The 66673-nt window shown below is 36.2% G+C and overlaps 3 protein-coding genes across 3 annotated transcripts; all 3 read right to left on the bottom strand.

The window, feature by feature from the left end:
* Positions 1–15948: 15948 nt before the first annotated feature.
* Positions 15949–19288, bottom strand: LOC125225539 (gamma-interferon-inducible lysosomal thiol reductase-like). The gene is made up of 5 exons (XM_048129299.1): positions 19157–19288; positions 18782–18837; positions 18017–18166; positions 17728–17913; positions 15949–16200 (listed from the first exon to the last, which is right to left on the bottom strand). Exons 1-5 carry the CDS (start codon positions 19212–19214, stop codon positions 15967–15969), a joined length of 684 nt encoding a protein of 227 aa, XP_047985256.1. The 5' UTR covers positions 19215–19288; the 3' UTR covers positions 15949–15966.
* Positions 19289–21365: 2077 nt separating this feature from the next.
* Positions 21366–25460, bottom strand: LOC125225228 (gamma-interferon-responsive lysosomal thiol protein-like). Its single transcript, XM_048128837.1, has 5 exons — positions 25356–25460; positions 24674–24723; positions 23617–23769; positions 22763–22942; positions 21366–21596 (listed from the first exon to the last, which is right to left on the bottom strand). The coding sequence occupies exons 1-5, from the start codon at positions 25408–25410 to the stop codon at positions 21366–21368; spliced, it is 669 nt and encodes a 222-aa protein (XP_047984794.1). The 5' UTR covers positions 25411–25460.
* A 12690-nt stretch (positions 25461–38150) lies between these two features.
* LOC125225227 lies at positions 38151–46551 on the bottom strand. The gene is made up of 10 exons (XM_048128836.1): positions 46403–46551; positions 45626–45675; positions 44956–45111; positions 42806–42988; positions 42161–42393; positions 41768–42006; positions 39978–40027; positions 39426–39578; positions 38694–38882; positions 38151–38444 (listed from the first exon to the last, which is right to left on the bottom strand). Exons 1-10 carry the CDS (start codon positions 46482–46484, stop codon positions 38223–38225), a joined length of 1557 nt encoding a protein of 518 aa, XP_047984793.1. The 5' UTR covers positions 46485–46551; the 3' UTR covers positions 38151–38222.
* Positions 46552–66673: the final 20122 nt, after the last annotated feature.

The following is a 66673-nucleotide window of genomic DNA, read 5'->3' as shown; positions in this document are numbered from 1 at the left end:
TTTCATAGAAAATGTTGTACTTAATACTTACACAATGACAGTTATTACTTCGTATTTACTACTTAATGTTACTATGAAATACAATGTTATACTAGTTGTATTCGCGTGCATCATGTCAAGTGTATCTGCCACATTAAAATAAGGAAAAGTGACGCACTGCGAGTTTACTTTCCTTAATAAATATTACATGAACTAGATTCCATAGTAGTTCAATTTTCAATAATTACTGCCGTAGTTTCTACACGCCAAAAATAATAATTAGTATACGATTTCAAATTATAATGAAAATAACGTCTAGATACAGATATATTATGATGCTTACTGAGATGAAACCTTGCAGGGTCATCATGAGGTTTTGACATTTTTTTAATAGGTTACTCGATAGCTTTGAAATACATTATTTCTACAAAAAGATGATACCTAGCTCCCAAAAGGATACTTCCTCGAACCAAAAATAACACAAGTACATTTTCAGAAACGTTTAAAAATGTATAGTTTATAGTGGAGGTTCAGAAGTGCACTGAAGTGTCGTTATATTAGCTTATAAACATTTTTGATATAGAATATATAGATTATATAAATAATTACCAACTAATAAGCATTTACAATTTAGGTATTTATTGAGCTGCGTACTAGTAGATAAGATTTCGTTGTTTTGAAGTTTGCACTGACTTTGCTATTGATAAAACTTGCAATACGCAGTGACTTTATGAAAAAATAAGTATTCAATCAGATATAAATGTCTAATTCGGTTGCGCGTAATAATAGTATCGTTATTTTATATTTACTTCATAAAAAGAGAAACACATTCTCAAAATCCTCAAATGGGCAGTTCTCAGGAGGCGCGTTTTTACGTGTCCGGGGCAAAAAACGTCAGAACGGACTGTTCTAAAAATCTGAATTAATTCAGGCATAATCTTTAGCCTCTGTTCTGTTTGGTACACTATAAAATTATTTATTTATTATTTGTATAATATAAGTAATAAAATATTAAATGCGAAAAATGACCTTCGGTGGACGTGTCCCGCACCCAGAATTTGCAAAACAAAAAATCATAACTCAAGATGGAGTTGTTGATCGCAGTTGTTATAGATATTCACGCATAAAGTATTAGTTTACCTATCATATTTTCTATATAAAAATAATATGTTAACTAAACTCATCGAGTAAAGACAAATTTACGATGTGTCTCGGGCTAGTGACTGATTTCGGTGTCATTTGCTAAACAAGACAGTACTCTTACAAATTAGTAGATCAGGGACATAGTGGCACAAATATAGTAAGTTTTAACTATGTTTTAACCATTCAGTGCACAGGAGATGAAGTACTGTTTTATAAAGGGAACTTTTTAAAGGTTTCTCAGTCATTCGGTGGGTTTGGTCCCATGTTTTTTAAGATTCGGTGGTTCAATTTACTCCCACAGTTTTAGTGCATTTGTCGTTATGTAAGGTACTAATAAATCCTTGAACGTATGTTATTACGTCATTATGACATCTCCTCTGTATCATGCATGCTATTGCAGTTATCTCCAAAAAAGCGATAAAATTTGATATCAGTGGAGTTGATTTCCGTGGTTTCGGTGGATTTTTTGACCACCGATATCAAAAAAAGTGACCACCGACTTCGATTGCCACGTTGTAAACTAGTTGATTGTGCATTATTTTCTAACATTTAATACTTAAATAGTAGGATATACTTTGTAAAAACATAAAACTATGTTTGTAAGCAAATTAAGCCATACTATGGGTACAAAATTCACTACTCGATAATGACTAGTCTATTAACATGTCAAAATTAGTAAAATTGTGCGATTATGAGCCTTTGTACATCACCTGCCATCGAATTAAAATGAAAAATATCAATAAATTGAATAATAAGTTATACATAAAGATGAAAATGTGGAATAATGTGTAAAAAATTGAATTCGGTGGTGCCAATTGATTACAGTGCCCATACATAATTTCGGTGGTTTTAAAATGTCAGATTTATTACAAACTATAAGGTTCTAATGGAGGCCTCCACCACCAATATTTTTTATATTTAGGCTAGATTTTAGTAAATAGACTGACTTATCAAAAAAGTAGAAAATAAAAATCAGCACCGAAATCAGGCACCGAACGTCATCTCTGAGAATCGCCCAAATGCATATTAGACATCACAAAACATTGCCAAATCACCATAACATTGATAACTTAGTCTGAGTGCTACCAGACAACGTGCTATATCAGATGAGATATATTTTTGTTGTGTTACAAACCAGTCTCCAAGAATGATGCATCGGGCATCAGACGGAGCGTCGATCGACGCCACACGATGCGCTCGAGTGAATCAGCAGCCGACCCCGCCTGCTTTTTTTACGCCAGACACTCTCATGAGACTAGGGGCGTATTTAGAAACATAGCATGATACCCGTATAATATCAACATCAATCGCAGTCATACGCTGTCGCATGAATCGCATCGCACATCCGCTGAACGGGATGATGTATTGATATTGAAATAAAATTATTCATTTCTGAATACGCCACTTCCTCAAAGAATCAAATTCTGATGTGTCAGGTAGAGTGGATAGTATACATACTACATTATGTTATTTCGTATGCAATTTCATCATCCTTAGATTGGGAATAGAAGGCCCACGGTAACAGAGTTGTAACATTTTATAGGTTAGAGCGCATAATAAAAAATTCTGTAATGGATAGTATGTCTTTTAGAAATCCATATTAATATTTGTAACGTGAATCTAAAATCTAGTTAAGACATGTACTTAAATCACGATTCGTGATTTATCGTATAAATATTCAGTGGAGCCTAAATTTCAGCTATAATTACAAAAACACTGATTCATTAATTTGCCTACAAACGAGCGGAATGTTTACTTGTCTGACTTCTAACAAAATAGCGTCTCTTTTAAACGAATAACGAAATGTTTGCGACCACCGTACGACCAATTAAAGTTGAAATTGCTGTCGCGGTCGGCACAACGACTTTTATAACACGTCGCTCAGCGCCAAACCGCACTAATTGCTGAAAGAATAACTCTTGCGGACGCGAAATGCTTTTTACTATTCGGGGCTTGTTCGTGTCATAGCTGACGTTAAAATTATGGCGTATTTGTATTCTGTATAATATGTTGTAATAGGTACGTCATCGCAATGGCGCGCCCGGGTTGTCTTTCCGCAACGTTTGTACGGGTAGGGGTCTGATTCGACATTGTATTTTGACAGCTTGCCATATACTTTTATGTGTCAGTTTATAATAGGCAATTTTATTTTGCACGGACCACGGTAGTTACAAACGTTGCGTTGTTCCAGTAATACCTGGTAAAATTGCTTAATGTATCTGATTTTCATTAAGCAATAGCATTTGACAGGTAGAGAATGCCTTAAGGCGTTAAGTCCGGCATTTGTACTTTTTATTGTTAGTTTATGGAATAAAGTTTAAATAAAGAAATAAATGTACAGTTCCAGTTGAACTCTGTTCAAATGGTTTACTTAGTCCGAGTTAGTGCGTTTTCACATTATCCGATCCGATATCGGATGTCGGACCGATATCCCATACATTACAGGCGCCATCTTGGATTTTTTCCATAGAAATCCTTCCGACATCCGATATCGGATCGGATAATGTGAAAACGCACTTAGGTGGTCAATCTAAAATACTTTAGTGACCTAAATTGTAAACAGTTGTTTTCAGCCCCATATCAAGAAATCTCATTTGACAAATTCGGGAATTTCGGGATCGCGATAAAGTTTGACAATGTTCTAGTAAAGATCATACATAATTCTTCTTCATGTCAAATAACGCGCCAAATATTTAATGGCGTCGGTGTATAAGTAATGAAGTTTGAATGCGTTTCTTTGCGGCATTGATTTCGAAAAACTAAATTAATGATCATTGGTCACACCAGTATGTTACTAACAAATTATGCATGTATGTGTATGTTACACAAAAAAAAAACATAATTGTACCTAATCCTTAAATGTCTGCAACCGTGTTTAAGGCTAGTCGAATTTGTCTCCAGGATTAGCTATTACTATTCAGTCGAGAGTTACGCCGTCCATATTAATGGTAAACCGTCTTGTAAAATGAATTGTAAAATCAGTCAATCAAGGCCGTTAGCAACGTCAGTTGAAGTAACATTCTGCAGGGCAATCATGGTCGCGCGATAAATGATAAAACATCGGGCCGTCCCTGTCGCACTTACAAATAGTGCGGTAAGGACGGCCTGATGTTTTATCATTTATCGCGTCAAGTCGTCGTTTTATCATTTAGTCATTTCAAGTCAAACTGTCGTGCGCACTTTTTACGAATTCAAACTGAAACTTTCACGTAACATGTCGTTTACTTACACATACATTTATACATTTATACATTCTCACTTATACATTTTCACTGTACCTATAATAATGATTCGTTCTTTTTCATTTGTTTTTTGTTTTTTGTTTTCTGTGGCAAATATTTAAATTTCGAACTGCGGTTCACGCGGTCAAATAGGAGTTCAACACAAACACAGTTGGTGTTGTTGTCCTACCTTCAAAATCCATACTAATATTATAAATGCGAAAGTAACTCTGTCTGTCTGTCTGTCTGTCTGTCTGTCTGTCTGTCTGTCTGTCTGTCTGTCTGTCTGTCTGTTACGCTTTCCCGCTTAAACCACACAACCGATTTTGATGAAATTTGGAACAGACAATCTTTAGACCCTGAGACAGAACATAGGCTTTATAGGCTTTATAGGCTTTAATATTATAAATGCGAAAGTAACTCTGTCTGTCTGTCTGTCTGTCTGTCTGTTACGCTTTCCCGCTTAAACCACACAACCGATTTTGATGAAATTTGGAACAGACAATCTTTAGACCCTGAGACAGAACATAGGCTACTTTTTATTTCGAAAAAAAGGGATGAAGGGGTTGAAAAAGAGTTTGAAAGTTTGTATGGAATTTCTTAATTTTAAATGATAAAACCATGAAACTTTATATTTTAGCACTTGATAAGAAATCATTAAACATATATTTAAAGTCACATACAGGTCGAACGCGATTAATTAACATTATTTTTACCTTTAAAATAAACATGGTGGGAAATAAACATTAACTAAAAGCGGGTAGATTATATTTAGTTGTCTACCCCGAACATTTATATAAATTAATATCGGGTAGTTTTGTGTTGTTTACATCTCCGGTGACATTTTGCTGGGACGTCAGTCTTCCGCAACCACGGCCAGTGCAACCTGGCCGAAACGTTGGGAAAAAAGGTAAAAATAATGTTAATTAATCGCGTTCGACCTGTATGTGACTTTAAATATGTGTACAAAGCGCGAGAACTTAAAGTGTTATATCATTAAACATCTTGATAAGGGATAGGGATAGCGATAGGGATAGCGATAGGGATAGCGATAGGGATAGCGATAGGGATAGCGATAGGGATAGCGATAGGGATAGCGATAGGGATAGCGATAGGGATAGCGATAGGGATAGCGATAAGGATAGCGATAGCGATAGCGTTAGCGATAGCGTTAGCGATAGCGATAGCGATAGCGATAGCGATAGCGATAGCGATAGCGACAGCGACAGCGATAGCGATAGCGATAGCGATAGCGATAGCGATAGCGATAGCGATAGCGATAGCGATAGCGATACGGATACGGATACGGATAATATGGGTATCGTTAGAGGGATACGGATAATCGGTCGGCGGTCTCTTACAATCAATGTGCTCTAAGACGATCGTTGTTTGCTTGCTTGAAGATTACGTTTGCGATAAGTATAAGCAAAATGTAAAAAATTGTAAGGGATAATAGAAAAAAGTACTTTTTACCCACCGATCATAGTGTCTAAATACGGGCTATGTGGGTATATAAAGGTTTCCCCAGCGTATATAGAATTACCTACGCTGTGGTCGATGTGTAATATTTCTACAATCATTGCAAGCAAAAGTATTATGTGCAATCGAAATAATCGCAGATAAATATACCTACAGAGAAACCTAAGGATCCAAATGAAAATCTTAATGAATACTTTTATTATGCGGGCGAAGCCGCGGGTAAAAGCTAGTATTTTATAAATTATGTTAATATGTTTCTACTCAAGTGTTATTTTTATTCGTTCCTTTTTTTTAACCGACTTCAAAAAAGGAGGAGGTTCTCAATTCGACTGAATGTTTTTTTTTTTTTTATTTTTTTTTTTATTTTTTTTTTGTATGTTACTCGATATCTCCGAGAATCGTGGACCGATTTTCAAAATTTTTTTTTTGATCGAACCGGTATAACCCCGAGATGGTCCCATTGGCACCAAGTCAGGGTCTGATGATGGGATCCTGGAGAAATCGAGGAAACTCTTCAAATGTTATAGGCACATGTAATGTTTTTAGTCTATTTTTCAAAGGTACACCAGTATTTACGTCTGATGGTAATAATTTTATGTGGCTGAGCTGATGATGGAAGGTCAACTCCTCAATGGTTAGGAGTTTAAGGATAATTCTTTCACTACTGTACATGTATTCGGACTGATACATATAATATCACTAGGAACCACTAAAAATCAACAAATAAATAAACTTTTTAACAAAAAATAAAACCGCCTTAAAAAATAAGCGCGTTACAAAACACGGAGAAACTAAAAAGCCAAAAATAATAAACCTTTCAATTCAGATTTCTTATCGTATTGCAATAAGCTAAACATCCAAATTATAAACAAATCAATTATTTTTGGAGTCGGTACCAGCCTGTGTATGGTTGGGTGGGGCAAACAGGCAATAGCAAGGCGACGAACAGGTCTGGTACCGACTACAAAAATAATTGATTTGTTTATAATTTGGATGTTTAGCTTATTGCAATACGATAAGAAATCTGAATTGAAAGGTTTATTATTTTTGGCTTTTTAGTTTCTCCGTGTTTTGTAACGCGCTTATTTTTGAAGGCGGTTTTATTTTTTGTTAAAAAGTTTATTGTAATGGCTATTGTGTGTTTTTTTTTATAATTGATTTTGTATGTTTATTTTATTTCTTCTTTTGTTTTTTTCTTAATTGTTTTATGTGTCGTTGGCGTACGTGCCGCCACTAAACCTAGATGTAGATGATGATGATGATGATGTCAGGTCCTCACAGAAAACCAGCGCTGCGGGTTGTCGTGGCATCATGCTGAGTGAGGGTCCTTTTTAGCGTCCATTGTATGTTTTGTTTGCATCCCTTCTTCTTTTTGTATGTACTATGTTGTGACGTTAAATAAATGAATTCTATTCTATTCTATTCTATGCTAGCTTTGGCCCGCGGCTTCGCTCGCGTTAGAAATAGACAAAAAGTAGCCTATGTCATTCTCCATCCCTTCAACTACCTCCACTTAAAAAATCACGTCAATTCGTCGCTCCGTTTTGCCGTGAAAGACGGACAAACAAACAGACATACACACTTTCACATTTAGGAATGGGAAAGTATAGATAATGTAACTTATTACACTTGTACTTGTACAACATACCGTAAACGAATGAAACTTTAAATACAGACTTCGATTCTACTCACAAATGTGATCCAAGTATACGTATATATATTATGCCAACCATTGAAATCGAAAAAAGTTTGCGTTACATCGCCATCAAATCTGTTGTTTTGGTTGATTAGTCCATAACAAAAAAAACTAATTTTAGTGAGAGACTGCATTTTTTTTGTTTTATTTATTGTTCACTGAGCAATTAAAGCCCCTTAGTGGGGAAGACACACTGTATACTTAGTTAAATATGAATCAGGTAGAGTACGTAGTACGCACGATTCACGTGCTCACAAAATCAGATAAAATACCATTTCATGGAACCTTTTTCACATCTGACCTTCCAACATCCGATACATGCATTCATTGCTGCAACACAATTATAAACTAAATAGTTATAATTGAAAATATTATTTAATAAAGTTAAATGGAAACTATTTTGACCTTAGGGTCTTTTAATGGCATTTTATTACACGATTATAATGCATTGATGGCCTTTAAATTTTACTAGCGTGAAGTTGTATTATATTGTTCTATTCCACATGTTATAATATAATATGCTATTAGTTTAATGCCGTTCAATTTCAAATCTTATGAGGTCTTCTACATATGTATCTACTTGCCTAATTGCTTTCTTTAGATTTAAACCTAATAAAAATATTTCATTATGTAAGGGTGAACCTTCGTGATGGGTCAATCCGCGGCAAGAGTAACATGAGTTACGATTTTATGTTATGTTCCATTTATTCACGATGCAAGTTCAAGTGATTATCTATCTCTAAATAAGTGTTAATTTCCCGATATATGCATAGATTTGCAACTGTAGCTCAAATAAACAATCGATGAAGTCGTGACTCACGTTACTTTTACGTGGATTCACCCTGATCCAAAACTTATGTAATAATGATTATAAATAGCTTGTGTCCTAATAGTGAGAATATACCATGTTACTGAAAGGACTAGATACCCATCTAAATTTGCAATAAATGTAAAGAAACTCTACAAATAGAATCCTTTTGAGCAATAAACGCGTTTACCAAGCCAGTAGCTGAGTGGTAACTTATTTCAACAATACAAGGAATATAAGCCAATGACCCATTGTATTTCATATACATACCTCCTGTGACAAATGAGATAATTTGTGGTTATTATACCCTAACTCATTATTTGTCTAGTCTGCAATTGTCTTTGGCACGAGGTCCCAACGACCCCGGCCGCCTGCCAAGTCGACACCCATTTACTACGTAGGTACTGTTAACAAACAAACCATGTGTAATCATGTTTCGACTCCATTGACATGTTCACTAAGTTTAAAATTGGATAACATTCTTGACTGGTCGATTTGTCTGCGGACTGGGATGTTGTGAATGAAAGTGTTTAATAGCGAAATTTCAGTACGCTTTGATAAATTTGTATAGTTCTACATATAGGTACATACATATATAGGTGCCTAATTTGTGTTTACCAATGATGTTGGTGTAATAAATAATGTTCCACGTCGTTTATTAGAAGTTCATTAAATAATTTAGAAAGCCGAATGTGCGAGTTGACTAGTAAGTAGTAACATTGAATATTTTTGAAAAACGTCTATGTATCTATGTCGATGATTATCTATGTACTTGCGTGTGTGCGCAAGAGAGGCATGATTCGACATGGGGTTGTTTGAAGTCTACACATAACTAATACCGTTTAATATGTACCTTTGGACCTTTGCATTTATTTCTTGTCCTGTATAAACGTATCTATGTCGGTCAATACTGGGAACTCGATGTCGGCTGATGTATAATCGGCGACATACCCACTCACGCCTTTATTCCCATAACGGGTACGCAGAACACATGAAACTGGACAAGTTTCAGTGCGACTCGTAGCAATTACGGGTCAAAAAAAAAATTGTGATGAGTGACAGGTTGCTAGCCCATGTCCCACACCACGATTTTGACCCGTATTCCGCGGTCGACTTCTACGACACCCTGTAGTGTTTGCTACGCCGCACCTCTCTAGTGACATAGTCTAGATTATGTGTATAAGCATGTTACTTATGTTATTTTGGACTGTTAGTTACTTTACTACTTTACTGTTATGTTAATCTGTTGTTTATATTTACATCTCACCTTACAACCCACGTGGGGACAGGGGTGGTGAAATTTGTTAGCCCGTCACCACACGGGTGAAATAATATTAATATTACACAATACAATGACCAATATTGACTAAGCATTCAACGATTTCGTGGAACAGTGTCTGACACTTTAAAACTAGCGAGAATTCGAGCCAAAAGGTCCAGATGCCTCACTGCAATGAAGCCAATGAAGCAATGCATAATTCATACCGAGCAAGAGCAGACTATTTATGCCTAAATCCTGGATCTAGGTCAGACTTGCAGTAATGAGTTCACTTTTAGCGTTTTCGTACTTTTCTGTCTACCATAGCAGTAGATAATAGTTTTAATAAAAATTTCTCGAGTTCTTTTATTTGGAATGAAAGCCAGTTTAATCCATGCGTAATAGAAAAGACAAATATTGTAAACAATCCGATTCAACTTGATGTCTTCGTAATCCCGGACTTTTTGTGGACAATAACTATCCATACTTAATATTATAAATAGGAAAGTGTGTGTGTGTTTTTTTGTCCGTCTTTCACGGCAAAACGGAGCAACCAATTTGATTTTCCCCTCACTAGCTCGGAAACACGTGTTTTGTCCTTTAATACCAGGGGGTAAAAACGCATTTTATCCACTAGTGGGTAAAGTAATTTGACCTTGAATAAAGTCAAATTAACTGCTTTAAAATTGATAAAAGTAGGTGAATCTAGTAATAAAGATGATTTACCACCTGTGGAACTACTGGAAGCAGTCATAAACGCATTTTTTTGCGTTGTAGTTTCCTCGCTATAGTGAGGGGAAAAGTTTTGTGTTACACTCGGATGCAAATGTATTTTACTTCTCATGTGTTGAAAAACGAGCAAGTGAAAGGATTCTATAGTTGAACCACGAGCGAAGCGAGTGGTTCGAGAATAGAATCCTGAACTTGCGAATTCCACACTCGGAGTTAAAATACAACTTTGCCCCCTTGTATAACAAATAACTATTTTTAAGTCGAGATAGTTAAAGGAATGGAGAGTGACATAGGCTACTTTATGTCTATTTCTAACCCCCCACTTCCCTAAAATAGCTGGTGCAAGTTTGTATGGAGCATTCCGCAATTTTCGAATTTAACGCGATAAGTGACACACACGAAGGTACGCCTAGGCTCAGCTGGGTGTCTATCGGCTGAAATAAAATAATGATGATTTAAAAGAAGACGACAAACTTGGCACTTAAGTAAGTTATAATTATGTCGAATGCAACAATATTTGTCATAGGTAGTAAACTATATTGATTAAAGAGTTTTTCATAGATCATACAATTGTATGTATAAAGAGCCAAATAAATTCGTTATGCAAAGGTTATATTTATAAACTACAATACTATGGAGAACCACGTTATATTTGAAATGGTTCGCAGTTACATTCGGGCGAGAGAGATGTTGTTAACATGGCGATTAGCGCTGCGCCGGCGCCATAATTTACATAATGAAGCGCGGGCCTTGGCCTTGCCGCAGCCTTGCCGCCGTCACGCCACCGCCAGCCTGAAACATAGGAAACTGTTGGGAAATTTGAATATTTGCATCTAAATTTGTCCAGATCTGTTATCAGAAATGGTGTTGTTTGTGTCGGACGATGATTGCCATCCAAGTCATCATGCGGCCAGGCTTTTGGGTTCCATTACATGAATGTAACGTTAGGAGTCTGTTTTATAAGTTTATTTTAAGTTATATAATATATAGTGAGTATAGTGACCTTTTACAAATCAGTTTAATTTATTATTTACTTATCGGCATCATATATTGTGTTATAATTTCAATTTCACTAGACTCATATTATTTTATTGGCCGGGATAAGTTTAGGCTGTTATTAGTGAATTGTGTTAAAATTTATTGTTTCTTGTCCAGGTGGGGCGATTTTTGAATCTCGCATAACTACAGGATTTTGTCACTAAAATACCGGTTGAAAACGGTGACTTGCTTATTATTTTCAGTGACAATTTTCTGAATTCGAACGCATGAGACTCAAAAATCGGCCCGCATTTCGGGTATTTTGATGCAAGTAAAAGGTAATAATGTAATCTAGCAATCAGAATGCCTACTTGTTTAGTTAAACTAATCATTCAACAGTCTTGAGTTGTAATTTGTTCCAATAATGAATGTTACATATATTATATCTCAAAATTATATCTTTTACTGCGCTTTTTGCTGAAAATTATTTAGATAGGTAAGTAATTAATTATACTGTGAGTGTGTGCTACGCTACTATGAGTTAGCCTGTAGATATCTGTGGACTGTGTTGACTATAATTACATAAATACATACATGTAGGAATGTATACCGAAACAACCATAACTGTCACAGATTGAGTTCGGTTCGAAAACAATTTTTAATGAACCCCACCCTCGTCACTTCAGCAGTCGGGTCTGTTTCAGCGCACTCTTCAGGAACAACGCGCGCGTGAAAAATTCACCGCCATTACAACTCGTTAGTTACTATGCGTGTAGTTTTAGTACTTAAAAATGTTATGAAACGTGTTTTAGAGGAACCCCAATGATTTTACCGATATACAACAACCTTTACTTTTAACTCGTCAAATAATTCGTAATCAGAAATTAATAAAAAAATCTCTTTGCGCATTTGATATATTTTCCTTTTTAAAATAATTCAAGTTCATCGTGAACAGGTATATCCTACTCAAGCGAATATGCATATTTTTTTCAGATTTAACGAAAATCTAAATCAAGACGAGATGAAATTATCATCAGTGCTTATGAGTTCGAATCGGCTTGTCTGGAGGTCTGAGCGTTGTGAAGGTGCGTGCGACTCCTATTTTTTTGAGTGTCTTTTTATGATTTAGTGTTTAGATAAGATGCCTAGAATTGCAATCGATTAGACAATTATTACTTACTATTACAATAGGTATATTAATATCAATAGGATATAATTATTTAGTTAGAGAATTTACAGATACTCCAAACTCCAATTCACATACCGATGATTTCCGTAGCCTAATACAAATTAGAAGTTAAGCACTTATATAGTGTCTCAACAGATACCTACAAATCTGTATCAGACCATACCTAGACTGTTTGCCCGGCTTATCCTGCATGAGCGGTCAGGTCCCAGCTAATACCGCCTGTCGAGCGACATACGTGCAGACTGCTGATCGATTGATTAAGCAACCAACTGAAATCATTCCTTCCCTTTCAGTTTTTGGGCGCCGCGCCGACTCATTCGAATTCATAGCATAATTTTCATTAAGTATGCATAATATTAAGTAACTCAGTTACTGCACACAGGATATCCTGTGTGCTGTAATGTCATTACACACTTTTCTTCCGTGGGTGCAATTGTGGAGTTGGCGATGGGTAAGTAACTAATTAATTAACCTGTCACTGTACCTACGCAATAATTTCGTCTTCTTTTAACGCTTTAATTACTAAGAGCGGTTCTGAAACTTGAGCAGTTCCATCTCTGCCTACCTCTTTTGGGAATACCGGCGTGGGTTTATTTAGAAGTAGCTTTGAATGTTTCTACTTTCTTATTTTATGACACCAGAGTAAAGAAACTATAAATTAAGTAAGCAAGTAGCTTTATGCATATAATATTTATGTTGACTTTGTTACGAGTATCTGTGATGATATACCTGTATCATATTTATGACTATCTTATCATTATTTTATTATTACTTTAATCGCTTATTCGCAAATATGATACGTCTGATACGTCCATTATGCACAAGAAAATTCAAAATTGATGAAATAGATATAAATTTGTTGAAAAGTAATTTGTATTTTTTATATAGATATAAAAGCAATGCCCTCCTTACAAAATTTATTTTGGAACTGGGCCAATTGAGTTTTCCTGTGATTAGGAAATATGATCGTTCCATTAGATATCGAGTGGGTTGGTTATTTTTTATGTCATTAGAATTTCAAACCAAGATAATTTTACTACTGTTTTGATATGGCAGACATTGAACGCGTTAAATGTCATAATATGAAAATAGATTCAAAACTTATTTTTCCAAATTAGGTCAATTTAATGTTTTTCCTACTCAGAATCACGAGCCCTTTGACTAGGCAGACAAAAGCGTCCCAAATTTAATTTTTCCATTTCGTTACTATTTTTCAAACACTTTATTCTGCGGTTACAAAGTGGAAAGTCTGCAAAATAATAAAAAAATTTGGGACAATTTTATTGTCTCTCGTTTTTTATCCTAGATCGAAAGGGCTCGTGATTCTGAATAGGAAAAACATAAAATTTACCTACCTTAAAAAAATGTTTTTTGGTGATTCTTCTCGCGAAAATGCCCATGTGGTATCAAAATCGTTGTTAGCTTGGTCTGAATCTACTTCAATGAAAGTTTTGGAGTCGTATCTCGAGGGTCTCGTGGTCATTAATAGTCTGAATTGTTGAGCACCGAGAACGCCCCGGGGCCCATTACAGCGAATGGCGGACTCGGACGATCTTTCCTCTTCTTAACTTGGCTTCGATGAGAAACGTGGAAACTCTATACTTGTCGGTATTGGCGATTTATTGCCGAACTTTTGTTGGCTAGCTTTGAGAACTGCATAAATATCGACGGAAATGCTATTGAGTTTGTTATTATTGTCTGCCATGACACAGTTCTATAATATTTATTTCGAAAAATCTAAGTTCGTGCATTATAGAATTGGATCTTATTTATTTAGATGAACAAATAACAATACATAGAAGTGATAAAACAGAAAACAGTTTATAGCTTTACCTACCAAAATGGGTGATCATGTTGTTAGAAGAGTTCAGAAATAAAAACTGTACCTGCTTACTTTCTGAAGGATTACTAAGTCCAGGTGCCGTAGCCGAATGGCATTTCTCCGACGCGAAACGAAAACGAAACGCCGTGAAAGGTAGTCTGGCTCTGTCGCGCCAATATGCAAGAGCGATAGAGATAGATATCTACGAGCGTTGCGTGAGCGTTTCAGTTTCGTGAGCGTTTGTGCCATTCGGCTACGTATCCTGTACTGTTCTGCCCTTTTCTCATCAAGTATAATAAGAGCGTGACCACTGAAAATGACAAAAATGATTAGTGACTGGGTATGTTTTATACTACCTATTACACAAGAGTATTATAATTGCACATGCATGCTTTATTATTAATAAGGCGTTCAGTTTCCTGACTTAATATTTATAGTTTAGCAAATTTTAGACATGCTTTCGACCAAAATTTCATAATAACTACGAAGTAAATACCTCCACACAGACTTCATTTCTCGAGTTTAGCCGGTAGCATTAACAACTTAGCCAAATAACTTAGTACTTACCTCATATTCCTTCCAAATGTAAATAGGTGCCTATTTACCTTTATGAAAGATCTCAAGAAATAATCAATTTACCAATAGAGTACCTACTGTCTGCACATTGTTCGATTCGAAAGACGCACCGAAACCGCATTTAAAATTCGCAATGAAATTCCAGGCCCCGACCATTGTACCAGAATGACTAAAGTACGCTTTTACAGCCAATAACTACAGTTCTTTGTTAGTCATAACCTCATAAAGTCATAACAGCAGGTTTTCTACATGATTCATCTACGCTAGTGGCTGCATTCCGCTGCTTTTCAACTGTTTACTGCATAATTATCTTTGATATGGATAAAGTATTGTTAAATATACTTATGTTGACCGATATTACCTTTTTGTTTTTTGTCGAGCTCCCGAACTATGAATCATTCAATTCAGTAGATAAGGCAAACCCAAGCAAAGATCTAATAATATTAAGTATATTCTATACTTATTTGTTATTTGAGTTAGGTATATGTAATATTTCCAAATTAGTACGTAAATATTTTATTTAGCCATTGATATTTAGAAGTAACTTCCAACTTAATTTCCTATTAGTAACTAATCTAACTTCAGTTGCGCATTACAAACAATTTTTGATTGCTTTTAATATATTGAGGTAATTATTCTTCTTGACTCATTTTCGGTTGAACTGTTTAATTCAAGGTTGATTAATAAAATTCGATGAGACTTATGTCCTACCCACATATTACAGTACCTATAGTTACCGACTATACGTACGGTACACTGTGTAAAATAGGTACATAAGTAAACTCTTAACTAGACCAGAAAATGATAACGAGACTTTTAATCTTCAAATTTTATCAACATACAAAACATTTTCAACATATCTTGGTAGTGATTTTAACTTTTGTGGAAGCGCCTTTCAATATTGCAAAGCAATGCGATATATTCTTGCAACACTTTGAAAATTCTGTAGGTATATTTAACATTAATGTGTTTATAAGTTCTATATTTTCTCTTTTATATTTTAGAAATGTAATGTTATGATATTTAGGAGTTTTAGGCCTACATTTTTCTAATGAGTAAATAATTGATAGATGGAAACTACAACTTTATTCGCTTAATTCAGCACACGGAGGTGGCGAATTGCTCAAAGTTTCACAAATTTTCTTCATCAAATCACCATTGCTGTCAAAGAACTCTCCATTTATGAGTACCCAGGGTACGTATTGTTTGTCGACCAGCTTGTCTGTTTCTTGTCCGTAGTATTCTAGAAGATCTTCTCCTCGTGAACTTTTAGCGCATGCGATGATCGCCTTTGAATCGATTCCCATTGATTTTCCGCACTGAAATAATAATACCAATTTATAATTAATAAATATATATATTATTATTATGTCTTTCCCATCACGGAACAATGGTGTTCCGGATCTTTGGGAGGCGTGCGCGGGGCCGAAGCCAACGCGTAGAGACCCTTTCGACACTTTAATGAAATGTAAGGGGTACACCGAGCGGATGTTGCCCTTGCCCGTATCATGGGACACACGCAGAGGCAACACCCGCCAGGGTGTAAGGACTATTTGAGAGTTAATGGAATCTAAAATGAACTGGTTTATTTTGATGAAAGTGATGGACTAAATACTGGGCTATGGATAAAAAACCGGACGCCTGTCTAATAAAACGGTATCCAATTTTATTTCCGGCAGACGGTGACTCGTCCCCACAAGATGGGCCCCCACAAAAAGCGACATCCAAGATGGCTCAAGGGCAACACCGGTGTGAGAACTCAAGGGTGTCGAGAGGTGTACACCGCTTTCTGCCCAGTGGCTGTTAAGCCACTGTACCAACTCGCGTCTTATGCAAATTTTCACTTCCACCCCTGGGGCATGTAGCCCTAACGACTCCACTCTGGACGGCCAGCCAAGGCAAGCCAGAGGTAGAGAGTACTGTCCCACCCACCCGCCTTACGGGTAACAGAACTCCCCAGGAGTACTCGGGTACGTGGGGTCGTTGTTCCCCAACAGCTCGCCACAAGCTGCCCTGCGTTGACTGATTGCACTGGTAAAACCAATGGGCGATGGGGTCGTCACATCCCTACGCCTATATTATATTATTATTATTTTATTATTAAGAGCCCGTATTGTCCCACTGTTAGGCAAAGGCCTCCCTCAAATTCCTCCACGCATCCCTATCCCCTGAAGTCTCCCACCAGTACTCGTCAAATATAATATATATAGGTAATACAATACGATTCTATGCGATTCTTGTTTGTTAAAGGAAAATTAGGAAACTAAATGGGCATTGGGCAATAATGTAATGCTTAAGATATTATCATTGCTAATTTTGTACGTAAATTATTTGGTAAGCTCCTGTCTGTTTGACTATTACAGCTAAAGTTCCTACCTTTACAACTAAAGTTCCCGAATAAAAAAAAAATGCAAGTAATAAATAATAAAGCTGCACCACAATAAGGATTACTTGTCAAAGCGGACCCCAGGCTCCCATGAGCCGTAGCAAATGCCGGGATAACGCAAGGAGGATGATGATGACCACCATAAGAAAGTACCTATTCTTTAAAAAATAATTTACCAGTTAGCAACTGGTAACTACTCAAACTATTTTAAATGCGGAAACTGTTGAAATTTTGCATGAGAAAACGTAGAAGTATCTTTATTTTTGGTAGTTCACTTACATTAGTTGCGTCCGTGTCTGTGGATCCCCTGCCGTCCCGCTCGCCTCGCTGATGGAGTTCAGTATCTCGATGGCGCATGCGTGGAGCTTGTTGCCGCAGCACTGAGCTGGCTTGTGCCGGCAGGTTATCACGATTTTACCGTTTCCCGCAACTTCAGAGGGTCAGAAGAAATTTTACTTACATTAGTAGCGTCCATGTCTGTGGATCCCCTGCCGCCCCAGGTCCCGTTCATCATGCAGGAGTTATAGAACTCTGCCTTGCTGATGTCGTTCAGTATCTCGATGGCGCATGCGTGGAGCTTGTTGCCATAACACTCGGCTGGCCCGTGCTGGCAAGTTATCACGGTTTTACCATTTTTTTCGGATTTCTGAAACGTTATATGAATATTGAAATCAATTTAAATTTTGTGGTAACCATTTGCTTTTTTAATTTAAATACATAAATAGATCATAGAAAAAAATAATACAAACCTTAGCATTTCCATACGGATATAACTTGAGGTCTATATAAGATCCGATTTTCCTGTATACGTCGTCTAAGGGACCTAAGTGGAATGCTATGCAGTCAGGGCACAGGCATTCGTAATATACCTGCAGTTTGACTTTATCTCCATTTATGGTCTGAAAATATAAAATTAAATAGAAAAATCTCTACTCTAGGTGTATTATAAATAATCAACTATTTATTTATTATAGCTAAATAAATATTGGGGAGATCTTACACAGATTACCCTAGCCCCAAACATATATCTGTGTCCATCAGTTTATCAAACAAACGGGGATTCGAACCATCGGTTTCACGGGGTCATTATCAACTAGGCCAGACCGGTCGACATAGTTATACTTTTTTGGTTAAGACAATCCTCATTAGGCAATTAGTAAATACATTTTTTAGTTATAAATATATAAATGGGCAGATTTTTTTTGTCTGTTTTACTTTTCTTCTCAAATGTGGGAATTTCTGTACTTTATTTACTCAGAATCATGTGTTCAGTCGATTCCGCACAAGAAAAAAATTGTCCTACATTTTTAATTCCACTGAGTTACAATTTCTCATACAACTTGTTTGATCGTAACTCAGAGGAAAGCAAAAAAAGTATGGAGATTTTGGGCCATTTTTTGTCTTCTATTAGAATCGAAAGAGCTCATGATTGTGAAAAAGTGTAAAAATATCCAAAAATAAAATAAAAAAAGTGAAATCGACAACCAATATAATAGTTTTAATAATGGATTTACCTGATAGTGATAATACTGTTCAAGATTTTTGAGATCCGGATAATTTGACAGGATTTCTGAAGACAAAATAAAAAGTAAATAAAACCTAAAAATGTAAATAGGTATATTTTTAAAATCTGTAATATAAAATTAACTGAGGGTAGGTTCGGCTTTTGGTATTTGAAAGTAGCATTCTACATTTAGTATATGTATATCAAAATTATTTCATGTGAACGTATACAAAACAAATGAAAGATACATAATATTATAATAATTTTTGGTCATAATCGAAGTAGTAACACTTTGTATTGCTAATTTAAACACTTACCTAAATAAAGATACACGTGTTAAATCAAGTTTATTAAAATACCACAAATATAAATTCATGATACTTACCAATACTATCGACGATGCTAATAGCCAACAAACAAAACAAGCACTTGTACGATAACATTATGATTATTATGAACGTTTGCAGGGTGCCGTCTGACCGTTGACTTGCGCGCGAGTGACATATCAATAATAATGCTACCACTTATAAACTAGTGGGGTAGACAGGGGACAATGATAAACGAGTAATTCTTGTATCTGTCTAACCAAAGACATATGTAACTCCGTTAACCTACCTCAGAACCATAAAGAAAAAGGTACGGTGGCATAGATGGCGTTACACCTTTGGGGGACGCTCGGCTAGATGCCGCTAATATTAATATTTGACATTTTAACACATATCAAGCTAAGAATATGGCCCAAATTGTCAAAACTGAGGTTCAAAAGTTTTAAGCCTGTGTCGAGAGATGGCAGTCTATGCACTGTGATTACACATTTTACTTTGACAGTAAGGGCCCATTTAGACGGTACGAGAACTCGTATACGAGTTTTATTACATTGCGGTATTTGATGGCTGTGTAAAATTGTATGTAACCTCAACAGCCCGCAATGTAACTAAAATCGCAGGACTAACTCTCTATAAAACTCGATCCTCTTTGGTCTAACATATGTACTTATATAAGAGTATAATAATATACATATTTATACTTTGCCACGTCAAGCTATGTTTTATTTCTGAGAAAACGCACTTTTTTTTTTTTTAATGTAGGTATTTTGAACACAGTTCGGTACCTATCCCAGATATTTGGCCATAAATAGTATATTATGGGGAATAACGTTTCCGGAATATAGCAAACCATATTGGCTATGTCATTGTTTATTAAGAGTTCATACCTACATTTACGACTAGACTCGACTATCAAGAAGCAAATGTAAAACACCTGTGACAATAAGTAAAAACTTAGCTATATGTGGCCCATTTACCTATAAACCGTATGATTTTGCCTTTATGAACGTTGAACGTTTGCAGACCATTGACTTGTGCATGAGTTACATGTTTTTCACCATACCAAGTAGTAAAGGCTCACTTGATTGTTCGAACACGGATAGCAAAATTTCGCTGGCTGGCAGAATTTACCTCTAAGTTATTGATGACTTTGAACCTAAATATTCAATAAATTGATATATTTGATTTGAGCTGGCGACTTCCTCGCACAACGTATCAACATTGCGATACAGCGATTAAATGTCGCCAGTATCCTTGGTACAATACCTCAAGGACCTATTTTAGACATTAGCTTGCTTTTAAGTTTAGTATTAGTTTCTTATATAATTATGTAAATATGTTCATGTAAATAAAGATTTTTGATTTTAATTTGATATTTTACGAAAAAATACATTAAAGGAAAAAGTGAAAAATTCACACTTCCGGAGCCATCGCTCTCACCAACTGAGCCACGGAGGCCTGCGATATGCGCGACTGCGATGGATGTGTGCGAATTTATCCATGCTATAGCGACGTCTACCCGTAAGAATGCATCTTAACAGGCACTGGAGTCTCGTCTGGAGGACCCATACTAAATTTGTTTTTTTTTTATCATGCAGAAACGATGCAGAAAAAAACAAATTTTGATATTTTACGGCTAGTATTTTGTTGTGTTTTAGGTTCTAGGAACACATCACATCTCCCAAATTATTTTTTGCTTTGCGAAGACCCTCAAGTTCAAAGCATTTACGTAGTATGTCTAAACCTCTGTTATGCTAAAGCATTGCCGTACACTCTTGTATTATGTTTTTGTCTCGACGTTTATGTTATGAACGTAGGGAAAACATTACAGTAGCATTCGAAAGGTTAAAGATCATCGAGTCATCGCTGGTGAGGGTCACTTTAGGGTATGTTAGCTTTTATTAAGTAATTATACATATATAAACGCGATTTTGAGGGCCTTCGACGTTCATCATAAAACTTACATTGTAGTGCACTAAATCAACTAAATGAATTTATTATTGTAACCTACTGCATATATGGTACCTCTTACATATATCAGCACTGTTAACAGATATATGTAGGTTTGAAATAATATACTGTTTATTTTTTATATTACAATATATTTAAACGATATTAAAACCACTATAAAACACTTTGATTAAATACTATATTTTATAATTTCATAAAATATTATTTTAAATAATTAAATATAGATACATCGGTAAATTATTTATCATTCAATTATTAACATATTTAATTATCCTTTATTCAATCTTTTCCACACAATTATACACAATTATTTACACTCTGGGGGAGATGGGCCAAAGCGGCACAGATAGTGGCGAACCACTTCTCGGCACTCACAAATTTGCCGTTTATTAGCGACCATGGCACGCTTCTCAAGTCCGGGACTTCGTAATCGGTTTCTTCCCCGTATTTTTCTAGCAGTTTTTCGCCTTTTTCACCTTTAGCACATTCGATGATCTTGGTTGCATCGATTCCCATTTGTTTACCGCACTGGAATTAGATAAGCAATCGTTTACAACGAGAAATCGTTTACAAGAGAGAGTTATTCACAGTGAGGGCACAAACAGTGCTGCCCTCACATTGTAGGTTATTCTATATTAAATCTTATTGAGTCAGATTAGTTCCAACGACCGTTAACATTAATGTTTGACAAATCCATGAGCCTACGTGTATAATTAGATACGTGACAATCTGCGCCTCTCATTTTACGCACGTCGTTGGCAATAGATTGCTCACATCAACTACAACGTAGCTAATGCTGAAAAAAGGCCATACATATTACATACGTCACATTCAAGAGATTCTCATGAATATTGCTTACAAGACGCAATGGACGATTCCTAACGCATATAATACTTTAGCAAAAAAAAAACAAACATCAGAATTAATTTCATGGAATGTGCCTACGTCACTTAGGGTTTATAATAGGACAAGCTTTTGCCCGCGGCTGCGCTCGTGTTAGAAAGAGACAAATAGCCTATGTCACTTTCCATTCCTTCAACAGATTACTATCTCCACACACTAAAAAAAAACACGTCAATTCGTTGCTCCGTTTTGCCGTGAAAGACGAATAAACAGACACACACACTTTCCCAGTTATAATATTAGTATGGATTATTTTTACCCATATGTATCTTATGGGGTTAAAGTGGGGGTAGCAATGGAGTTTCATACGATCTTAAGGCCAACACAGACAGCCTGCAATTGCCTGCGACCCAAGTGTAAATTGTATAGGAAATGCAACGTCGGCGTGCATTTCCCATACAAATTGCAGTCCAAGTCAGCTTAGATGCAGGCACTTGATGAATCTACCATTTTATCCATTGAATGTACAATTTTTTTCATTGATTCAAATAAGCCCGTGTGGTGACGGGTGAAGAAATTCACCACCGTCTTTCCTCCCGCGGGCGTAGTCGGGTTAAATTGTGGCTGGCCGCCTGTCACTGCTATGTCACAATTTCGATTTCGTTTTCTTTCAGCCTCTTAATTGCTAAGACACTGAAGCTCAATGAGCGGTTTTATGTGCTCTGCTTTCCCCTTATTTTATATGAATTAACCCCTCAAACGCCTTGTTCTAGATCTGTCCCAGACAATTTACACTGTAATTAACTTTTAGACAACAGCGTTCCAAGGGTTAAGGAAGTAATTTCGCTTACTGAAGTGGCGCCTTTATCATTTGAGCCACCACTGCCGTCCTCCTGTCCAGACATCATGCAAGCGGTGTACTTCACGTACTGAGTAGTATCCTTGAGTATGTCGATGGCGCATGCGTGCAACTTGTTACCGTAACATTCTTCCGGGCCGTGCTGGCATTGGATTTTTCCATTTTCTGTCTTCTGCAAAATATAATGAAACATGGGGTTGGATTTAATATACCTCTAGAAAGCCGCCGTAGTGTTTCGTTAACTTAAAAAAAACCCTCCAAACTGACCTTAAGTGAATTCGGCAAACCATGCGAGTACCTACTGGCTTCCTTGTAATGATCCATTCCTTCTACTTTATTTAAAGGCAGAAGTACAAAACTGAGGCTTTAAAGGGTGTAAGTACTTTTAAAAAGAAGTGGATAATCTTATAAAAAAAACTATTTTCAAAATCACCCCAGAAATGACGGAGATATATAGATTATAGATGTATAGATCGGAGAGATGTAATCGAATAGATCCTCCTATTGAGAATTGGAAGTCGGTTAAACCATTGCTATAGACAGTTTTAAAGCCTGACCAGAAATGTATGATTATTGACTCCTGTCTGTGCTGAATAATCATATATTTCTCCTGTCTCCTGTCCCTCCTGGTGTTGTTATTCTGACGTTTGCGGTGACAGCTCAGTATTGTATGAAAAAATAGTTCTATTGAAATTCCGCAACATGGTGCGTAGTCATACATATATGTACTTCTGGTCAGGCTTTACTTAATAAAAACACGAATTGTCATAACAATCCTTCGTTGAGTCATGTATCATTGTGGTCATAGTAAGGATGTGAGTCTTAACTTTTAAGTGTGTGACTTACCCAAGCGTTTCCATAAGGATATGTTTTAAGATTTACGTATGCTCCAAGTTTATCTAGTATGTCAGGTAAAATGCGTGTGTACTCTATTATGCAACCTGGACACATAGCTTCGTAGTATATTCTGAGATCAACCTTGTCTTCTCCATTGGCAATCTGAAATTGTTGAATATTGAGTAATAAAACTAAGTAAGACAGTATTGTATTATTAGTATGAATATATCTTTCCTGTCACAGAACATGTTTTGGTACTCTGGGAGGCGTGCGCGGAAAAAACAAACCATAGAGACATTTTAATTTTGATACTTTAATGAAAATTATATTATTATAAAATTAAGTATCATTTTTAGGGTTCCGTAGTCAACTAGGAACCCTTATAGTTTCGCCATGTCTGTCTGTCCGTCCGTCCGTCCGTCCGTCCGTCCGTCCGTCCGCGGATAATCTCAGTAACCGTAAGCACTAGAAAGCTGAAATTTGGTACCAATATGTATATCAATCACGCCAATAAAGTGCAAAAATAAAAAATGGGAAAAAATGTTTTATTAGGGTACCCCCCCCTACATGCAAAGTGGGGGCTGATATTATTTTTCATTCCAACCCCAACGTGTGATATATTTTTGGATAGGTATTTAAAAATGAATACGGGTTTACTAAAATAATTTTTTGATAATATTAATAGTTTCGGAAATAATCGCTCTTAAAGGAAAAAAAAGTGCGTCCCCCCCCTCTAACTTTTGAACCATATGTTTAAAAAATATGAAAAAAATTTTTGAGAAAAATACGAAAAACTACGGAACCCTACACTGAGCGTGGCCCGACACGCTCTTGGCCGGTTTTTTGTTATCAAATAGATAGGTTTGCTTTGCGGATATAGGAAATGGAGATCATTATTATTAGACTGACAATAAGGGCCACTTGCACTAATGAAAATGGAGGGTTAACCCACCATTTTATATGGAATTTGACAGTTGACAGCCCACTAACACTGAATTAAGTATTTGGTGCAAGTGGGCCTTAATATTACCTATAGCCGATAACAAAAATAACATAATTGACTTACTTCATAATGACGGGGTTTGTACCATTCAAGAATTTTTGACAGATCCACACCTGACGAAAAATTGTAGTCTCAGTGGAGTTTATTATTTTTATAAAATACATAATTATTAATACATTGTAAGACTTTCAATACGGACGTCGCGGGCTCAAACCCCGGCTCGTACCAATGACTTTTTAAAACTTATGTGCGAAATGTCATCATTTGACACTTATTTTCCAGTCGCGTAAAGGAAAACATCGTGAGGAAACCGGACTAATGCCAATAAGTAAGGCTAGAGCGGAGAGGCGGGTTGAAAGGGCAGTCGCTTTCGTAAAACTAGTGCCTATGCCAAATCTTGGGAGTTGGGATTAATTGCCAAAGCCGACCTCAGGCTTTCATGAGCCGTGGCAATTGACAGGATAACACAATGAGAATGATGACTTATTACAGGAACAAATGATAACATAAGTAAAGAAGGAAAACCACAGTTGTTTTAGCTTTCTGTTTTAGCAGAGAAAATTAACTTGAGAATACGGTCAATATCATTGCAAATTTCTTTCAACGCTAACGATAACTATAAAACTGATTGAAGCTAAAGTTGTTTGTCAGGAATTCAGGATCGTAGGAAATAGAAATCCGTGACCTCTGCCCACCCCTTTGGGAAATAGCAGTGAATATATGTATGTATGTATAAACTACTTACCGGAACTGTACGTCAAACTAGTAGCGAATAAAATAAATAAACACTTCAAATTCATAATGAAGTCAATCAAGATTGTGTCGCTGCTATTTAGTGTTGTCGACCGAATGATAATTACTGTCAATTAGTACTTACATTTATATATGCATATTGTAACTGAAATAGATTACTCAACGCATGTTACTGATATTTGCGTTCATTGTGATTTATGACTACCTACGACATTTATTACTTCCAAATACCCAACTTTGTATTAAGTAGATGGGCCATTTTTTTTTTCAAAGTTGTCCATCCCACTTTTTTTGTAACATGGGTATTTTTTACGCGATTATTACTCAGAATCGTGAGGTCTTTCGATCCTGATAGGAGAAAAAAAATGCCCCAAGATTTCCATACATTTTTTCGAACCTTCATTCCGTTACCGCCATACAAAATGTATGAAAATATGGTAACGGAATGGGAAAAAACCTTGGGACACTTTATTTCTCCTCTTAGAATTGAAAGAGCTCGCGATTCTGAGTGGAAACCACCTAAAAATTTCCAAATCCAAAAAAAGTTGGGGTGGAAAACTTTGAAAAAAATTACATTTTATTGTCTTTACGTGAAATAACACGATATAATTAATTGCCAGGAGTGGCACTGAAGCTTGTGTAGTTTCATGTGCTCTGCCTACCCCTTTATGGAATACAGGCGTGATTGTATGTATGTAATTAATTAATTTTACTTCGCATGACCAATAAATAGACTTTATTTACATTAACATATTTACATAATTATGTAAGAAACTAAGACTAAACTTAAAAGCTACCTAATGTCTAAAATAGGCCTTGTTCCTTGTACCTTGAGGCATTGTATCAAGGATACTGGCGATATTTCCTCGCTGTATCGCAATGCTGATACGTTGTGCGAGGAAGTCGCCAGCTCACAGAACTAAATCTTGATTTAGTTCTGTGCGCCAGCTCTTCGGGCACCTCAACCAGACGCTTCGCGATTTCTGTGAACATCTTGCTCGCGCTAGGACCCCATAGATAGAGTTTCTACGCCAAAAGGTACAAAAAGGTATTCTTTGTACTTATTACGTTACGTTTGTACGTGTATTACGTTGGTACTTTTGTATTCATTACGTTTCAAAATGTTGTAATAAATTAATTTTTATATTCAATATACTTTTGCATCCACGGCTTTAGGTATTTTTTATGGATTACTAGCTTTTGCCCGCGGCTTCGCTCGCGTTAGAAATAGACAAAAAGTAGCCTATGTCACTCTCCATCCTTTCAACTATCTCCACTTAAAAAATCACGACAATTCGTCGCTCCGTTTTGCCGTGAAGGACGGACAAACAAACAGACACACACACTTTCCCATTTATAATATTAAGTATGGATTAGTATCCATGGATATTCGATACTGCAGCATAGGATACGTGAAATAAATTTAAATGAAAAATTAAGTATATTTACAAAGTAAAGAAAAGTCTCACACGTGGAAAATGCACGTGTAAGTATGAGTAGAATTAGAAATATTTTAATATGTTTTCATATTATCTCATAATAATTCATGTTGACGCAAGTTACTTTTTTTCCCCTCACTAGCTCGGAAACACGTGTTTTGTCATTTAATACCAGCGGGTAAAAACGCATTTTATCCACTAGTGGGTAAAGTAATTTGACCTTGAATAAAGTCAAATTAACTGCTTTAAAATTGATAAAAGTAGGTGAATCTAGTAATAAAGATGATTTACCACCTGTGGAACTACTGGAAGCAGTGATAAACGCATCTTTTGCGTTGTAGTTTCCTCGCTAAAGTGAGGGGAAAAGTTTTATGTTACACTCGGGTGCAAATGTATTTTACTTCTCGTGTGTTAAAAAACTCGCAAGTTTAGGATTCTATTCTCGAACCACTCGCTTCGCTCGTGGTTCAACTATAGAATCCTTTCACTTGCTCGTTTTCAATTCCACACTCGGCGTTAAAATACGACTTTGCCCCCTTGTATAACTAATAACTATTAAGTGTATGTACTGTGTGCGTAGCCAAATGCACGAACGCTCGCGAAAATATCTGTTTCGTAGCTAGCTATCTATCTCTATCGCTCTTGCGTATTGGCACGACAGAGTCAGACTACATTTCTGGGGCGTTTCGGTGGCGTTTCGCGCCGCAGAACGCATGCCGAATGGCACAAACACTCATGTAACGAAACGCTCGTAGATATCTATCTCTATCGCTCGTGCGTATTAGCGCGACAGAGCCAGACTACCTTTCACGGCGTCTCGTTTTCGTTTCGCGTCGTAGAAATGCCATTCGGCTACGGGGCCTGGGTGGCTAGCCGAATGGCACAATCGCTCACGAAACGCTCACGAAACGAAGCGCTAGTAGATATCTATCTCTATCGCGCTTGCGTATTGGCGCGACAGAGCCAGCGGCGTATCGCTTTCGTTTGGCGTCGGAAAAATGCCATTCGGCTACGGGGCCTGGTATTTTAATTACAACACGCAAGAGTCTGAAAATATTTCTTTGCAAGTTTAAAAAAATTAAAGTAATGTATCTCTGTAAATGAGAAAATTTTCACGCATCTTCCACTTAAAAGGAATGGGGTAATTTTGAAAGTCGTCTAATGTCGAAAGTCCCATAACAATCACCATTATTTCCATCATAATAGGATTCCCCTTTCGAAATTACCTGTGCATTACATCAATGCAGCCTATAATATGTATAATTTAAATTATAAATTAGGTCATTTAGGAGTTACCTAATGTGACTTAGTAGATGACTGGTTCATTCAACATAGATGTAATATATAACATTAACAATGAAAGTTTAGTCTCTGCCCTCTATTTCATTGAAATTGCAAACAAGATTGGCAATAAATAAATAAATAATAAATAAAATCGTTTATATACAAAAAAAAACTAGAACATTTCAAGATAACTTCGTAACTTATGAAAATTATGTTGAATATTAAATACTAAACTAGTACTGCGTACTTGCCCTTTATAATGCCTCAAGGGCCTATTTTAGACATTGGCTTGCGTTTATGTTTAGTCTTAGTTTCTTTAATAATTATGTAAATATGTTCATGTAAATAAAGATTTTTGATTTTAATTTGATATCGCTCCCACCAACTGAGCCACGGAGGCCTACTGGATGTGTGCGAATTTATCCATGTGTAAAAGCCCCCTCATTCCACCTAAACGTTACCTTAAACCCAAAGACCCACTGACCCAATAACTAATCTAAATCTCAAGGAACCCTAAAAGCAAATCTTCTTTAACTATCTGTCTCTGTCTTGCATTTAAACGTTTGGCCATAAAAGTGATGTGATCGTCTAGTAAGTGGTAGAACCCCGTAGTTGTGCGTAGTAACCCCTGGTTCTTTAACAAGGAGGAGAGTTGCATACCTTACAAAACTGGAATTTAATGAAACTAAGATAATTAATTAAAGGTAATTTACTATAAAGTTTTAGATCTTAGAAAGTTAGATTATATTAAAGTTAGGTTATTATGAGAAATAGATAAATATCAAAAGCAAAGTAACAAAGAACATGTTTTAATCAATGTAATATAACAAACACAATAATAATTTAGTTAAGTAATCATTCATGTAATTGTACTATACTGCAGAATCTGGATACTGGAACTCTCATCAGTCGTTGGAGTTGTTTGACAATAGCAGTAGCTCAGCTGGAGTAGAAACAGTGGTCCTTGTAGTCCTTCCAGGTGTAACGATGTAGATAATAAATAAAAAAAAGGTTTTTGGTAAAAATCCCCAACTCCTACTTGTGACTCCTGTCGCACGAGAAGCGTCGGATAAGCCGAAGTGACTCTAAAGTTATGGAATTTAATCTAATAAAATCTGAATGCTAAAACTAACGCTTCCTATACTAGGTGGGGTATGGAGTCTCCCTAAACCAATCACTGTGGGAAAGTCCCTTGATTGGGCTTCCTAATCCCTACCTCCCTATTCCTAGGAGTATAAGACTCAGCGAATGGCTAGAAAACGTTTCACAATTCCTAATGGTATTCCGATGATTGAAACGTCAAGTATTCACCAGAAACCCCTACCTACTTCATTTCACTCTAAGCTAATCCCATAACCCATTCCCAAAAGCTGTAAGCTTTGATGGCAGATCCGTAGATAAATTTATACCCTTAGGTAATAAATGCAATAGGCCTTAGCCTTAACATGACCTTAGTCAAACTGTAAGCCTTGATGGCAGATCCGCAGATCATTTTTACCCTTAGGTAATAATTGTAATAGGCCTTAGCCTTAATATGACCTTAGTCAGACTGTAAGCTTTGATGGCAGATCCGTAGATCATTTTTACCCTTAGGTAATAATTGTAATAGGCCTTAGCCTTAATATGACCTTAGTCAGACTGTAAGCTTTGATGGCAGATCCGTAGATCATTTTTACCCTTAGGTAATAATTGTAATAGGCCTTAGCCTTAATATGACCTTAGTCAGGAATACAATTCATTAGGTATAAGTTGCGTGAATCGACTGTTTCTATTATACAGTATGACTCCTAACTCTGCGTTCCGCTCGGTTAGTGCACTTAAACCATAAAATGTCCACCTGAACATTATGTCAAACAGCAGCGAAGAAATAACATAGATCTTACTTCGTGCCATCAAAATGAACTGATATTTCATATCAAACAGCAGTGAAGAAATAATAAAGATCTTACTTCGTGCCATCAAAATGAACTGATATTTCATAAATGTTAAAAAACATTATCAAAATTAATTTCAATCAAATATTCAAAATCTTCTAAGTAGAAACAGCTAATAATAATATAGAAAAGAAAATAGTATAGATGGTAAAATTATACCAATGATGTTATTCAACATACATGAGAGAGGATTGTCCACATATGGACTTTTTAGGAATATGATGCATAATATATTCATTATATTTCAGTAATGCAATAATTCTATGTTAACTCATCTAACTTCTCGTTAATATTGATGAGTAACATTTGTTCACATTAAATATATTATTTGGGACATAATTCCCCATAAAGAACTTTTAGTAATATGTTGCATAGTGTATTCATCATATTTCAGTAATGCAATAAGTCTATGTTAACTCATCTAATTTGTTGTTAATATTGACGAGTAACATTGGTACACATTAAATATATTATTTGTGACATAATTCCCTATATTCAATATATTTCAGTAATGCAATAAGTCTGTGTTAACTCATCGTATTTGTTGTTTATATTGACGAGTAACATTTGTACACATTAAATATATCATTTGGGACATAATTCCCCATATTCATTATATTTGAGTAATGCAATAAGTCTGTGTTAACTCATCGTATTTGTTGTTTATATTGACGAGTAACATTTGTACACATTAAATATATCATTTGGGACATAATTCCCCATATTCATTGTATTTGAGTAATGCAATAAGTCTGTGTTAACTCATCGTATTTGTTGTTTATATTGACGAGTAACATTTGTACACATTAAATATATCATTTGGGACATAATTCCCCTTATTCATTGTATTTGAGTAATGCAATAAGTCTGTGTTAACTCATCGTATTTGTTATTTATATTGACGAGTAACATTTGTACATATTAAATATATCATTTGGGACATAATTCCCCATATTCATTGTATTTGAGTAATGCAATAAGTCTGTGTTAACTCATCGTATTCGTTGTTTATATTGACGAGTAACATTTGTTCACATTAAATATACTATGTGTACTCAAATAGTAATCAAAATACATAATAAACAAAATAATCATCTAATCTCATGATATCATAATATAGTTATTTCCTTAGGAAAACATCGTAAAGTCACTTCTTTTATCAAACCGTAATTCAGAACACTAAACAAAAAATATCACGCACTTCTTTACTTTACACTCAGTCAATTTCTGTAAGAATGTCCAATAATATTTATTTATTTATCATCATTAAATTTATACTACAGTATCAAGATTGCTCAGTCTTGCTATATGAAATGAAAATGAAATGAAAATGAAATATTTATTTTTCAAGTAGGCATATTACAATGCGCATATGAACGTCAAATAAAGCTACGCCGGCTCTAACCCTACGCCTCAGCCTCGAGAAGATTTCAGTCCCCCCTCAGTTGGGAGGGGGGTATCCACTATGGGACCGGCAAGAAACTCGGCGGGCAACTTCTTTTCAAAACATTACATCTTATAATTAACATGCATTAAATAACAACATACAATTTAACATGCAAAAGTATTCATCAAAGAATATGAACAGACTAGGTACTCTATGGAAATCAATTTCAATAAATTATATTATTGCTTAATAATACGTCGTTCTTCTTCAGAGAAAACATATCAAATTGTCATAGAAGAAAAAGATAATATGAATCTCAATATCATTAAATATGTAATTTACCTACACAACATAAAATATTTGATGTGCTTTCTTATCTGAACTGTGTCCTCTATACATAATACAATTATTTTAATTGCTATTCGTTTTTTGTAGTTTCTGGTTCGGGCCATGCATGTTTGTCTGTCAAATAGTCCTCGACTCTGTAATAAGCCTTTAACATCAATGATTTTTTTAAGTAGTTCTTAAGAGCTGGGAGGGGTAATCTCAAAGCAGTGTCAGGTAACTTATTATAAAAATGAATGCATTGCCCAACAAATGACTTCTGTACTTTACGGACACGAAACTTCTTTATGGCAAGCTTATTTTTGTTTCTAGTGTTATAATTATGGATATCAGAATTCTTAGTGAAACAGTCTAAATTCTTAACAACATAAATTATACTATCATAAATGTATTGGGAAGCTACAGTTAAGATATTAATTTCTTTGAAGAGTTCTCTTACTGATTCACGTGTTCCTAAGTTGTAAATAGAACGAATGGCTCTCTTTTGTAATACAAAGATAGTCTGTATGTCAGCTGCTTTATAATTCATAATCAAAAGTAAAACTGCTTAATTGTAAATCAAATCAAATCAAATCAAATAATTTACCTAATTACCAACGCTAAAGCGTTCTCTTTTAACAACCGCTTTACATCAGGCGAGCCGTATGCTTGTTTGCCACCGACGTAGTATAAAAAATACGTATAATTGAATGACACTTACTTAATGTACACATAATTCAAGTAAACATAGTAACAACACGCCCAGTATAAGTTGATCCCGACGCGCTCAGTTATCCACCAATAGACACAGTGTAATTTAAAATGGCCGTCCGCCTCGCGTCGCGTCGAACGTGCAATCCAAATTATTTTCAACTTTTAGGAATACACTAAGAAATCACTATTCATATACACAGTAAATATTAAAACAACTACTAGATCGCATTGAAACACGATATTGGATTAAATCACAGAATATATATTAGTACGTTAAATAGAATATCGAAAGTACAGAATTCGCGCCCTCTCGCGATACGCGATCAAAATCATCCGCCATTTTTGAAATTCGAAGGTCAAGACCCGCGCTGGCTGGTATCAAATGCACGAGCGGTTTAGTTCTATTACGTCACAGGAATAAATCGCATGTCGTTTTTCGCTCGGTTTAACGCGATGTCTTATTAATCTAAATTGTTTGTAATTGATACATAATGATAGGCAAATACAACGCGAACGCGAACTACGTGGTGAAAGTATATTTGTATTCTATCAGTGTAATAAATGAACTAAGATTGTATTCGCGAAGATCTGATCTTACGGACTTACTTGTTTATTTTGTAGGCACAACACAGAGCCGGGAGGTATAGTTAAATCTTTAAATTATCAACACTTTATTAACTTTTTGTGTAAGTGAAAGATAATGGAAAGCTATAAGTATTGTTTATAAGCTGTGATTGTGTCTTAGTGAATTGTTTAGTGAAATATTTTCTCTATAAAAGCAAGCTAGTGTCCCGACGGAATGTAAACGTACAAAGGTATTTATCTAGCTGAAATAGTTTTATTGCAATTACATACTTAAAGCGGGTTCCTTAAGTTTATGACACACGAACTCTATAGTATTATTTAAATAACACACATAAAAATGCCAATGAAAAACCGTCACGTAATTAATTATGTAGTTCACTTGCGCACTAAAATTATTAAAGAATAATTAGTACCTGTTTTCTTAATGTCGGAAGGTCTTCTTTATGTCGCCTTCGATGACTAGCTCCAAGCTCCTCCATTCTTCATAATTATTGGCCTACTCACCAAAACTCCTTTTTCTGAACTATGCGAACCTTAGCTCCAGCCTCCTCCGTAGTCACAAATTACCTATTCTTATAATGTTATGTCTTCAACGTTCCCGAACCTAATGACCCCATCTGACGCTGCGCTCAGAGTTTTATTCCCCCGAATATGACGCATGCGCTGTTCTTGGTGACGCTCCCCAAACGCCCGGGACGCGATTCTCTAGCGTCTCATTGGTTGAAGTTTTTCGTCCAAAGTTCCGCTTTCCTCGATAACAACGCTTACGGCAATAGTGTAAGGAATGTTTGATTTTGTAAATTACGCTAACTTTCATATTTTTATCCCGATTTACTGCTTTCCTCGATAATAACGCTTTTGGCAACAGTTTTAGAAATGTTGATCTTTGTAAATTATGTACGTTTGAATTCCGGGAATAATTATTATTTTTCTATCGTGTGATCTCCCCAGCGTGGCCTTGTGCTGCGGGTAGCAACAGTGATCGTTGTGCGAAATGTGCGTGCCCAAATTCCGAGAATTGTTATTTTCAATTTCCTGGAATTTTTGTTTCTAAGCATATTTAATTTTACAAATACTGTATTCAAATAGTGTAACTATTTGATTAGAATATTACTTATTATGAAATCATACAACACAACATTAACATAGACAATTGTCTAAAAGAAACAAAGTCAGATTATTCAAATAATTATATACATAGATTTGTAAGAGGCGAGGACATCGGGTCGTTACACATGCTACAGCGACGTCTACCCGTAAGAATGCATCTTAACAGGCACTAGAGTCTGGAGGACCCATACTAAATTTGTGTTTTTTAGGGTTCCGTACCAAAAAGGTACAAACAGGAACCCTTATGGTGCGACTCTGTCCGTCTGTCTGTCCGTCTGTCACATTCCTAAATATCTCGAGAACTACTAATGCTATCAACTTGAAATTTGGAATGGTTATGAACATTGTAAACCTCTACAAATAGAAAGTATAATTTTTTTTAATTTATTAATTTTAATTGTAGAAAATGGCCAAAATGAATGGGGGGCAAACTGTAAATTTCAAGTTACTAGGTCAAGTGGGATATCGTTAGAAAGAGCGCAAATTGAACGTAAATAAACTATTTTTTATAATTTTTTTCTTGTGGAAAAAAAAATAATTTTGAAGGAAAATGTAAAAAAAAATACCGTTCCCCCCCCCTTATCTCCGAAGTTTACCAACTAAAAATTATGAAAATTTTAGAAAACATTGCTTTTATGCTAAATATTACAAGAAAAATATAATCGTGTTTGTACCTTGGAAACTTTTTTTTTAATTCACAAAAAACTTTTCATATTTTTACTTTCAATTTACCCACCCTTGCGAATGTATATCGTACTTCAAATTAATACGAGATGTTACGTAAACCGTCTTCTTTCCAATAAAGTATAAACTGTTTAAATCGGTTAACATTATAAAGAATTATCCCTGAAAAACTAACATAGTATACAGGTCGCGCAAATTAGTTAGCGAATTCACCGAGAGATGGCGCTATACACAATAATGCTCATTAGTACCTATACTTTTGTCTTCTAGTCAAGTCAAGTCATTAGAGTTATATGAAAACATGAGATTATTTTAACTAGGTAGTTTGAAAGAAAGTTTGTACGGGACCCTCGGTGGGCGAGTCCGACTCGCACTTGGCTGGTTTTTTTTATCATGCAGAAACGATGCAGAAAAAAAAACAAATTTTGATATTTTTTCTAGTAGGAGCACATCACATCTCCCGTATTATTTTTTGCGGAGTGAGAGTCTTCGAGTCCAAAACATTTACGGTTGTCTAAACCTCTGTTATGCTAAAACATTGCCGTACACTCTTGTATTATGTTTTTGTCTCGATGTTTATGTTATGAACGTAGGGAAAATATTACAGTAGCATTCGAAAGGTTAAGACGATACAGGAGGGGTCAATTCTCCAAACTACAAACGCTCTCGACTATTTCCTCCCTGGTTTTTGAAGATAGAGCAATGAGTTTTTCAAACAGATTATTATTACTTTTATCTGTCCGGTTTAACGGTCCAACCGTTTTGATTTTTTTGATAGTGTTATTTTTAAAGACGCTAGAATGGATCAAAATTTCCAAAAACGGCATTTTTAGGGTTCCGTACCAAAAAGGTAAAACAGGAACCCTTATGGTGCGACTCTGTCCGTCTGTCTGTCCGTCTGTCACATTCCTAAATATCTCGAGAACTACTAATGCTATCAACTTGAAATTTGGAATACTTGTGAACATTGTAAACCTCTACAAATAGAAAGAATAATTTTTTTAAATATATTAATTTTAATTGTAGAAAATGGCCAAAATGAAAGGGGGGCAAACTGTAAATTTCAAGTTACTAGGTCAAGTGGGGTATCGTTGGAAAGAGCTCAAATTGAACGTAAATAAGCTATTTTTTATAATTTTTTTGTTGAGGAAAAAAAAAGAATTTTGAAGGAAAATGTAAAAAAAAATACCGTCCCCCCCCTTATCTCCGAAGTTTACCAACGAAAAATTATGAAAATTTTAGTGAACATTGGTTTTATGCTATATATTACAGGAAAAATATAATCGTGTTTGTATTTTGAATACTTTTTTTTTAATTCACAAAAAACTTTTCAGATTTTTACTTTCAATTTACCTACCCTTACGGATGTATATCGTACTTCAAATTAATACGAGATGTTACGTAAGCCATCTTCTGTCCAATAAAGTAAAAACTGTTTAAATCGGTTAACATTATAAAGAATTATCCCTGAAAAACCAGGTCGCGCAAATTAGTTAGCAAATTGACCGGGAGATGGCGCTATACACTATAATACTCATTAGTGCCTATACTTTTGTCTTCTAGTCAAGTCATTAGAGTTATATGAAAATATGAGATTATTTTTACTAGGTAGTTTGAAAGAAAGTTTGTACGGAACCCTCGGTGGGCGAGTCCGACTCGCACTTGGCCGGTTTTTTAATTATGGCGCAAAAAAAGATTGGTAACAATTAGCCAAAAAAACTAAACGGTCCGACACATATTATTTCATTGTTATTCAGATTCTCTAATAGGCTAGCTCTAGCTTGCTATACTCAAAATAAAATATTTTATGCAGTGCACGAAATAAAGCGCCACATAATTAGAAGAAAAATATGGACAGTAGTTATGTTTAATAGTTATTTGTTATACAAGGGGGCAAAGTTATATTTTAACGCCGAGTGTGGAATTGGAAAACGAGCAAGTGAAAGGATTCTATAGTTGAACCACGAGCGAAGCGAGTGGTTCGAGAATAGAAACCTGAACTTGCGAGTTTTTTAACACACGAGAAGTAAAATACATTTGCACCCGAGTGTAAGACAAAACTTTTCCCCTCACTATAGCGAGGAAACTACAACGCAAAAAATGCGTTTATCACTGTTTCCAGTAGTTCCACAGGTGGTAAATCATCTTTATTACTAGATTCACCTACTTTTATCAATTTTAAAACAGTTAATTTGACTTTATTCAAGGTCAAATTACTTTACCCACTAGTGGATAAAATGCGTTTTTACCCGCTGGTATTAAAGGACAAAACAAGTGTTTCCGAGCTAGTGAGGGGAAAACATAATTTCTATTTAATAAGTCAAAGAGAAAGATATAAAGTAAATGAATTGACCGTGACGTCACTCCTCAGTATTTCATAGTAATTCTATAATAGCAAATCGTTTTGACAGTTCTTAAAAAGTAGCTGATTTTACTAGTAGGAAACTAGCCTATTTCGTTCCGATTCATTAAGTTTAGAAGGAGGAAACAGAGTCGAGAGCAGAACCTCGATTTTAAAGATTTTTTTCGCAATATCTTTTGACTGAGTTGTTCTTAATGGACTATTTTTTTTCGATTTCTAGTTACTAACACTAGTATATTTAACTAAAATTCCCAAATCGAAAGGAGGGCCTTTCCATTTTAGCATTTTTGCTCCTGTACCTAAGTATCGTCTTCAAGATCGTCGAGTCATCGCTGGTGAGGTTCACTTTAGGGTATGTTAGCTTTTATAATATTTATATTTCAATTGCCAATTTGCATCTAATGGTATCATGATATTTTCAATAATGTCCATATCCATGGAGGAAATAAAAAGTTTATATGTAAACGCGAATTTGGGGACCTTCGATGTTCATCATAAAACTTACATTGTGGTGCACTAAATCAACTAAATGTGTTTATTATTGTAACCTACTGCATATGGTACCTCTGACATACATCGGCACTGTTAACAGATATATGTAGGTTTAAATAATACACTGTTTATTTTTTATATTATAATATATTTAAACAATATTACAAACCACTGTAAAACACTTTCATTAAATACTATATTTTTGAATTTCGAAATAGTAGGTACATTACGATACAAGTGTAAAAAAATGGAAGTTGTAAAAGAGTGGCGAAAAATTTAAACACGACCAAAGGGAGTGTTTTAAATCGACACGAGTTTCGAATTTCCTTTTCGCACGTGTATCGTACGACGTTTTTCAGTACAGATGGCCCTCCGAAGTTTCGACCTGACATATAATGAACCACTTCTCGCAATAGTGCGTAAAAAAAACACCATCTGCACTGAAAAATATGATTTTAATAAAATAAATACATACATCCGTAAATTATTTATTATTCAATTATTGACATATTTAATTATCCTTTATTCAATCTCTTCCACACAATTATTTACACTCTGGGGGAGGATGGGCCAAAGCGGCACAGATAGTGGTGAACCACAGGTCGCTACTCACAAATTTGCCGTTTATTAGCGACCATGGCACGCCTCTCTTGTCCGGGGCTTCATAATCGGTTTCTTCCCCGTATTGTTCTAGCAGTTTTTCGCCTTTTTCACCTTTAGCACATTCGATGATCTTGGTTGCATCGATTCCCATTTGTTTACCGCACTGGAATTAGATAAGCAATCGTTTACAACGAGAAGACTGTTATTCACAGTGAGGGCACAAACAGTGCTGCCCTCACATTGTAGGTTATTCTATGTTTAATCTTATGGAGTCAAATTAGTTCTAACGACCGCTAGCATTAATGTTTGACATATCCACGAGCCTACGTGTAATCTGTATAAGTATGCGACAATCTACGCCACTCATTTTACGCAGATGTTTTAAATAAATTAAGGAAGTAATTTCGCTTACTTCAGTAGCGCCTTTATCATTTGAGCCACCACTGCCGTCCTCCTGTCCAGACATCATGCAAGCGATGTACTTTACGTACTGAGTAGTATCCTTGAGTACGTCGATGGCGCATGCGTGCAACTTGTTACCGTAACATTCTTTCGGGCCGTGCTGGCATTCGATTACGGTCTTTCCATTTTTTTCTGTCTTCTGTAAAATATAAGGAATCATGGGGATAGACTAACCCTGGAACGCCGTTGTTAAACATTTTCTACTGAATAATAATCTATTTGTATTTGTTTGGAAGTGGTTAAACCTTTGACATATTGATATAGACAGTTATACTCAAAAATTAAAATTTTGAAAAAACCCCCGATCGCGACATAGTAGACCTATTTTCATTAAACATGGCTAAGAATACTCCCGACTAACTCAGCTTTCAGACAAAAAAAACTAAATCTAAATCGTTTCATCCGTTCGGGAGCTACAATGCCACAGACAGACACACACAGACAGACAAACAGACAGACAGACAGACAGACAGACAGACAGACAGACAGACAGATAGACCGACAGACAGACAGACAGACAGACAGATAGACAGACGGACAGACAGACAGACACGTGAAACTTATAACACCCCGTCGTTTTTGCGTCAGGGGTTAATAAAAAGACGCATTGTCATAAGGATCCATCGTTGAGTCATGTATCATTGTGGACATAATACGGAGGTGAGTTGAGTGCGTGACTTACGTTAGAGTTTCCATAAGGATATGTTTTAAGATTTATGTATGCTCCAAGTTTATCTATTATCTCTGGTAAAATTTCTGTGTACTCGTCTATGCAATATGGACACATAGCCTCGTAGTATATTCTGAGATCAACCTTGTCTCCTTTATTGGCAATCTGAAATTGTGGAATATGGATTAATAAAAACTGGTTAAGATATATTCTGGTTGTTGTAAGACTTTACAAGCCTGAGTACCTATTGTATTATTTGTATGAATATCTTTCCTACCACGGAACCTTTTAACTCTTTATTGAAATGTATATTTTATTGTAATATTAATATTAAATGTTATCAATTAACTAACTAACATTTATTTGTAAGGATATATGTGAGAACAACTTATTCCGGATCTCATAAGCCTAGGCCTGTATACTATAGCCTATCTACTTAATTATATTAGGTACATCGCGGTCATTTGACAGGTTTGGATGCGGATATAGAAAATGGAGTTCAGTATCATTAGACTGACAAGAAATAATATCGACTATATTACAGAAATAACATAATTGACTTACTTCATAGTTGCGGGGTTTGTACCATTCAAGAACTTTTGACAAATCCACACCTAAAGGAAAATTTTAGGCTCAATATTTAAGTATTATTTATAAAAACAGAGATACATAATTATAACATTGTACTTATGTACTTAGAAACAAGTAATAAGACCGCTATGATCGCCTGTTGCTTGCTTCTATTTATAATCATTTGTTTTGTCTCCACTGTATCTTTTGCGGAGGTGTGCCAATAAAGAGTATTCTATCTATCTATCTATATAAGTAAAAAGTAAAGTTCTTTTAGCTTTCTGTTTTGGCACCGAGAATTAAGTTGGAAAAGGGCCAATCAAGGCAAGCAGCTGAAGCGCAATGTCATAGTCAAAGATTTAAGCACCTAATGTGTAGCTGAAGACAGGATAACCTCCTAAGGCCCAAGGATATATGTATATATTGAAGTACTTACCGGAGCTGCACGTTAAACTAATAGAAAATAAAATAAATAAACACTTAAAATTCATAATGAATGTCAATCAAGACAGTGTGACTGCTGAGTCTGCCGAATGATAATTAATTTAAATTAGCACTTACATATATATAGGTGTATTTGGTTTTAAGTACTAGATAACTCAACGCGTTACTGATATTTGCGTACCTACATTGTGACTAATGAGTCTAATGACTAACTACGATATTTGTTACTTTTTACCCACCTTTTCATTAATTATTATTTACAGGTTATTACATTTTTATATATTTTCGTATGCATAAAATAACACTAATATTTTCTTTTGGTATTTTTGTGGATTGTGTACGATACTGCGGAATAAGATACATGAATTAAATTAACATGAAAAATTAAGTATAGGTATATTAACGAAATGACAAAAGAAAAGACCACACGTGGAAAATACACGTGTAAGTATGAGTAGAATTAGAAATATTTTAAAATGAAAATTGCGTTATTAACGTTGACGCAAGTTACTTTGTATAAGTGTATGCACTGTGTGCGTAGCCGAATGCACAAACACTCACGAAACGCACACGAGAATATCTCTTACGTAGCTATCTATCTCTATCGCTCTTGCGTATTGGACAGAGCCAGACTACATTTCTGCGCCGATTTCGCTTCGCTGAAATACCAATTGGCTACAGGGCCAAGTATTTTAATTACGCAATAGGCTGAAAAAAATTCTTTGCAAGTTTAAACAAATACAAGAAATGTCTGTCTGAAAATGAGACATTTCTCACGCATCTTCCACTTAGAAAGGAATAGGAAAATCACATAACAATCACTATATTTCCATCATAACAAGATTCTCCTTCCGAAATTACCCGAGCATTTCAGTGATTTTTAATTATACCAATGCACCCTATATATGTATAATTTAAACTAGGAATTAGGTCATTTAGGTGTTACTTAATGTACCTTATTAACTAGATGACTGGTTCATTCAACATTTAAGATGTAATATATAACATTAACAATGAAAGTTTAGTCTCTGCCCTCTATTTCATTGAAATTGTAAAGAAGGTTTGCAATAAATGTTCAGAAAAAGAGTAAGTATTAAATACTAAACTAGTACTGCACCTTGTCCTTTATAAGGTTTGTCATTTTTGAGATCAATGCTGGGGGTAGGTTATACTTAAAATAAACGAAACAGTAATTTAATAGTTATATATTATTTACATTTGGCCAAAACACAGAGTTCGCGAATGCTTTCTCGAACACAATTTATATCCAAACTTGTATCACAGTATAAAAGTAGTATATGCGTTTTTAGGTTGAGTGACAGATTCCTTCATGGCATTACGTAGCGACGTGATGGTCGTGACGGAGACCGAAACGGCTCGATCCAGCATGTAGCGAGCATAGGTGCGCGCGCGCACGCGCTCAGTCTTGGATTCAGCAGTGTGCAAGCCGTAGCCGAGATGGTGTATCGTGACGTAATCCGTAGTGGTCCCGTCGAGCATCAGCACCACATAGGGAATGTATGTATCGAGGTCGTAGCGCAGGCGTTTCGTCCCCGTAGTCTTGTATAGTATAGCACTACTACATCTTAAACGCTAGTCTTGGGTTGAGCAAGGTGCAAGCGAAGTAGCCGAGATGATTATTCGTGACTGCGTCTGCGACGGCCCTGTCATGCACGTAGCGTTGTCCTAGCGCAATGTCGGAAACGTAGCGATGTCGTAGTCTTGAATCACGCTATATCGCAGCATCACAAACGCTCAGTCTTGGGTTGAGCAGCGAGCAAGCGAAGTAGCCAAGATGGTTTGTCGTGACGGCATCCGCAACGGCGCCATCGAGCACCACATAGGGAACGTAGCGAGGTCGTAACGCATGCGTCTCGTCGCCGTAGCCCTTTAGGAGAAATGAGGCTCTGCCTGTGTTCATAGTCTCCCATATTGCGTTTGCGGAAATGTTGTATTGGTAGCCACACTGGAAATAAAACATTTGTTTTGGTCAGCCATTTTAATCACGTCAAATGAATGTTAACCTACGTAGTAAAGACGTCCAAGTTCTCATCAGTATCCCAGAGCATGCAATCTTTTACTTTTGCAATAATCGTGCTATTATTAAAATCTATCGAAATATGTATTGTAAATACTTCAGACAAAATAGTCATTTGTCATTTGTGGAGATGACATGTATTGTTGACATGCAGGAGCATGACAAAACTGACAAAAGTTAGTTTTTATGACGGTGGCGCTGAACACTGCGGTTTTGTTGTTGTTCTGCGCTACGTCTAATAATTTATTGTCTATGGCACAGGTTTGCAGCATATCATATCGGCATGTTGGCATTCAAACGCGTACCACCCATTTTATAGGATACCTAGAACAGCAATTACCCAATTGACGAGATAGTTGAGCGTGTTATAGTCGTTGGTCCGCTCCATGATGCAGGCGTTAAACAGCGCGGCTCTCGTGTTGTTCCTAGCCACGTCTATTGCGGAGGCGTGCAGCATGTTCCCGTAGCACTCTATATCGCCGTGCTGGCATTCGAACGTGTAGCGACCGTTTTCGTAATCAGTCTGGAAAAAAAAAATGCTTGTTAACACTTGTGCCTGTGTTCAAAGGTCCGTTTAAATCGTCCTCTTGAGTACTGCGCGTTGCACATGGAACTAGGTAGTTCCGCGAACGCGAGTAAGCCATTATTTTGCAAATGGTGCACTAGCGGCACAACCACAGAAGCTGGATGCACCAAAAGACTTATACGGATAATTTGTTTTTTTTTTGCTTTAGAAATATGGATGGTAACTTTGCTTTGACCGCGACCACTTTTTAGCTGCCTTGCTCGTATCTAGACAAAAAGCGCTTTGAGGTGTTTTTACGCAAGTCATTTGTCAAAAACGCACTGGTTTTTGCTAAAGGTTGATAAGATAATTCAGTTAAAAGTTTGTTCATATTAAAAAAATATGAAAATTTAATAAAAAATAGCACGGGACTCCACGCGTCTCGGCGCGAAAGAATTGAATTGAAACTTCGTAATGTGTTGTTTTTAGGGTTCCGTAGTCAACTAGGAACCCTTATAGTTTCGCCATGTCTGTCTGTCCGTCCGTCCGTCCGTCCGTCCGTCCGTCCGTCCGTCCGTCCGTCCGTCCGTCCGCGGATAATCTCAGCAACCGTTAGCACTAGAAAGCTGAAATTTGGTACCAATATGTATATCAATTACGCTGACAAAGTGCAATAATAAAAAATGGAAAAAAATGTTTTATTAGGGAACCCCCCATACATGTAAAGTGGGGGCTGATATTTTTTTTTATTCGAACCCCAACGTGTGATATATTGTTGGATAGGTATTTAAAAATGAATAAGGGTTTACTAAGATCGTTTTTTCATAATATTCATATATTCGGAAATAATCGCTCTTAAAGAAAAAAAAAGTGCGTCCCCCCCCTCTAACTTTTGAACCACATGTTTAAAAAATATGAAAAAAATCACAAAAGTAGAACTTTATAAAGACTTTCTAGGAAAATTGTTTTGAACTTGATAGGTTCAGTAGTTTTTGAGAAAAATACGGAAAACTACGGAACCCTACACTGAGCGTGGCCCGACACGCTCTTGGCCGGTTTTTAAAATTCGAGTTGGCAACACTAATTGTTAAACGTTGAACGCTGTCAGTTGAAAGTCGCATTAGAAATTTTACTTCAATAAAATATTGGATAGTTCTCCCTTCTGTACATGTTTTAAGTGTCTTCCGCAAGCTTTTGTATTTAAAAAGATAGGTTTAATATAATAGGATAAGAACGTACTCTAAGCCCTTTAATAATTATTAGCGATGAACACATCAAGCCGTACTCAGTAATTACCGTAAGTAATGTAAGTATCCACGTAAGCGCATAAGCTAATTTAACCAGGTTAGTTAGTCCTGCCGGAGTCCATTACTGGTTGAATAATTACCATCGCGTGTCCGTGCGGTATCATATAAACGTCTGGATGATTCTGACCCGTGCTAGATTCGGCCGGTCGCTCCTTGGAGCTTAATGTACTAATCCATTACATTTTTGAAAGAGCATTTGGCTTGTTAAGAGTGGAGATAGGTAAAATACTGAAAGGAACTTAAACGCTATATCAATTCTTCTAGTTTAAAAAAAAGTAACGATTGTGTAACAAGTTTGTTGCAAATAAAATATTTGACGTTAAAGATTTACAATTTTCTTTTTCTGTAAACTTTCATGGGATAATTCTTATCCTATCGCCCTCCACATTTGAGTAATTTTTGTAGTCCATCATTTGAATAATCAAATCAAACAAATTTTCTGATTCTTAACCATGTTTTGCTCAAATTGTGAGACGAAACCTTGAACACCACCACTCACTTAATTTCGCCACATTTATACGAATTATGAATTCGTCCGTCTAGGTGTCGTCCTAATCGCTCCAGTGATGGATCTAGTTTCTTCTTAAAGAATTTCATGCTTCCAGAACATTTTCATGTCCCGGGACACTGTTTCCCTAAAGTGGGATAAATACTGGAATAAATATACTAGTCACATACCCTCGCATGTCCATACGGTATCATGTGGACGTTCAGATGTCTTCCCAACCGCTCTAGTGATGGAGCCAGTTGCTCCTTAAAGAATTTCACGCTGCCGGGACATTGGCTCTCGTAATACACCTTTAAGGACACTGTGTCCTTAAAATGGGACGGAATCTGAAATAAAAAAATCAAATACCTAATGAATTGGTGTCGTGTACCTAATGAAAGTTTTGATTGCGAACGCTATCGTGATAAAAATCACGGTGTTATTTTGATTATGCGTGGTTAAGTGAAGAGAATTGAGCGGCCTCATTAGATCTTCGCAAGTACTCTTAAGCTTTTTCAAATGTAATATTTAAAGTAGGTATTAATTAATACTTCAAACAACGTGTTCTTGGACTATCCTGTAAATTAAATTTATGTATATATATATTCTATAGGTATATAGTATACGCTAAAGATTATGCAAATCCTTTAAGCCCTTAGCCCCCTCCGTGATTGATAATGATAACAAACATATACACACGATCTAGATACATATAAACCTTCAAGTACAATATTAACTTATTAATATTATCAGTAACCTATCCTATCATGATAAGGAAAGAGAGTAATGATATGCTTATGTATCTAACTGTACTTACCAAGGACTAACTTGTAAAGTTACATAGAAATATTAAATTCGTACCTGTAGAGCACGGTGGTTCCTTTGTGCAAAATATCTGGGATACCGATGATCTGAAACGTAACGGAAAAATTATTAATTCATGTTTGTATACCATAGATTTCATATATACCACAGATCAAGCAAACGCATCTACTAAAGGTGCCCAATCTCAGTCAAAACGACTCTATGTACCTAGTCAGTCCCTATTCATAGCTTTAGCGTGTACATTTTTGTTGCTGGAAGTCAGCGAAAACTTAAAAAAATGCCTTTTACGTGATATTCCATTGCAATAATACAAAAATTATTAACACATATTGAGTATGTTCCCAGAGAGATATTTTCTATCACAGGCATTAGCAATGTCAGTACAAAATTTGACACACTCGTTCCCTATACAAATAAATTAATTGATTTATTCTATCTAAATATAGTTCTGTGTAAGTATACATTATTAATAAATACATTTTTCTCGCTGCCTATAGCAATGAAAATCAGATGGATTTAATTGGAAGTTATTCCATTACTTAATTTTCTGTTATTCTCAATTTAATTGAACTGATCTATACTAATCTAATAATAATAGTAAATTAATTACGTAGGTACTTTAGTATACATATTCCATCATTTACTCGCATATGCTAATTTCTAACCTAAATGAGCGTCGGTAAATATGAATTTAATTCTCGCAAGTAGGTAATATTAATAGTGGCACATTACTTACAGGTGCCTACGTAAACCTTTAAAGAGAAACATATCAAGCGTGCTACATTTAAGTAGGTTAATACACTTTCGACTTACGTTGAGCTGCAGAAATGCTGCTTAAATTTATAATTAAAAATAACACTGTCTTTAACAGTACAGCACTTAAATTTACACACATTTTTATTAATAACTAACACTAATAAAATAATTATCAAACTATTAATACTGTTAATTGTAAACGCTGTCCTCTCGACAGCGTCTTATCAAATGACCAAAATCTACAATGAGTGCAGTATTTATAATCACCCTGATAAGACTTAATGTGATGAGAAGTTGAGAACTAATTTAAAGTTAACGGGTAAAATTTAACTACCCGGCCGGCCGGCATTTAAAACTTGGGCGTGGCTACTTTTTAAGGGGTTATACAAGACTTACAACTGAAACCGTACACAATGTTGAAATGTATTAATTACTTTTTGTTACATAAAGCTCCCAGTGGCGATCAGAAAGGACGGTAAATGTAGTCTAGTTACTTGGCAAATCAAAAATTTATCTCAATAACAAAACTACTTGTAGTCAGGTGTCAATAACTGTGTAGATGGTATCAAATGGGCCATTACTAACTTGACTAGATATATTATTAAATTAAAACGGGACTTAATCGCGTAAAACTTACGTTTTATATTTAACCCGACGTTTCGGACATGACATTACTCCGTGGTCACGGGTAGACTAGAGTAGAGAGTCTACCCGTGACCACGGACGTAATGTCATGTCCGAAACGTCGGGTTAAATATAAAACGTAAGTTTTACGCGATTAAGTCCCGTTTTAATTTAATAATATGAGTGAAGATCGTGTTAGTTTAAATCAATATATTGACTAGATATAACCCAAATCTGAACCTACTGAAATATGACATGAAATACTTATTTATCTATACAGAGTGGGGCCTGTAACAAAAGCAAAAAATTAAACTGTAGGCTATTCTCCTTATACTGATCAACATTGGATGGTGATAAGCAATAATGTGTCAACCCACAAAAACTAAAAAAATGAGATTTTAATGCCATGTTATAGCTGGATTTTTAAACTTCTATTTGCAAAAATGACCTTTTCATTTTGAAAATTTTTACTATCCCAAAAGTAAAAAAATAGGTTAACACAAATCCTATATCGTGTGTTGCCTGTTTTGCATTAATGTGTCAAGAACCTTAACTTATTATAGTAATTGGCAGAAGACATATTTAAATTACAATAATGTGTTATGAGGGTTGACTCAACGATTTTTTTACACTTGACTCATTCTTGCAAAACGCAAAAAATGACATAGTTACCCACTATGAGACTTGAATGATTATTGCAAAATGATATTTTATTCGTTGTTTTATGCTACGACCCGTGTTATAAAACATAAGTCATTATTGTTAAATTATATTCGGGTCATAAATTGTTCGTTTTTGGTGTAAGTACCATGACACTATATTGTAAAATATAACTGTTCATATTAATTTATGTTTGAATAAGTTATGACTTAGTCCATTAGTATATTTTTGCACATGAATGGTAAATTCAGTACGAAATTGAACATTTTAAGTCATGAATATACATATTCGTTATTATAATTTGCAAAAATTTTTTACAAGTACGTGTTTATATAAAAATCTAATATAAGCTACTATTTTTTTATAATTACTAATTACATTAAGACGTGTTAATGTATACATAAAAATATTGTTTGATTTTTGAATACTTACTGAATGGTAGTTTATTATTTTGTTAAAGATATTTTATGTTTTGTTCTTGTACAAGTCATGAGTTATTCATAATTTAAATGACTTAGTCTATTTCTTAGCGTAAAAAAATATTTTGTTGTATATTTTAGATAAGTAGTTTATTTTTTTTAAAGATGATTATTTGGTTTTTGTAACGATTTTTTGTTGAAAAAGCACAGATAATTTAAATATGTGTCTAGAAATGATCATTACTCTAATAGTTAATTTATAGTATTTTATTCAACAGGCGTTTAAAGGAGGTCAAGAAATATGAGTGGCGTACTTTCCACGAGTATTTTGGAGTCAGTTAAACACAATACTTTTACAACGACCATGCACTTAGTTTTTAATAGTTTTTTTAAATAATTCTCGCGAAATTCACACTGTTTCCTGTATTGCAAAGGTTTGCACTGTCAGCTCAGCTGCCCAAAGCCTTCCCGCGCACGCACGCAGTATCGTTAATGCAATGCGTTGCCATGATTACAGCACCAAACAATGCGTTTTCAGTTTTTTCGATACGCACAATCCTGTAAATGACGAATAACAGTTCGGGAGTAGAAAAATCATTAAAAGGTTTGATTAATAAATAATGTATTGATTCCTACATGACGACCGGTCTGGCGCAGTCGGTAGTGACCCTGCCTGCTACGCCGCGGTCCCGGGTTCGAATCCCGGTAAGGGCATTTATTTGTGTGATGAGCACAGATATTTGTTCCTGAGTCATGGATGTTTTCTATGTATATAAGTATTTATATATTATATATATCGTTGCCTAAGTACCCACAACACAAGCCTTCTTGAGCTTACCGTGGGTCTCAGTCAATCTGTGTAAGAATGTCCTATAATATTTATTATTATTTTATTATTTATACCTAATAACATAAGTGACCATGACTGATATGTTACTTAACACTTATAAAGTTAAAAATATGCATAGGTAGAGTATTTTACAATAACAATTTATGTGCTTTAACATGTTTATTTAAGACTCATAGATATTTTTAAACAATTAGCAAAAGTGGGTTAAGTATCATAACACAGTCTTGAAAAAGTTTGACGTCGTCGAACAATTCGCAATAAAAGAAAAGGGCATTATTTCGTCAAATTGAAGTTTGTTTTGAAATTAAGCTACAATAATCACTACTACTGAACGTATTATAGCTGAAAAACACAACAATCTATATAAAAAACAATTTTTTTTAAGAGAAACACAAAAAAATGAGAAAAAATCTTTAGACGCCATTTTCTCAAAATGGTTGGCGTGTGGGTTGACACATTATTGCTTATCACCATCCAATTTTGTTCAGCGACTTTTAAAAATAACTTGTATTTTGATTTTTATCACCCTTGAAAGTTTTTTCTAAGAGGTAATGTATTGCGAATTCTGTTAAGTGTAAAGTGTGACTGATAACGTCAATTACAACATTAATGGCGTCCATTGAAGCTAATATATATTTATTTTGTATGAAAAGTTAGAAAATTAGAGACTTCATGATTTTGTAAAGTCGCTAAACAAATGTTGGTCAGTTTAAGGAGTACAGCCTACAGTTTAATTTTTTGCTTTTGTTACAGGCCCCACCCTGTATAACTACCAACTAAATTTCCGTGACTTAATTATGTAAGTTGGTTTACGATATTTACATGCCAATCGAATCTTCGAGACTTATTTTAAACTAGAATCTGCAACAAAGTACCTATTCCTATCTACTTTGTTGTATCGCAGCTCATGTAAGTACTATTGTTCAGTACTGATATTTCCGATAGCCTTGGGTTGGAAACTCCTACAGAACGCTTACCGCCTTCGTGGAAGGAATAAAATGGGATTCGTTTTACTGGCCGCGACGAGGCGAGCGTATAAAGTGTATCGAGGATACAAGATTGCTTCCGATGTAATCTATGACTAACTAAATCTATATACTTATTCCTTTACTAGCTTTATCTCGCGGCTTCGCTTGCGTTAAATTTGAAAATTGCGGAATGCTCCAAACAAACTTCCACCCCTCATTTTAGGGAAGTGAGGGGTTAGAAAGAGACAAAAAGTAGCCTATGTCACTCTTCATCCCTTCAACTATCTCCACTTAAAATAACACGTCAATTCATACAGACACACACACTTTCCCATTTATAATATTAAATAATTAAATAATATAGTAAGTATGGATGTTGTTGAGTTTATATTAATTTTGTATACTTCCAGTAATAATATGATGTCTTGCGCGTAGAAACAGGCGACCCTTTTTGGTTAGAGCTTAGAATAATACAGCCTAGCTCTGAAGGTTAGTTCAGGCACCCGTAAAGGTCGTAAACATCGTGTAATTCATTCAGGATGTCGCCCAAGTTCGTCAAATCTAATCTTGAGTAGTTTGGCATAACGGAATATAATGTTTTGGCTAGTAAAGTAGAACAAAATCGCACAATCCAGATTCTCTGCTTAAGTCAGGTTCTGAACATGAGCCCTTTAGAAATAAGTATAATTATGTTATAAATTGAAATAGATATCATGCACGAAAGAAAAAACGACAAAGCTCACTGGTGGCAGAGCCGGGAGTCGGCTATCAATTTCAATTTATAATATATATTATCTTATACTATTAAACGAGCAATTCTTGTATATTTATTTATTTATATATACCGACGATCTCGGAAACCGCTCTAACGATTTCGCTGAAATTTGTTATGTTGGGGTTTTCGGGGATGAAAAATCGATCTAGCGTAGCCTTAGATCCCGGAAAACGCGAATTTTCGAGTTTTCATGAGTTTTTCTTTCGCGTTTGTATGCGATTCCGCTTAGCTCAGTCGTACAAGGTCGGTCTAATGTACGCAGATAGATCGTAGGTGTCAGGGTTTCGAATCCCGGCCAGAAATTAAGTTTTTGTTTTTTGTCTTTTTTTTTTGTTTTTGTATTTATAAGAGTTTTTTTTTATCTAAAGACGTGATATATTAAAATAGAACCGAGCGAAGCTCGGTCGCCAAGATATTGTGTAGTAGTATGACTACCTACTTGAAAAAGAACAAATTAAATAAATATTCAAAAAAATAATTTGATTTGTTCCCTAGTTGTATAATATATGTTGTTAATAATCAAAATAATTACATTACGTTACGTACGTGTATAAATATATGTATAGGTAATACATACATGTACATAATTCGTCAACTTTGTATAACATTTCGCAAGACTTTGAATATCTTATTCGTAACTTTGCCCACATTCACATACCTTAAAATTAGATTTTGTCAGGCGCGTGTATAAACTTTTTGGAAATTTACCTACCTAATATTTTTATTTATAAATCGACTTTACACACAACACACAACACGTTGTAAGATATACGCGAATGGGTAATTCGCACTTGTACCGTAATGTTCTATTACTTATGTTGCTATCTACTCGACAGCTTCTCGATAAGTTTCCGAATACCTACTCGTAGCTATTCTTATTTTTGCCAATTTTTACAAAGGAAGTAGGTAAATAGATAACATAAAATGTCTGCAAAGTTCATTCACACTTTTAAACTCGTAACCATGTGGCCAGTTTATAACCGAAATATTCCCGATAACCTGGGGCTTTTCGAGATAACCTATTAACAAAATAGATTTTATCGCCACGCTACTATTTAGTTAATGAATGACTGGTGAAATTTCTATTAATTACTTTCGATTTAGGTTATTTGATATAACATGATACATAATGATTAATTTATCCATGAATCACTTAGTAAAGGTAAGTGATCCTGTAATAGGTGTGGTTTTAGAATTAAAAGCAATTATAATAGATTAGACAAATGTTACCATATACATATGTACATACCTATGTATAAATACCTCCTTGCAAGGACGTATATAAGGGGGGGGGTTCAGGGGGTTCAAACCCCCCCCTTAGGCAGGGCCGGATTAAGGGTAGAGCGAGTGGAGCGGCCGCTCTAGGCGCCACATGGTAAGGGGGCGCCAAAATCGAGAATGTGGAAAAATCCATACAAAAAATTATACTTACGTTGCGTGGGCGCGCACATATCACAAAATGGCGAGAGGATTCGGAAATCAATCCACCTATTGAAAATCTAGATTTGTAATTCAGATTAAGTGGAAAGTTGCACCATGCTAGGGCGCCGTAAAGGGAGGATTCTAGCCCTTGACAAACCACATTGTGCGGCGAACGGCAAAGTTACGTTGTTATCCAAATGCAAAAATATGACTCTACCCGATAGTCCAAAGCGGAGTTCCTCATAAAGCCAAAGGCGCAAAACGTCTCAGAGAGGCGCAATTTTGTGAGTCGCAGCATATGGTGAGCGAATTTCAAAGCACTCAGATCACTTAGTGGCAAAATACCGAAATGGCCGTCCCGACGGTGACGATCGAGTCCGTAGTTAATCTCTTAAGTCTCTTAATTAACTCTTAAGCATTATTATAAAAATAATAGTGATGGCGAAATATAAGGCCTAAAAGTCGGGAACATAGACGCCCTGTGAAGTCAAAATACCCCAAAATATGTCAAAGACCGCAACTCTGCTGAGCGCAGACGATAAAAGCTTGAAAGTTCTCGGATTCCCCGCTGGCGGGTTGTCTTAATTAATCGAGTCAATAGGAAAAAAAATCGCGCTTACTATTTATAATTATATGCTCTTTTAGTTAGGACAAATTCCGAATTTGCTTTCTTGACTTGGACACTATAGTGCTCCATTTTGTTTGTTATTTTATGTATATGATATTCACGTTCAGCCACACGTAACTATACTAGGGTGCGGCTACGAAAGTTCAACCATTTGTCCCTTTCGCACTCTGTCTGATGAAATCCATAAATTTTGTATTGCGTTAATCTTCAAATTACGGCATTACTATAAAAAAAATTTCGCGCTCGCTACGCTCGCGATTTATTTTCCTACTTAGAGAAACTTCTTCAAAAGGGCGCCGAAAATTTATGCCCTGACGGTGAACTAGTGGCACCTCGTACAACTGGTCGCCAAACCCATCGCAATAATGTTCTAGGGGAAACTGCGGAGATATACTACCGGCGAAACGTATATTAATTATCCTTTCTTGGAACATTTGATATCCGAGTTAGACGCCCGATTCCAACCTCATGAATACACAGTTGGCACATTACAAAAGGTCTTGCCAACGAAGACTAATAATGTTGACAACGCCACAAAAACGGAACTACTGAAAGCTGCTAAACTTTTTCTTGGGTTAACAGAAGCAGAAGACCACAAATTCAAATCTGAATACGAACTCTGGCATAATCATTGGTCAAACCTGGAGCCTGAAAAAAAAACTAGAACTGCTATGGGGCCATTGACCAGTGTGATCCAAATTTCTTTCTTTCTTTCTTTCGATCAGAAAGTTGCTATTGATACTGGCCACTTGGCCAGTACAGCAACTGCTGAAAGAAGTTTTTCAACCTTAAAAAGGTTAAAAACATTTTTGCGTAATAGGACGGGACAAGAGCGCCTCACGGGGCTAGTTCTTATGTCTATCCATAGGGAAATAGCTGCCGTAATAGATGCTAATGATATTGTCAATCAACAAATTTTAAGAAGAAAGCGATTAAATATAGTTTTATAAGGAAGTAGTGTCTTTTAATCTGCATCATTATTAATTAAATGTTCGAGACCGCTTTTTATCCGGCTGAGTTTATGACCCGGACCCCCCCCTTAGACTTTCTATATATACGTGCTTGCCTCCTTGTCTGACATACTTAGAGTGGCTAAGAGCAAGATTAAAAAAACCATCTATTTCGTTGAAATCGTTAGAGTCAATTCCGGCGATATCCCCGAAATATATAAATACCGATACAAGAATAGCTCTTTTTTAATACGAGCAGCTTTTATTATTTTTATAAATAAATAAAAATTGTCCATGATTGGGTGTTGCTGGCGTCGACCCTCCAAAGTAATCTATGTGTGCATCTGTCTGTCATTTTTCATTTGTTTCATGGAAATATCATTTCGTAGTGGCCGCAGCCGCACCTGCCTGGGTGTTTCATTGCCAAAAAATATTGTTCCATATTCCTATTTCTGGCGTGTATTTGACAGGACTATATCGCTGTAACGTATTGCTGATAAAATGGGGCAAACACATTCAAACCAAACTTGTACATACCTAACAGTAGAATGTGAAAATACAAGAAGAAAATTCAATCAAGTTTCTCTTTGTATCCCGATTTACTACCTATAACTTACAGGAAATACGGATATTTATTTTCTATTTCAAGAGATAAGTAGGCAATTTTCAGTTTTCTGCAAAACTTAGCCAATAATTCTTATGCCGGGGCTATTACGACCGCGTACAAAATAAAAGTTTCATCTGAGCCGGCACATCTGATAAAAGTTGCTGGGGTGAATCCACGCAGAAGCCTCTTCTAATACATACCGTGCAGTTATCTCGTCCGTTTTCATGGTTCGATAAATTGTATGTGTTTTCTTGCATATGGAAACTTTCAACAATATTTTGTTATTTGCGCTGTGCCTAAAACGAACCTAATATATGCGCCAACTATAAAAGTAACGCAAACGCATAATGTACATATGCGTTGCCGGCAGTGAAAGCGTTAAGACAACACAATACAATACAAATACCCTTTATTGCACACCTTGATAAAATATACAACAATACAAAAACCAAGAAGCAACACGAACAAAGGTAAACAGGCGGTCTTATCGCTATAGAGTAATTTCTTCCAGACAACCTTAAGGTAGCGGAATTTGATGAATTTACTAACAAGACCTAGCAGTAATATTTTTTATTAAGGAGTTAGTGCATGCTTATTAATTTATTGTCTTTTGTTTTGTGCACAAAGTAGGTAATATAATATTTATGAGATGTGTAGCATGTTGTTCCTTATCTCTAAATTTCCACAGATTTTTATGAAACAACTTCCGAGCGTGGTGCCGGCGGCACATACATAAGTAGAAATATTATTGAATAGTACAGTGCAAGCGAAGAGGATGTGTTCTGTTAGCAAATAGGTAATCTTGCGCCGTCTGCCAGGAAGATAGCAGTATCCTACTTTTTTGAAACGGTTCATGATATGGCATTTATATTGTTTTCCTCAGGATTGTGTATGTGCGTATAAGCATGATCGCGCGATAAATGATAAAACATCAGGCCGTCCCTATCGCACTTACAAATAGTGTGACAGGGACGGCCCGATGTTTTATCATTTATTGCGCGACCATGATTGCCTGCCTGCGATCATTTAATTTTAGCTTTCTTTCAGAGAATATCGGAAATAAAATTACTATCATACGGGTCACATGGAGAATAGACTTCTAAGAAGATGTCTGGTGGATTGTCTGTAGATGTAATAGGAAGTGCTGTTGCGTGGATCAACAATATCAACATATTTTGTAATTGTTCTCTTTTGTTTCAGAGGACAATAGGGTACAAACGTTATGCTGGTAACTTCCGACGCGCACGATCTATGCTTTCAGAAAATCTTTAGAATGCTACGAGTACGATGCTGTATACGAGTTTCAGTTTACTATTACTGTCACTGATAGCTCATAGGTTCTTCGCCCTTTTTGGCGCTATGCCACTTGTAAAATTTTTGATCAAATACATATGAGTAGGTATGTATTTATTTGCGTTAAGTCGCGTTAAGTTAAGTCGGTGAGATTCAATATACTTTTTAGAAATAGGACAAGCTTTATGGCACCCTAAGAGGAGTGGGCAAACACGTCTGATGGTGTCTTGACGACCAGTCTGGCCTAGTGGGTATAGTGACCATACCGGCTAAGTATACCTGGTCCTGGGTTCGAATGCGTGTTAATGGCACAGATATTTGTTCTCGTGTCATGGTTGTTCTCCTATGTATATCGTTGGCAGGGTACCCACAACCCAAAACACAAGCTTTTTTGAGTCTACCGTATTAGGATTGAGTCAATCTGAATAGAATATGAATTTATTATTATTTATCAAACACTTAGGGCCACTTGCACCAACGAAAATGGAGGGTTAACCCACCATTTTATATGGAATTTGACAGATGACAGCCCACTAACCCTGAGTTAAGTGGTTGGTTCAAGTGGGCCTTATTCGATTAGTTTCATAGGCTCTGCCTACATCTTTTAGAAATACGGAATCGTCAAAAAATAACACGGAATGGCGCCGCAGGCTGTCTGTCCTCGACAATAGCCGGTTCGCTGTCTTTTTGTTGGCGCACCTCACATATTAGTTTCAGAAGCTTTGAAGAAAATTACGTTACCTCCCGCACATGAGACATATTCTGCGCGAAATATTTGTCCAGGAAATATTTTTTACGTAAGACACTAGAAGCACACTAAGAACGTACTTATAAATATGTTGCAAATAAATATATGAAACGTAAATAGAAATAGTCAACACATTGTCAGTCTAAGTATCATGTATCTACTGCATAACCTACTTTCTAAGTAGTCAAAACAAGTAATTAATCCTGGTAGAAACTATAAACACACGTGAGCAATCTAAAACTATCTACAAAAGTATTGAATCCGTAAGGAAATAATCTTCTTTATTATTTCAATCAAAAACATTTGTACCTATAGCGGAACTATTTTTCTCAGTTGTTGTAGTATTAACTACTAACTATACTTTTAGTTTATCTCAAATCTTTGTACTTATGTGACAGTACCTAACTTTTAACGATGCTTCGCAAAGCTTTCTTTCACATTGTTAAAAGTATGCTCTTCGTTTCTTGTGATTTTTTTAGGTGTTTCTAATATAATAACTAAGTATACCATTGTTAAAAATCTTAAAACAGTATATTAGGTGATAGAGTACAATGTGTGAGAGTTGTACGCATAATTAGGTAGGCTTTATCTTGGCTTTATCACTAAATCTGTCAGGTATTTGATATGACAATTCTGACAGACGAGTTTACGTTATAGCTTTTTTGAATTAGCTAGCTACCTATATTTAACAATTTTTAACACGCCATTGTCATAATAGTTCGGAAAAATGGATAGTAAAATTTTACAAAGCGATATTTTAAAACACAATGTATTGCACTTAAATAACAAGGATATATTTAGCCAGCGATCAAGCAAAAATAATCCAAAAATAGGTTTTTGTTGTAGAATACGTAATCAACAATTTGTTTTGTAAATAAAAGGGCCGACTTTAGTAGAATTTTATTTAAATCCCTGCACATCGCAGTGCTGGCTTTGGCAGTGACTGCTGGTCATCAGATTTACTTTCAATTACACCGGCTGACCCGCGACATTTGACGGTATGGACTAGTAAGTCAAGTATTAATTTCTGTCGAAGATAAATGCTCAAGAAATGTAACGATATATTTGAAATCAGAATAGACATCTTTACTGGATAAATAAATAAAGTACCTACTTGAAACTTGACTGATATTTTTTATTGAGTGTTATTAAATAACTTTAAAATGGTTCTTAAAATATCAATACATTAAGTCATTAACTTTATGGACAATATGAGTAACAAAAAGTTGAACATTTCTACTTGTTGATTTTTATCTGGAAATACTTAAATGGAAGTAATAATTGTAAAATCAATAGTTTTCGATGTAAAGAACTTAATGACAATAATGACACAAACATTTTATTTATGTTAAAGGGTAAGTATAAATAAACTTCAAGTTTGTTTAAACGTGTCGTGACGGATTAAGAATTTCACCACCCCCTTTCCTCCCGTGGGTGTCGTAGAAGTCGACTGAGGGATATGGATTCCATGTCACTGCAATATCACAATTCCGTTTTCTTTCAATCCCTTAATTGTCAAGAGTAGTGGCACTGGAGCTTGAGTGTTTCATGCGCTCATTTGGGAATACAGGGACGTAGCCGAATGGCACAAACGCTAACGAAACTAATCGCTCATAGGTACCTGTCTATCAGTGGCAGCTGGTGAAAATGTCTGCTAGGCAACACTGAGCATTAAGAAACCTACCTTAACATTAGGTATTTTACTACTAATCAATTTTAGGCAAGCCGGTGGGAATCGGATTGTATGGACCAGCCGCTGCTGCTGTCTATCTCTATCGCTCTTGCGTATTGGCGCGGCAGAACCATACTACCTTTCGCGGCGCTTCGTTTTCGTTTCAAGTCGCAGAAATGCCATTCGGCTACGGCACAGGCGTGAGAAGTATGTATGTACCTACTTATATAACACCCTAAGAAGCGCGGTTTAAAATAGCGTCCACAAGTTTCTCGGTGAATAAAATAGCGTCCAAGTTTCTCAAGTCGTTGGCACGACCTGGCTGATTGCGAACGCGACAATAACCCGATTTGCATCCAACCTCGTTCAGGATTAAAGCTGTTTTATTCTTGTAAAAACTTCCAGCCCATAAAACTATGCAAAGTGCAAAAAATGCTGCTGAGAAACTCGGTCAAACACAATCTTTTGTTGGTTGTTTTATTATTACAATAGCTATTTACAAGCGCTATTAAACTATTATTTACCTCATCGTTAAAATATTCAGTTTTATGATCATTTTTGTCATTATTAGAAAAATATGACAATATATTCCATTCCATTTGATTAAAATAGACGCAATGTGTACTTATTGTGTATTCACTGATAAACTACATGTGGTGCTACGTCGTAGCACGTAGCATAGTTTTCCATACATGCAGTGAATATGTGTTGTAGTGTTCCAAAAATATCATGATTAGCATTGAATTATCAATTCGAGAGTCTACTATTAATAGCCTTATGCTTCTAGTTTTTACTTTGAACTTGGCTAGTCTGTGGCCAAGAGTAAGCCCATAATATAATATAAAAAAAAAAACTGCAGTTCCTCCCTAAGTATGCACCTAAGAAGCAAGAGATTCCGGGTTTGGAACGTATAGTTAGAGTTACAGTGTAGTGTGTATCGTCCTGCTGGTCATCCAAAATATCGTTGGGCGGATAGAGTGGAGGTTGACCTCGGTTGAGCTCGGCGTCGGCGAAAGCTGGCGCGATACCGCTCAAGACCGAGCAAAGTGGGGTGCTCTTGTGTTGTAGGCCAAAAATCATTTTGAGTAATCGCGCCACCCAAGTAAGTAAGAGATCGTGTCATTTACAAGAACACCTACCTCACACATTCAGTGCCAGCGCATGCTACGCGCTACGAGCGTAGCCGATAAAATGGGGAAATGCGCATGTAGCAAAAATCACTTACGAAGAGAGAACCCGACTATCGGGTCACTGCAACTGAATGTGATACTAACTGAGCTACGAGAGGCTTCACTGAGAGAAATTTGCATTGTGAATTTAACAAGTTCGACTTGTTGCGGTTTATCCGTTTGAATCAGCCAAACGTATGTCAGGTTGTTTTTATAAAATCGACTTGTTGATTCAAATATATTGCCGATTCAAATGACAAGTAGCTTGTTGTTTGAACCAAAGAGCACGTAGGCGCTATTTTAACCAAAAAACTTGTTGAACGAACATGAAAACTGGTTGTATTTTCTCTGTGTTCCAGAAGCTTGCCTTGCTTTATTCATTTCTTTAATTCCATTTTAAAAAACAATACCTATAGTAGATAATGAGTAAATTGTATTACAAAACACCTTTTCCTCGAAACCTCTCATTCTATTTCAGCGAACGTGAAGAAAAATGTTGCCATAACTGAGACTGGCGCCGAGCGACGGCGCGAATACAAATCCGAGACAAGTTGCATATTTCCATATTAAGCAAGCATTTTGTCTGGGAGCTGTGGCGCTGTTCCCATCGGAACTATGAGCTTGGCTGAATCTTTGCAGTATAAGCGATTTCAAGAAGGATACATAACATGTCCTACGTATGTTCTTAAATAGCAAATGCACTGCAATAAAGCGTTCGGACTATTAAATGCTTCTTTTATATCTATTTAAGTATGTGTGGAAAGAAAAGTCCTTGACGCTATGGGTATTTCACGACCCTTCTTTTGGCATACATACCTATACCTACTATCTAGGATTTAGTCAGCTGAAGATTCGCACTGGGCTAACACTTCTGCACACAGCAAGGTTCACTTTTCACATGGAGGCAAAAAAGGCCATATCTCAAAATTTAGGACTATGTGAGATTTTTTAACTAAAGCGTTACAATGTCCGTTTGCTGAGCAATGGCCTCTTCTTATGTTTCCTCGATCTCCATAAAGACTATGGTTTAAAAAAAGGATACCTAAGTAAAGTTAATTTTGAAAATAAAGATATCTAAGTACATAAATATACTTTAATCTGTGAGGTCGTATTTATTTCGGGGTTTTACATTTCAGAACTTCACCCGTGCATGATAAGCAGTTGGAATAGATATCCGAGGAATGTACACGAGGAGCTCCGTATGCATGCCATGTTTATGTCATTATCGGAGAAGTAAAAGCAAGTAAATAAGTCAATTTGTACTGCAGCAGAGTAGAACATTCTACGAGTAAGCAACTTTTTAATGGAATGTTGGCAATACTGCCATATTTTTTAAGTAAATATCTGGGGCCCGTTTCTCGAAAGGTACAAGCCTTGTATTACAAGTGCGCGAACTGTCAAATCGTATGGGTTGCGAGAAATGGGCCCATCTAAACATGTTAGGTTTTAGACACACAGATATCGTTATAAAAGGTATTAAAGTATACCTATATGTAAATTATTTGACACTAAAAATTATTATTTCACTAATTTATGAATAATGTAGGTATCTAATTTTACAAGTAAAAAGAAATACTTATTTTTTGAGTATTAAACCTAGGAAGTATCAGAACTATCAGATGCTACAAAACAAAATATAAATATACTTATATATAAAATAAAAAAATCGAACAATAAATGGCCGAAGCATTAGTAAAATATTTCAAACTGGTTTACGAAAATAATACAGTCTATTCCTATTTATATACTATACAAGTAAATCGTTTTAATAAACAGTTTTTTTTTGTTTTATCTGTTTAATTTAACGTGAAATAATTAAGCTACCAAGAACCCGACTGTCGGGCACACCGCTCGTAGAAGCGTAGCCGATTACATGGGTTTCCCCGTATGTAGCGAAAATGTCGTAGCGCCGCGTAGAGCCCGGTTTCGAAAGTGTTAACTGTGCTTCACAATCACGTCTAATACTTATTATATATATGGGATACACAATTGAGTGATAGGTATATAAGACTACCTACTTAGATTTAATATATACCTCACCCTCACCTAAGCTCTGCGAAAATAAGTGCAAGTTTTTGTTTTTCACAAAGTAAATCCGCAGATGAGAGGAGCGAAAGCTCTATAACTACTTGCACTTCAATGTTTCATTTCAGCGCGGATAAATAAACGGGGCCCGGCGACCACCTGCCAGATTTCACGGGCTTTTGTACTTCTCTATTTAGCTTCAGATTACATTTTTAAAAGCTTTGCTCTAGTATTTTATATAAACATTTTGTGTCATTGAAAAAACGGAGTGATAGATTCGGGCATGGGTTCCTATTTTTAACACGACAGTTTGGTTTATTGATTTTGTAAGGTGTCCTTTCCAATATCTATCTATTCTTTTAATTATATCATCTTTAAAAGCTCGGCCACACATGAGCGTTTTGAGAGCGCAGCGTTAGCGGAGCGCAATGATGGCGGTGCGCCGAACGGAGCGGAGCACATTGCGAGTGTATTCGAAGCGCAGGTAACTTCTAAGCCTATATTTTGCAACTGTAAACTTCTAATATGTATTGAATGACATAAGAAATCAAAACAACATTTTGGAATAAAACAATTGGCTAAATGGTTAACATTAAAAGCTCGGCCACACATGCGCGTTTTGATAGCGTAGGCGGAGCGGTAGCGGAGCGCAACGATAGCGGTGCGCCGGACGAACGCTGGCGTTGCGCCCAGCGGAGGGAACTAACAAGCGCGGATTGCGAGCGGAATGCGCGCGGATTGCGAGCGGAACGCCAGCGTTCCGCCAGCGCACCGCTATCATTGCGCTCCGCTGACGCTCCGCTGACGCTCCGCTGACGCTCCGCTGACGCTCCGCTAACGCTCCGCTAACGCTACGCTATCAAAACGCTTTATGTGTGGCGGAGACTTTAATCCATAATTATTCACTTTATTCAGACAAGTCCGCTCATAATGCGCGCTGTGTTATGTGTGACCGAATTCCGCTCCGCTAACGCTACGCTATCAAATCGCCCTATGTTTGACCGAGGCTTAGCAAGGGATAACAGAGGCGTCAGTGGTGCGACGTTACCGGTTCTCGCTCGACATTTTGAAAGCGTGCGGCACGTGTCATATCCATGCGATGTTGTGCGATGTCTCTAGATTATTCAAGCGAAATCACTCGACTACGCATGACGATATCGAGAAGTCGACACATATCATATCACGGGTTATACTAGTACGATTATGTCGTATAACCCTAGCTTAATATCAGTTGCCCAGTTGTACCCTAACATACAATCTAATAAATGTCATATTCTCTACTTATTCATCGGTCATATGTAAGTACGTACAGTCGTACAGTCACCGGTAATATCATCGTACAAAAAGAAGGCAGTGTGCGTAGTCGAATGCACAAACGCTTACGATAATATCTCTTTCATAGCTATCTATCTCTATCGCTCTTGCGTATCGGCGCGACAGAGCCAGACTACATTTCTGCGGCGTTCGGCATTCGGCTACGGGGCCTGGGTGCGTAGCCGAATGCACAAACGCTCACGAAACGCTCACGAAACGAAACGCTCGTTGATATCTATCTCTATCGCTCTTGCGTTTTTTTTTTTTTATTGGATAGGAGGCAAACGAGCAGACAGGTCGCCTGATGGTAAGCGATCACCGCCGCCCATGGACACCCGAAACACCAGAGGTTTCGGCGCGACTGAGCCAGACTACCTTTGGCGGCGTTTCGTTTTCGTTTTGCGTCACAGAAATGCCATTCGGCTACGGGGCCTGGGCTGACTACTAAGACTGTGTCAGGTATTTTTGCGGCTTTTTTAACCTCCGACGCAAAAACGAAGGGGTGTTATAAGTTTGACGTGTCTGTCTGTCTGTTTGTCTGTCTGTCTGTGTGTGTGTCTGTCTGTGGCATCATAGCTCCCGAACGGATGCACCGATTTAGATTTAGTTGTTTTTGTCTGAAAGCTGAGTTAGTCGGGAGTGTTCTTAGTCATGTTTCATGAAAATCGGTCTACTATGTCGCGGTCGGGGGTTTTCTCAAAATTTAATTTTGTGGTTATTATGGGATGTTATTGCTGGTGGTGTTATTGGTGGCTTAATAAAATAAAATAAAATAAAATTCATTTATTTCGGACAATTAAAATCCATATCGTATTACATTAAATATTAAATAAAATAAAATTTACAATTAACAATTTACAATGCATTACATTATATAATATTAAATTATAGTTATAGTTATATTCAATTAAATTAGGTTAAGTTATATTAAATTAAATTTATTTAGATTAGATTAGATTAGATATATTAATTTCACAACATGATTACAGTACAAATTACATTTATGTCAATTTATAAGAATCTATATTGTGATCGTCAAAAAAGTAAAAGAAAATGGTATCAATATAATTAAAATAAGTTAAATTTGCAGAATATGAAATGATCACCAAAAAAGGATCGTCAAGTAATATGAATAAAAATAAACACAACAATGTCGGAATAACAATAGGATAGTGAGAATAATAAATTATACAGTTATGTCAAAAAAATCACTTATTGAATACAGTGGGTTATCCAGTAAAAAGTTTCTTAATCGACGTTTGAATGTTTCATCCGATGTCTCTAACCTTATTTCTGCCGGTAATCGCTCATAATAAGTCGGGCCGATGACACGCGGATTCTTTGTTGCAAGTGCCATGCGACGTGGAACTGTTCTTAGTCGACCTGTAGTTCTAATGTTTATACCGGATACCTCAACGCGTTTAAACGAGGATAAGTTATTCCTAACATACATTATAACTTCATATAAATATATTGAATAATGAGTCATTATTTTGTGCGTCACAAACAGGCCCCTGCACGAGTGTCTAGGCTTCACACCCGCTAGTGTTCGTATGGCCTGTTTTTGCATAATGAATACTCGATTGGCATCCGTTGAGTTTCCCCAAATGAGTATTCCATACGTCATTAGCGAGTGGAAGTGAGCATAGTAAACCGATTTTAATGAAACATGCGAAATAAGGGGTTTCAACTTCCTCAACGCAAAGACTGCACTACTCAATCTTTTGCATAGCTGGTCAACATGGCACTTCCAGTTTAGATTCGAATCCAACACAAAGCCTAGGAACTTCGCTTCACTGCACATTGGCATGGGGCAGTTTACTACAGATGGGGATACAGTAGTTGTTCGCCCTGAGAATAGCATTACGTTGGATTTGTTGACGTTAAGGAGTAACCCATTTGCAGCAAACCACTGTCCTAACTGACTACATGCCTTGTTGATGTACTCACCAAGCTGTTCGTATGTTTCCGCGCTGATTACGACCGTAGTGTCATCTGCAAATAGTACTGACAGCCCGGCGGTAATGGCAGATGGGAGATCATTGACGTACGCCAAAAACAGAGTATTTCCAAGGGCAGATCCTTGGGGAATTCCTAATTTGACTTGGCCAATGTCAGACTGGAACCGCTGGCCATTTGAGGACAGTTTAACCTGTTGTCTTCGATCTAGCAAAAAAGAAGCAATCAAGCGATGTGCCTCATCTTTTATTCCGTAACATTTTAACTTATTTAACAGCATTGTGTGGCTTATTACGTCAAAAGCTTTTGATAGGTCACACATAATACCGGCCATTTTTTGTCGCCTGTCTAAACCCGTTATAATAAAATCTACAATTTTGTGAGCTGCAGCGGTTGTTGACATATTTCGTCTATAAGCGTACTGGTGTGGAGTAAGTAGACTATTACGTTCCAGGTATGACATCAATGTTGATGATAAAATAGACTCCACAATTTTCGAAATGGTAGGTACTATGGTGATCGGCCTGTAGTTATTGACATCCGTTTTTTCTCCTTTCCCTTTGTATACCGGGCATACCCTTGTACGCTTTAATACATTTATTTGGCTCACATGCATGGAGCACCAATGCCTCAAAAGGCAACTGTCCCATCGACTGGCTACTACAGTTAAGAGGCTGTGGCGGCTACCCCGGACCCTGCCGAGCATCGCGGCACAACGCTTGCGAAGTGTGGCATGAAATCCGTCAACACTAGCGTCAGCAAACATACCGGACGCACTACAGTACCGCGGCAGCCGCAACAGCACCCTAAACGCATCGTTGTATTGGACCCGCAGAGCATTTAGCGAACGCTGAGTATATCTTGTCCATAGGCTACAGGTATACATCGATGTACAGTACGATCTAAACAGTGTTATTTTTACTTGGGCTGTACATCGTTGAAACCTGCGCGCTATCATATTCGCTCTCATTGCCAATGCTCTGCGTTCCCTTTCGATGTCGGCATCATCACGCAGGTCTTCGGTTACCAAGTAATAAGTAATAAGTATTTAAACCTTACTGTAAGAAACACAATAAATAATTATAGTAAAGAGACTGCTAAATTATTAATTCTGCTAAACCTGACCTTCTATTAGGTACAAGTAGAAAAGATACTGAATCAAACCTCTACGTTATGGATTGAACCAAAACGAATTCAAAAAAGTTATGAACCAATCAAAAACTTTGCTAAACCAACGGCGGTTCTGCAAATTTCTCTTTGCATTGAGTAGCGAGATAGGCCGCCGGAGATCAAATATAACGATAGATCACGTCTGGAATCGAATTTTCCGTGTCAGCTGTTCCTCTCTAGATAGAGATGTAACTGAATTATTGTCTTGTACAATATACTGGATAGTTCAGTTGACTGGATTTAGGACAGAAGTTGTTTTATGCGATAGACGTAGTGTCAAACTAATTTTTATATCAAATAGGCATTACGTACCTATCTTCTAAATATATAAAAGAAGAAACTGACTGACTGACTGACATAATCAACCCAGTCAACCCACAGCCGAAACCGCTGGTCCTAGAGATTTAAAATTTGGCACGTAGGTTCTTTGGGTGGTGTAGAGGAACACTAAGAGGGAATTTTTCAAAATTCACCTCCTAAGGGGGTGAAATGGAGGTCCAAAGTTTGTATGGGAAAACAAGATTAGTTTTTAGTACGCGGGCGAAGCCGCGGGAAATAGCTATTTATGTATATTGTTTTACTCGGTATTTTATTTACCTACAAAAGACACTATTTACGTCCTGCTCCCAGTTTGAATATAAGTAAGGTACAGCGGGGCAAATCTCGACACCGGGCAATTGTAAATAATCCATTTTTTCCATTATGTATTACACTATGATGTTGAGTTCTACATGTATCCACTGAACACGCCTACCATATATAACCGGTGGACACTCTATTTAATAATGCAAATATTGTAAACATGGAAAAAATGGACCAGTTACATTTGCCCCCAGTCGAGATTTGCCCCGCTGTACCTTACCTACAATTTTACTTTATATTAAAGTCAACCCACGATAAGTTTGCAACAATTTCGATAGCCCTGCCTCTGTAAGGGTTAAGAAAACGTCCTCATTTCATCGAAGTTTGACGTTCAAAATTGTTGCAAACTTATTGTGGGTTGGCTTTATGTTTAAATTATTACTGTAACACAAAAAATATCTTACAATCGTGTACCTAAATAAACCAGCACTCG

The sequence above is a fragment of the Leguminivora glycinivorella genome, chromosome 4 (genome assembly GCF_023078275.1).
Source record: "Leguminivora glycinivorella isolate SPB_JAAS2020 chromosome 4, LegGlyc_1.1, whole genome shotgun sequence".
NCBI classification, from domain to species: Eukaryota; Metazoa; Arthropoda; class Insecta; order Lepidoptera; family Tortricidae; genus Leguminivora; species Leguminivora glycinivorella.
This window is presented reverse-complemented; position numbering and strand designations above follow the sequence as displayed.

Excerpts from the sequence above, each read along its gene's own strand:
- LOC125225227 (XM_048128836.1), bottom strand. The coding sequence starts at position 46,484 with ATGTGTGTAAATTTAAGTGCTGTACTGTTAAAGACAGTGTTATTTTTA. Across the intron at positions 42,989-44,955 it reads TACCGTATGGACATGCGAGG|ACTGATTACGAAAACGGTCG; the intron begins GTATGTGACTAG and ends TTTTTTTTCCAG. Across the intron at positions 42,007-42,160 it reads GTTTGTGATGCTGCGATATA|TAGTGCTATACTATACAAGA; the intron begins GCGTGATTCAAG and ends TTTAAGATGTAG.
- LOC125225539 (XM_048129299.1), bottom strand. The coding sequence starts at position 19,214 with ATGTTATCGTACAAGTGCTTGTTTTGTTTGTTGGCTATTAGCATCGTC. Across the intron at positions 17,914-18,016 it reads ATCCGTATGGAAATGCTAAG|AAATCCGAAAAAAATGGTAA; the intron begins GTTTGTATTATT and ends ATAACGTTTCAG. Across the intron at positions 16,201-17,727 it reads CAGACATGGACGCTACTAAT|TGCGGAAAATCAATGGGAAT; the intron begins GTAAGTAAAATT and ends TTATTATTTCAG.
- LOC125225228 (XM_048128837.1), bottom strand. The coding sequence starts at position 25,410 with ATGAATTTGAAGTGTTTATTTATTTTATTCGCTACTAGTTTGACGTAC. Across the intron at positions 24,724-25,355 it reads TAGTTTGACGTACAGTTCCG|GTGTGGATCTGTCAAAAATT; the intron begins GTAAGTAGTTTA and ends ATTTTTCGTCAG. Across the intron at positions 22,943-23,616 it reads ATCCTTATGGAAACGCTTGG|AAGACAGAAAATGGAAAAAT; the intron begins GTAAGTCACACA and ends TATATTTTGCAG.